Source organism: Haemaphysalis longicornis, unplaced genomic scaffold, assembly GCF_048455015.1.
Source record: "Haemaphysalis longicornis isolate Haplotype H1 unplaced genomic scaffold, Haemaphysalis longicornis Haplotype H1 scaffold_3, whole genome shotgun sequence".
Lineage (NCBI taxonomy): Eukaryota > Metazoa > Arthropoda > Arachnida > Ixodida > Ixodidae > Haemaphysalis > Haemaphysalis longicornis.
Window position 1 is genome coordinate 154,268,076 of NW_027526335.1, and position 72,089 is coordinate 154,340,164.

At 45.9% G+C, this 72,089-nt stretch overlaps 1 pseudogene; it reads left to right on the top strand.

The window, feature by feature from the left end:
- The first annotated feature begins 36,220 nt into the window (after positions 1-36,220).
- Positions 36,221-38,180, top strand: LOC144175147 (very long chain fatty acid elongase AAEL008004 pseudogene; annotated as a pseudogene).
- Positions 38,181-72,089: the final 33,909 nt, after the last annotated feature.

Below are 72,089 nucleotides of genomic sequence, written 5' to 3' on the forward strand. Positions count from 1 at the left end.
GCCTACCAAGCTGTCCGCGAATTGTAACGCAGCCTAAGTCTGCTTACCCGCTTGCTTCGTTTTAGTTGCTTTGTCTTTTGGCGCAAAATACTTCGACGAAGTCCTTTTTTAGGTGCGGAGTATCTTAGGACCACACAATGTCCGTCCGCGTCCGTGCGCGTAGCATTTACAGTCGCAAAAATTCACACAGGCACCAGCAGGATTCGAACCTGTGTCTGATAGATCAGACAGAGTTAGTGTCAGTCGTCTGACCCATTGGGCTACGACCCTCTTTTTTTTCTTTACTGCATGGAAAACTGCCCTTAATACAACCTACAAAAGTTATGAGTCATCCAAGAAGATGCACATCACTGCAGCTAAAATAAGCCGTCCGTTAAAAATCTGGCAAGCAGACGCACGCGTCCAACAGATGCAGCCATTCTGGTGGGTCACTTTCGGTTCTTGCCTTTTAGAGATGTTACTGGAGTGCCCTATGATATATTTGTTGTGATCGGATTGTATAGCTTGTGGAAGTGCCGCATGACGGACAGGCATGCGGAACCCCCTCGCCCAACGAAGTCCATTTTTCGGGAGCAAACTTCGTTGGTGCGGAGCATTTATGCGGCGCAAAGTTGGGTTACGACCGTTAATCAGTATTTTTTTTCCTTATTACCTTTCGTTTTCACACGAGACACGTCAGGGATACATTAAAAACCGTCGGCCCAACTTCGGCTGACAGAAAAGCTTAAAATAAACATCAAACCTACACAGTTATAGAACAGGTAATCATTCCAGATCCGGTGTCAGCAACTTATACCCTTCAAAAAGCGAACTAATACTTTGTGCAAAGTATTTGCTCACAGTGAGGGCGTGTGGGTCAGCGTGGTGCACCGCCATCCTCGATCTCCAAATTGCATGCAAGCCTATGAGGTGATATGGCAAACTGTTATCTCTAGGTACATAAAGAAATCGTATCCCTTGTGGTGAAACGGGTAGGTCTATCTTTAACGTTCTCTGTAACACATCCCAGAAAAAGATGGCGTCCCAGCACTCCGCGAAAACGTGCTCAACAGTTTCCGGCTTGTTGCACAAAGTGCACGTTGTAGGACCAACAACATACAAGCTTTTCTCCTGCATCCAAGCCTTAACGGGCAGCGTACCGGTGTGTAGCTTAAATAAAAAGGTTTTCACGGATGCTGGGACGGACATCTTTTTCACTCGTGATAACACGTCCTGGCCAGAAACAGATCTGTACAATGAGCGATTAAGTGACGTGGGGAACAATACATCCTTCAAGTCAAGCTAAATCATGGAATGTACGTCGGAGTAATCACACACACAAGCTGCACGTTCACTTTGTTTTTGTTTTCACACTTCAACGAACAGATGATCACTCGAAGGACGCATTTGTTGAAGTATACAGTAAGCAAGTTCACAAGCGATAAAAGGTGTCGTTGGAAGAGTGTGGTATCTGATAAGGCCCTCTGGCTTCAGTTTGTGCTAGATTCTGCAGGCTCCCTGTGTCGTGTAGCGATGTTTTGAAGAACCGCGCTTAGGCGCGGACGCGGATTACTCTATAAGACCGTCTACGCGCTGCTCACGGAAAATACATTTAGCAGATGAAAACAGAGTGTCTATTCCACATAAATATGTATTTCCAACGCATACAAACGGTAAATCTCAGTGGTGAACGTGTCACAAAAGCAGCAGCGACAGGGGTGAGCGAGCCGGGAACTCCCGCGGCTACTTTCAAAACAAGCCGCTAGGGGGATTTCAGTGGCGCTCCTACAGGCAACGCTCAAGTTCGTCGCCCGTAGAAACTGTAAGAGTTCCTTAGTCGCTTTCTGAGCGGATGACAGAGAAGGCCAGTGACACAGAATCTTCTCCGAAAATGGCCGCCGGGAGTTCAGGTTCCTCAGTGCTGATGACACCTTCCTTTCAGGCGAGTAGCGTGGGCACTCGCATAAAACGTGGCGTATCGTCGCCGGTGTGCCGCACTGCGCACTCCTCACTTGCTGCCATTCCTGTTCAGTATTAGTAAGTATTTGTGAATGCCACCCTCAGCCAGAGACGGCAAAGAAGAGTTGCGTCAGGCCGTGGGAGGAGTAGTGGAAGGGGACGTTGCAGGTGCCGCGAATGGGACTAGCTGAACAAATGTCGTTTATGGCATCCGGGATGAAGGGTATTTTTAATGGCAGACGTATTGTGATAACCGGGAGGGATATCGCATGTGTTAAAGCCGGACTGTACGAATAAATGACAGTACAGAATGCTACTTCCACTAACTGCGTCATGTTCAATCTTTATAAAGTGATCACCACTTGTACCGGCAAGAAATTGAGTCAAGGTTCAAGTCAGAGGTAGTTGGCAGAAATCGGAGTATAAAACAAATCTGATGTGTTCAAAGTAAAAACAAAGACTGCTACAAAGACCGTGTTATTTCTACGTACCGGAAAGATAACGCCACTTTTAACAGCGCGGCCGCACCTTTCATCCTTTTGCGCCGTGAAGTGGGTCGATGCGCCAGCTGTACACAGGAAGTTGTCAGGCCGTCGTGATCGGGCACACACATGGCCAATTTTTCGGCATTAGACTGTAGAATCGAAAGATAAGTATATCTTACGCTTTAACATATTCTTTTGCTTCCCACTATTAAAACATCTTTCTAATTTTAAAACGCCAATAAAACCTTTATCCTTGGCGGTAGCAGTCAGTTACTTAAAACACACACACAAGTATTCTATTTTTTTTCTTTCTATAGCGTACTGAAATGAACCCTGGAAAACAAAATAAAATGACCATAAGTTACATCAATTAAAGCTGGAAATTTTCAGGAACTTCGATTGATTGATTGATTGATTGATTGATTGATTGATTGATTGATTGATTGATTGATTGATTGATTGATTGATTGATTGATTGATTGATTGATTGATTGATTGATTGATTTAGAGGCAGAATTGTTGGACTGAGTCAGCCGTCTTGATCCAGGCAGCCGTTGACAGCCCAGATGTATTGGTCGCCATGTCCAGTTGATGCAGAAAGGCTTGTCGCAACCGTCATCTAGTATGACATTCTGAAGATGAAAGCCAGGAACTTGATTATCCACACACAAATAAGGAGGCTTTCCGTGAGAAATGGAGCAGCACAGTCCCCGTGGTCAGACACGGAATTATGCAACTTCAGCCTGCATGCTCAAAGAACTTCCATATGTTTGCTTCGCCGAATTTACCTAAATGAGCGACCGCTGTGCCTAAGGGAGCGATTTAACCGAGTGATGGAGTCCGACTTAAGAGTCGACGCAAAATGCGGCGCACTTGTACTAAGAGTCAAACTCTGTATACCCCCATTGACCGGTGCCACAGGGTGGTTAAATTATTTCCTTTCGGGGGGATTGATTTGATTTTATTGATTGATTGTGTGCTTTAACGCGCCGACGCAACGCAGGCGATGAGGTGCACCGTAGTGGAGGGCTCCGGATTAATTTTGACCACCTGGGGATCTTTAACGTGCGCACAAATCTCGCACACACGGGCGTTTTTGCTTTTCGCCTGCATCAGAAAACCGGCCGCTGCGGCCGGGAATCAAACCCGCGACCTTGTGCTCAGCACCGCAACGCCTTAGCCTCTGAGCCACCGCGGCGGGTCGTTTCGGGGGGATATGATTAGTTTGGCCCCGTTATGGCCCCACCACTGCCCTTTCGTCACAAGTATTTGCCATTTCTGTGCATGATTAGTAAGCAGATCGGCGCACTAGCTGTTTAATGGATAGTCGACCGACGTAAACGTTCCTGAGAAAAAGTAATCGATTCCAATTGTAATTGTTTTGGCACTCTTTGCCCCAGTTGGCCATGCGCCATAAACATCCAACCATCATCATCATCATCATCGATTCCAATTGTAATTCCGGCACTGTAGAAAGTAACCGATCCCAATTACGTTCGTTCGTTCGTTCGTTTGTTCGTTCGTTTCAAGCACTTATCCCACTTGGTTCTCTCGGATTCAGTCGTTCGGTGGAAGGTTTCGCAAAAACGAAGGCGCACTAGGAGACAGGGTCTGAGTGCGTCATCAAATAATGATTGCGCGCATGTATTAACTTTTTACAACAGCGAATACTGTGCCAGCCTGCACGCAGCCGCGCGTCTATGATAGCAACGAGGAAAGCTGGTAGCACTAAGTCTGCATCCGAGATGTTGCAGCAACCGCCTGAAATGCGTAATAAATTCGTGCCACGCCTGTACTTTAAGCGGAGAAAACCCGCGAGGAAGCTGCGGAACCACTGGCAGTGCCGCGCTACATGTACTACGTGGAAACTTCCCTGAAAAAAAAACTATCACGGCAAATTTCCAACCGGGAAGTATTGGGCTCAGAGCTTAACGAAGCTTAGTGAAGCTAACTTCGCCATCAGGTTTTTATCTGGGGTCCATCATCCCGTGAAAAATTAAAATTCATTTCGAATTCCAGCATGATAGCACGTGATCGGTGTAATTATGAACGCGGAAACCCAGTTCTTACATCGTCCCAAGGCACGCTGCACGCTGCAAGAGAAGCACGCTGCATTACACAACATCGTTCATCATTGAGTTTAGTTTCATCTACTTTTTTCCCCCAGAAGAAAATGGATGGTTTCCTGACTAAACGTTGCTTGAGCAGTTTCACATTCGATAAATCATGAACCCCTTCCTCATTGACGCGTGATTGGACACCAGCTGGCGGGAACAAGCAGAATGAAGCAATGCACTTTGTATCCAAAGCCCGCTGCATTCGAAGTAACAAGAAAAGGCACAAAACAACAAAGAAGTTGCGTTCCAATTCGACTCGCAGTAGCATCGTAATTTGTTGGTTTGTTGGTCCTATAAAAATGGGGCTTATTGAGGGCGAAGCTGTTTAGCAAACCGTACTTTTTCTTGTCCGCAGTTAAAACTACCAAGAAAATGCCGAGCGCTCACCTGTGCGTGGCTAGCGACGACTGCCCAGCGTCCCCGGCGCAAATTTGTCCAGCCAAGCAGACACATTGAGAGAGATTGACCTAGACTGTCCAAAACAGAAAAATTCCAGCTTTCGTCGTAATCACGACAACACTAACTCGGAACGAGAAAGACACGTCATAGTGTACACTTTCCAAAGTGATATCCAATAATATTAACTTAAAAAAAATGAGAGAAGCTCACGCTAATAGCAACACTGATGGAGGAAAAGCCGCTGCGGCAGCGGAGAAGAAGCAAATCGGCTGCAATCCTACACTTAAACCCTTGTGCTGGTTGTGAAGGTTGCGTGCAACCTCTCTACCTTCAAGTATCACGCGTTACGGTGAGCTTCGGGTATTTCTTATTTGTTTTCTTGCTGATTCTTCATTTTGCTTCTTTTCTTTTTGCAAATTGGATAAGCATCATCTTTTGAGCAGTGCTGGTAATGGTGCGTCTGAACTCATGTAAGTACGGGTAGAATATTTTTCGTGCAATCAATCATGCATCTTTGCATATAATTTTTAAGAAAGAGGAAATACAGGTCAGAGCGAAAGCATAGCCAATGGTGACGAAAATATCGAGGTAGCTTTAGGGGCGAAGCCCCTTACGGGGCTCGGGCTGTTGGCGTCACATGTCGTCGTAAGCGTCGGCTCATGTAGTCACGCTACTAAAACACCGGGACACTCGTTTACGCCTCGCGCTGGAACGCTTCGCTACGCGTACTAAAAAAACACCGGGACACTCGTTTACACCTCGCGTTAGAAAGCTTCATGCTTCAACAACACGAGACTTTCACAGCAAAGCTGTATACCTCTACCCCCAAAAAGTTTCTTCTCCGTTGGCAAAAACTCCAAAGCGCAAAGAATACCCTTCGCCCCTACCCAGGATTCACATTAGTGGAGATGGCTCGGGAATTTTTTCCATTACCCTCACGCGGGCGCTCTGGTAGGTCTTAAATGCCCCCTTTTTCCGATTGTCTCCCACATTCAAGGCAAAAAACAAAAGAATGAGTTATGCGGAAGGTCGGTTCTATAGTTAAACGCTGTGTCGAGCCTCGTCACTGAACCAGATGACCTTGCTAATGAGTCATTACAATACGTTATAAATTGTATTTACACACATTCCCAGCACCCGTTTCTTCTTTTCAAAGGAATTGGTGGTGTTATGAGTAGCGTTGATTTTTTGGCATTTCTCGCTTTTTTAAAAGCGCGTTTTTTTTTTCTAGTTTTAGTCGCTATCGACACATGCGCCACCACAGCTCTATGATGTAACGCTATATGGCAAGTTTCGAGGCCTGTGAAATGTCTTCACGCGCAGACGGTCGTCATCACTGCCGTTGTCGTTCTTGGAGACGAAGGATTGACCAAGACGATAAATCCGTCCACTCATGAGAAAAGACGCCGGTGTTCGTGCTGAAGACTGCCCTATATCTGTCTTCGAATCACAGCGCAGTATTTGAATGGCATATTTAAATGGTATAAATAACCGTATTTACACAGTATAAAGAACCTGTTCAGTTTTCTTATCGAAAATGTTTCTTTCTTTGTTTATCTTTTTTTTATCACTCCACACCTCTTGCCGTCTCTGTCCGTGGATTTTAGGGCTTGTCAAACTGCTTCTGGTGGCAAGTAACATCGCAGAAGAATTGCCTGAATCTGCCCTTTCCGGTCATATGAAGGTTGTTAGTACACATTAACATTCGTCATTGACGTAGCCGCTGTTTTGCGAATAGGTAACTTGCAGAAAATGGTACTCTTTCCCATGCTTAGCAAAGCACCGCAGGAGCTCGATCACGCCGAGTTGACGAATCCGACGATGTTACCTTCTTTCAACATATTCCTCCCCAATTACATCATATCAAAGCACTGCAGCACATATCCCAGAGAGGGATAGTCCAAGGCTCTATAAGACGGGTAATTTATCAATTTATCAAACCAACCAACCAGTCAATCAAGCCAGTCAAGAAATTAGTCAGTCAGTGAACCATCATTTCTTCATATTTTCTTTATAAACTTCATCAATCTTCGTCATAAACTTCGCATTATACTTAATAACTTGGCCTTAGTTGATTGGATTGCCAGATTGTTACGATCGCTCCCAGTATGTTTCGTTCCTCAAATTCGTCGGTAGTGAATGTGTCAGCCGGAGTTCCCCAGGGGTCGGTCCTGGGGCCACTTTTGTTCTTCTTGTATATTAATTATCTACCTAATTGTGTATCCGCAAAAATCCGCCTGTATGCCGACGACTGTGTATTATACAACGTAATTAAGATGAATGATGACCATATTTCCCTAAATGATCCTGTTACTCAATTTTTGCAAGTGGTGCCACAAATGGCAAATGAATATTTACCTTACAAAAGCAGTCACTTTATCTTTCAGTACGCGCAGTTCAGTTTCTGGGTTTAATTATTCATTTGACGGCTCTTCCCTACAGTGCGTGTCCGAATACAAGTACCTGAACGTCGTCTTCACAACTACCTTGTCGGGGTCAAATAACATTAAATATGCATGCAACAAAGCAGTACAAAAATTATTCCACTAAAATCGTACATTGCGGGAAGCTCCACTCGAAACAAAATTGTTAACATATAAAATATCATCCAACCCATCCTAGAATACGCCTGCACCATTTAGAACTCTTATAAAGTATATGAAATTATCACGCTTGAATCGGTTCAGAAGAAATCAGTTCGTTTCATTTTCCGCCGTTTCGGTTGGAGGTTTTCATTGTCATCCCACCTTGCTACACTAGAATTACAGCCCATCTCCGAGCGCCGTGATCGCGACTGTCTTAAACTTTTTTTTAAAATCCTTAAGAATACTCCGCGCTACTTATTACAGAACAGCTACTGTAGTGTCGCGTCGGCGACGGCCCCGAAGGGCGAAGCAGGAGACAATCGCCCGGTGAAAGAGTCAAGACAAAAGAGAATAATTTATTCAGTGACGTCATATATATAGCCTGGGGTTATCCCCCTGGTGGTAGAACTACCGAAACGCCGAGATGCGAAAACTCCGGATACTACAGCTACCTTTCACCTGATGAGCAGAATTCTACAAGAAATAGCGACAAACTTAGCCTGCCACCTTTACATCCGTGCAATAATGTCTTTAGGTACACCTTCTTCCCCCGAACAATTGAAAAATGGAATCTACTTCCATGTGAAATTAGGTCATTGCATTTGGAAAATTTTCTGAATAGTTGAAATTGATTTTGTTGTGTGAATTTTGCATAACTTCATTATCTATGCTCTATTAATTATTATTTTCTATGTCTAGACTTCATGAAAAATAAACTTCATGAAAGTTAAATGTGTTGTGAATTTATATCTGTTATTCTGTGCAGAAAAGTGTGTTTTCGGTTCTGTGTAACTACCCACTCCTGCGAGTGGGTAGGTACATAGAATGGTACATAATAAATAAATAAATAAATAAAATAATTTCAATCAGGCAGTACTTCGTCCAACAACTTCCACCCGACATCTTTAATGTACGTTTGCATATATCCTAGGTTATGTTCATCGGTACGTCACAACTTTATTTTATTTGCTGCAACTCTAATTAAAACTGGTTGCTCTTGATTAATTATACTAATACAATTCTGACCATATGCGTTCTATCCCTGTCGCTCCTGATTTATGCGGTTTGTATTGATTATGTTATTTGTTCTAACGATGTTGCTCCTATTTTTTAATCTTGTGTTATTTACTCGCGCTGGGTCCAAAATGCACTGGTGTTGACCTTTGTTAAAATATTGTTGGACCAAGCTAAATATTCGTACGTACCTCCTGATCCCCGACCCTTTTTTTGTATGTCTGAACAACTGAAGATCCGACTAAATAAACCAATGAAACTTCACAAAACCCCTGTGTTGTCGTCTTCATATAATTTCAATCCTGCAGCCTTGAAATGAAGTAGTCCTGTGACTTGCGCCTCGACACATGATAAATGCCGCAGGGCGCCTTTTGGTTCAGTACATCAGCACGTGGCGTCGATTCACCGTCCAAACACTGCCTTGCCTGGAATGTTACAAGGCCGCCGCTAGCATTGCGGGTCGTTTAATTCTCACGCCTCGTGCCGTTGCGGGGTTGTTTATTGCCCGCACTGCGCGTTCGACGCAGCTCTTGCGTGAAGTTCCCGTTTTTCCCTGAGCTTCTTCGAACGGGGGAGGGGGTGTCGCTATCAATGACCAAACGACCTTGGCGGTTTGTGTTCAGCGGCAAATTCGTCATCCTTTGACGCAGTAAATCCCAGGAGTATGCCGACAATCGCCGCACAGCTATCAAGCGATTTACGCGCCACCGTCTTTTTGCCGACTCTGGCAATTAACGATGTTATGACCGTACTTATCCTTGGTTGGCTTTGCTTCTTGCATCAAAATGTTTTACTAGCTCAAGCACTTTAAAAAAAAATCTCCTTTGTAAAACGCTCGTTAAAACTAAACGCGGGTGCGCTACAACGTATTGGGACCTTCACCAATGATCTCTAACCTCAATTTATTGGCACAATCTCAATCGCTATTCTCAATCAAAACCGCTAATCTCAACTTGTTCTCACTAATTCTTCCCACACCACTAGCATATCTGCAATTACTTCTAATCTTGCACTTCCTATTTTATTGATTAGAAGAAAAATCTCTCGCGTTTGTCTTTCCCAAAAATCTTCACCAACCGTGATACCAAACGCAACCTCCCCTCACTACCTGGTCATGCTACCGAACCCGTAGATTTAAAGTTCGCGTGTCGCGTTGTTGAACAAATGTGTGTTTGTTTCAGTTCGCTTGTACAGAATACCACCGTTGACGGGAACCCCTTTCCGGATTGCTTATTTTGAAGAATTATTAAGGCGAGAGCCTTACATCTGTCATTGAAAGGTGACCTTGAATGACCCGGGTGTCGACACGAACGGCACAAAAACCCGTAGAAGGCCAGAAGGGAGCCAAAGAAGACATTTCAGCTGTGCACAAGCGATTGTTAATAACTGCCAAAGTTATTAGTAATGGTTAGTAAGGTTAAGTAGGGTGAGATTAAAAGGAATTAAGGTGGACTAAGATAACGTAACGTGCATTAAGGTAGACTAAGATGAATTAAGGTGTATTAAGATGGATTAGGGGCGGTAAAATAGCATAGGGACTATATATCGATGGGTAGGCATGCATATAAAAAGTACAGGCGTGGTTTATAACCACGTTAAGGTGCCGTTCCAAGCAATTACCTTGCTCGTTTTACTCGTAATCCAGCTTACACACTGTACACCGTTTACCTATCAGTCGCGGAGATGGCCTTCTGCCGGGAATAGGTGATATCGCACCTGCGTCGTCGTTCAGGAAAATGTCTTGCAGCCCAAGGCACATAACCACCGTAGTGCGTAGGACAATTAACGCTCCGTAAGCAAGAATATCTGCTGCTTTCGCACGCTATTACGGGGTTGGCGCAGCCAGTACACCGCCTGTCACTTTGGTTTGTTTTTGTTTTCGTTCACACCTTTGCCTACAACGTATGTACACTGTTTTGTGGAAAGTAATTACTCAAACAAAACGATCCGCTCACCGCTTTATTATCCTTTCAATTGCGTAAGCAACGCCTGAACGTTTCTCCTGTGTTTCTGTCTTCACAGATAATATGATGTGTGCTATTCGCTCGTGCTTTGCAAACGCTCCCCCTCTGGAGGCGAACAGGTAGTGGAACGCTTTTCATAAAGTAATAAATAAATATCCTGCTGGTAAAAAAAACTCTGTTCCAGTAATGATGCTCGGCTGTATTACAAAAGCAAACACCACCCCATGCAGACCGAAAGGTACGATTATACTATATTTGCGTTGCCGATATCGGCAACCGTGGTACGCTCCAACAATACCTGATTGACAGCAATACAAACCGGGCGGACGTGACTGAACGAACAACCGGAATTCGAGGAAGTTGTTCGAAAGCGGCGTCCACGGGCAAAAGGACGATATATTCATCTGTTCGGGGCATCCTACCGACGCTTCCGACGTGCACGTGGCAGAAGGGAACAGCCCAAGCTGCAGCCGGTTTCGGAGGATGTGGTGTTTGCGTGCTGCTTAAAGTCACGGGACGACTTCCTCATCTGTTTTCGAAGATGAATACTCGCGGAAGCAAGAATAGAGGGCGGACGTAGGAAGTTAATCACAGCATGCGGGAGAGTAGACAAAACACTCATAATTATCTTCGGTAGGACAGAAAACCCACGACCGCTGTTTGTGGACGCCACGCTGACCACTTTCGTTGAACTGAACCCGTGGAAGGGCGAAGATAACTCTCACGCGTGACACGGTGTGCTAAAATGTGGTCAAATAAGGCGGGGCCACTACGTCGTGTATCATATGCAACCTCCGAGAACATCCTCTGAGTGCCTAGGGAACGGAAGCCTGAGGCAAGCCGCTGTCCGGACCCGCCCTGCGAGCTGTTGCTCCCGGAAGACCTTTCGGAGAAATAAATCTCAACCGGAAGAACGAGCAAGGCAACAGAAACGAAAGAATTTACGGGCCAATATTCTGATTGATACGACAGGGGTCTGCAGTAGCAGTGGGATTTCGGTTCTTTTGGCAGATTCTTTGTCATTCAATTCTCCTGTCTACTCGCACTTTCATTCAACGACAACGACCCCGGCCTTCTTAGAAAAGGGCTATAAACTACGGCTACCTCAGTAAAAAAGAAAAGGTCTGTGTACTTCCGTTCATTGGCAACGCCTCGGATCTCGTACAGACGGCAGCAGCCACATAAGATGCAGGAATGGTGTACGTACCCTTGGCTCCAAATAAAGGGCACATGAAAGGTTGTTAACGAGGGTCGGGACTGTTGAAAATGCAGCGAGATAAACCCAGTGACACCTGCAAAGCGTTCGATGTGGAAGTCGTTTTCAAAGTTGTGTTTACCTCCCTCCGGACCAGATGGTTGTGACTATCTTTCTACCAGCCCGAGTGAAGACGAGGGCTAAGCCGTGAAATAATTAGCTCATTTCAGAAGTATGAGAGGCGCCTGACGACATAAAGCAAATCTTAAAAAGAGCAGACTGTGCACCCGGTAGCAGACGTGACTGCAGCGTCGTACGCAGTAACACTAAAGGTCTGCAGGAATTCCGCCGCCGCTGTCAATACAGGTCACTTGTCTGCTCTTGAAATACGGCCAGCGGAAGTGCGGTCTTCGATCCATTACGCCGCTTTTGTCATGTATATCGCGTTTAAAAGGCAGTGAGCCGAATGTGCTCCTTCTGACGTAAACAATCGCCCGGACCTTACGTGCGTTATGATTAGCCGCTCCCATATTCTTTGACCTCTGGAAACTGTTACCGGCGGATGGCGTGGCAGCCGCTATAAATCAAGATGACGACAAGGTCTGTATACGCGCCCGCACAGTCTGTTCACCGTCCATGTGGCGGGGCTCTAAACGTTCGTTTATAGTCATGAACCAAATCGCCCAACAATACGTTTTATCGCAGGCGCTATCGCTTGCATCAGCGTGTACATTTGGCGCCTCTAATGAAGTTGGCAGCCATGGTTAAGCAGATAGGAAACTACTTAGGAAACTACTATTGTCCTCATTATTTCATTTTTCCCGCCTGGATAGGCTCAAGAGGTGCGCTGGTGAGGAATACATTTAGCAGCCCCTTGGGGAATAAAATGCGATAAGGACACCGACTTGTTGATCATGGCAGGCCTTGTCCTAAGCTGTCGCAAACGTCTCGCGGTGTTGGTTGATAACGAAATGGTTCGGGGAAATACACCAGAGGTGCTGGATCTGTCGATTGGCTCATTACCGCCCTGTGTAGGTAAATATTTTCCCTCTTCTACAGCTCGTTATCGATTTTTTCGGCCTTGTGTAAGCAAAATAAAATGTACAGCCAGGCCACGCCGACCGGCATATACTCGCTGTAAAGGTTTTACTAACCGCCTTCTTCTCGTTATGTGTACACTTGATGCTGCATGGTCTTGAAAGCGCGGTTGGAATGAATAGTGGCAGCTTGGACGTTGGCGCTCTAGTGTTTTCGTTTATAGAGATGGCAACCGTGTGCGGCTGTCCGAAACGCAAACCTTCGCAGCGATACACCCCAACATTACAACGGGAAAAGAGCACACCACGTTGCCGGGAACTCTGCTGCAGCCGTCTTCGCGCACAGAAAACGGGGAGAAATTGTTGAAAACAAAATGGCAGCATATCCACTCCGTGGATGATGGCGAGGGTGCGGAGTACGGGGACTCGAAATGACATTCAAGTTGCGCCCCGAGTGACATCCGATTTGCGCCCCGACCGTCATTCGATTTGAGCGGTACGTTGCACCTTGATTATTCCCTAAATGAAACTGCAACTCACGGCTCAAATCGAATTTCGCTTGGTTTTCGCTTGATGGTGGTGTGCGCACGGATGGACGCGGACGAACATTGGGAGGTACTCCGCACCGTTACAGGCGAAAGAGCAAGCTGTTTGACTCTCTGGTACTAACACACGTCCGTAGCCCAATTCAAAGATGGGGGTCTGGGATTGGCGCACTTATTTGTGCGACAGCTGGTGAATAGATTTCTGTTTTTAAGGGATGTAAGCGACCCCTTTCTAAGGACAGTGTGTCAGGTAGTCAGGTAAAGTTGGGCAGGCTTCTCCCTGACTTTGTTGTAACCACTGGGTATATGTATGGAGGCATTTTTCGTTTTCTCAAAGAAGTCGTTGGAAGTGTAAATTTTTTGAACGCGCGGTTTTCAAAAGAATGTTTAAGCATGGTAAAAAGGAAAAACCTGTATAATGATATTGTGGATGCCGTGTCCCCTGTGCCAATGTACAGAGCTATGTACTCTGGAGGCCCAGGCCAGGACGTTCTTAAGAGGGTGAAAAGAATGCAAATTCAGCCAGGGGTCAAGTCATTTTTCTTTAGGCTGCATACAGGTACATTATTAGTAAGAACATATGTGGAACACAGGGGGCTATTTGTACCATGGGGGACAGACTGTTTTAGATGTAAATTACCAGAGACAATAGACCACGTGTTTTTGCATTGTTGTGAGGGGGTGTATTTATGGGATGTACTACAAAGGACACTACGAAAAGACTTTCCTTTGAACCCACACGATATAAGGTTTCTTGCAGTGGACAATGAGGCTGGAGTGCCTTATGATTTAGTAATGGTAGTGGGCCTCCATAGCATATGGCTCTCTCGCACAGCAAAGCTGTATAATAATGTCGACGCACGTTTTGCACGACACTATTTTAAAGAGAGTATTGGTCGCTTTGTCGAAATCATTAAGTCTCAGGAGGTATACCCGGTTTGGCTGCCAGAAATAGAGCAGCTGACAAAGCCGAGGCTATTTTAATTGACAACGCCAGCCCTTTATTGGCTGGCAGCCTCACTATTCCTGAGTTAGGTGTTTTATTTTGATGATATGTAATGTTGTTTTGTGTGTTGTCAGAGCCAGACAATAAAGAAAAAAAAGTCCGTAGCCCAATGGGTGAGACGACTGACACTAACTCTATCTGGTTGACCAGACACAGGCCCGAATCCTGGTGGTGCCTGTGTGATTTTTGCGATTGTAAATGCTATGCGATGATGATGGTGATTCCTATTGGTTTCCCCTTTGAAGCGGGGTGATGACATGTCATCTTACCAAAAAGGGCTAATATAACGATGTTTTACACTCTTGGTTTAATACTAGCGCTGCTTAGGGCAGGCACTAAAGCTTATTAGGCCCGAAATACTTTCTGTTCCCTGTTACAGGTGGTAGCTGTCCTAGGCAATATTCCACTCTCTGCTTTTCGTCCACCAGCATTCTAATCTTCTTTTCGTCCCTTCGGCAGCCTTGGTTAACTTCCTCTCTGATACCCTTAAATCCTAGGGCTTCTGAAAGCCCAATATTCCCTTCATGTAGATTCGGATGGATACCCTCACATTCTAACACTATGTGCCGCATAGGTTCTGTTTCTTTTCCGCAGACCACACATACCCCATCATTTTGTGAATACTTCCCCACAAAACTCTTAGTTCGCAGGCAACCTGCTCTAGCCTCAAAAAGAAAAGCACTGCCCTGGGAATTATCGTAGAAATTTTCCTTTCTGATGTTCATCTTCTCAGCCCTGTACATCTCTAACGACGTTTTAGCTTCCATTTTTTCCCTCCATTTATTCGTTTCAATCTGCCTTGCCTCTTTTTTGGTTACCTTGGCTGTTTTGGATTCCCCACTGTTCTTTCCGTATTTCATCGTTAGCCTTCTAGTCTTTCTTAACCACTGCGTGTCCACGCTTTTCAAGTATAGGTACCTAAAAACCTTAGCTGCCCACCTTCGTTGATCCATTGCCCTCAACCTCATCTCAAAGCATATTTTACTCTGAGCTTCTCTAACTTCAAACGACGCCCAGCCCATATCTCCCTGAACTGCTTCGTTAGTTGTTTTTCCATGCGCGCCTAAGGCCAAACGTCCTACCGTTCTCTGGTTTACTTCAAGGCCTGATAGAACGTCTGATTTTAAGCAGAGTACAGCATTCGCAAACGTGAGCCCCGGAACCATGACTCCTTTCCACATTCCTCTTACTACTTCATATTTGTTATACCCCCACAGAGCTTTATGCTTCATTATATCTGCGTTTTGCTTTCCCTTAACGTTAAGTTGCTCCTCGTGAGTACTTAAGTAGTTATCCCCTTCGTTTATCCACACTCCCAAATATTTATATTCCTTTACTCTAAGTAATTCGCCTTGCTGGATAGACACTACATCGGTGGTAGCGTCATTGAAAACCATTATTCCTGATTTTTCTGCACTGAAATTTAACCCGAGGTCAGTGGCTTCCTGGCCGCAAATATTTATTAGCCGCTGCATATCGGTTTGGTTATCAGCTAAAAGATCAATGTTGTCTGTGTATAACATTCCCGGAATGTGCTGTTGTACCACTTCGCCTTGCAGCATATGGGTTAGGCTAAACCCTACTTGACTTTCTTCCAGTTTCTTTTCTAACCCTGCCATGTAAAGCATGAACAGTATTGGGCTCAAAGTGCATCCCTGTTTCAGTCCCCGATGGATGTTGACCTGCTGGGCGCATTTCTGTCCTTCCCAAGTAAGGTGCACTCTATTGGCTTTATAGATTGCTATAAGGAACTGTACTAACTCGTCATCTAATCCCTGGAGTTTCAGCATTCTCCACAGCCGTTCTCTGTTTACGTTGTCATATGCCCCTTTAATGTCCAAGAACGTAATCCGTCCGTCCGCGTCCGTGCGGACGGACGCGGACGGACATTGTGCGGTCATAACGTACTCCGCACCTAAAACCTGCTCTTCTTTCTCTCTTGGTTTTTTTAGTAGATTAAAATATTTTTAATTGCAGTTATACTTAGCGGGGAAACGTAGCCCCTTTTGCAAGTTGGCGTTGACGAATATCTTTTAGCGAGGGAGCTGCACAAAGCAATGGAACTTTTTTTCGTTTTGTTTCCGAGTACCGGTATCTGCACCGCAGCCATTCCGGAAGTTTTGCTTCCGGGACCATGGTTCGGCACTAGCTACAATAAAAGAGAGAAAACAATACAAAAGAAAGGGCCACGCATCTTTAGGAAGGTCATTTTACTGTAGATTTTTAGATGGTGAGTTGATTATCAGAGAGCTCTTTTAGGCCCTTTGACTGCGCATGCGTCGTGCGGAACATGGTTCTGTGGCTTCCCGCCCACTCGCAGTTTTGTTCACAACCATCTCTAGTGAAGGGAGAACTCTTCGGCAACAACCCCCGACTCCCATGTTGCGAGAATGTGCACAACTGCAGACGTTAGCGTTTCCGTCAATGCATTGCACATCTTAAGAGTGACATCGACAAATGCGAGCTAGGAATCGGGATTCGGGGACATGGGAGATCTTCACGTCTACATAATGATCCAGGGCTTCGACAGACACAGAAATGCGATGCAACATGCAGGGTATAACAGGCGTGCTTTGCTGCTTTTACCTTTACGACACGGTGTTTTTTCTCCCACAATATGGCCGCAATCCATGCCTTCGGTTTGTTTTTCTAGGCTGGCTTGGCGACATGCTGGGGGTTTAGGGTTCATGTACAAAGCACGTCTACCATACATGGTCGTCGGCAGGGGGGTGAAAAAGGAGCACTTGCAAGCCATCCCAGAACAATCGTCCCGCCCCCTCACCCTCTCTCTCTTTCCCCTCTTTATAATGGGTTTGCCCCCTTAAGACAAATACTGCCGACGCCCATACTACCAGATGTCACGCCGCCAAGAACGATGCAGGGTTCTTTGAGTTAACAAAGTTTACTGAAGCAACTTGTGTTCCGCAATAAACGAAAAGCAAACACAAGCGGTATATAAGCACTCAACAAAGTGACACGCTCAGTAAAGCGTAGGCGAATGGTATGCTGCCGCGTTTGCCCTGCGAGAAATTCTCTCAGCATCATTTTTTCCTGTACCATCGAATTAGATCGAGCACACTGGCTATCAAAGAACATCATTCTACTCCAGTGATGACAGGGTGCACGAAGAACTTCGACCCTACAATGACAACGAAGTCCCTTTTTTTCATCTCCACTGGCCTCTGCGACGAAATCGCGGAATTGTGCCATGACGAACGATAATCACGGCACCTCACACTGCACGTACGCTCGGGAAGATCAAGACAAAATGGTTCTGGCCCTACCTTATTTCCGACGTCACCCACTCATCCAATGCTCTCGTGATGGTCAGCGGAGGAAAGCACCGACGACGAAACCCGCCGGACTTCTGCAGCCCGTCGACGTACCGTCTCGGCCCTTCCAACAGATCGAGATGAACCTCCTAAGAACGTTCCCTACGTCACTAGCCGAGATCAAGAGGACTGCTGCAGCCACAGACTACATCAAGCTCTATGCATTGATTGAATGATTGCGGGGTGTTTAACGCGCCGACGCAAAGCAGGCGATGAGACGCGCCGTAGTGGAGGGCTCCGGATAAATTTTCACCACCTGGGGATCTTTAACGTGCGCCGAAATGTCGTACACACGGGCGTTTTTGCTTCTCGCCTCCATCAGAAAAGCGGCCGCCGTGGTCGGGAATCGAACCCGCGACCTCACGCTCTATGCAGAGGCCGCCGCTCTTAGCAGGGGACTGCAGAATTATCCAAATTTTGCATCCGCCAAGTTGTTCTGCGACATGGGGCTTCTGAAGTACTAATTTATGATGATGATGATGATGATTGCTATTGGTTTCCCGTTTGTAGCGGGGTGATGACATGTCATCTTACCAAAAAGGACTAATATACCCATGTTTTACACTCTTGGTTTAATACTAGCGCTCCTTAGGGCAGGCGCAAAAGCTTATTAGGCACAAAATACTTTTTTTTTCTGTTACAGGTGGTAACTGTCCTAGGCAATATTCCCCTGTCTGCTTTTCGTCCACCAGCATTCTAATCTTCTTTTCGTCCCCTCGACAGCCTTTAAGTTAACTTCCTCTGTGATACCCTTTAATCCTAGGGCTACTGGAAGCCCAATATTCCCTTCATGTAGATTCGGATGGATACCCTCAAATTCTAACACTATGTGCCGCATAGTTTTTGTTTCTTTTCCGCACACCACGCATACCCCATCATTTTGTGAATACCTCCCCGCACAACTCTTAGTTCGCAGGCAACCTGCTCTAGCCTCAAAAAGCAAAGCACTGCACTGGGAATTATCGTAGAAATTTTCCTTTCTGATGTTCGATTTCTCAGCCCTGTACATCTCTAACGACGTTTTAGCTTCCATTTTTTCCCTCCATTTATTCGTTTCAATCTGCCTTGCCTCTTTTTTGGTTACCTTGGCTGTTTTGGATTCCCCACTGTTCTTTCCGTATTTCATCGTTAGCCTTCTAGCCTTTCTTAACCACTGCGTGTCCACGCTTTTCAAGTATAGGTACCTAAAAACCCTAGCTGCCCACCTTCGTTGATCTATTGCCCTCAACCTCATCTTAAAGCATATTTTACTCAGTGCTTCTCTAACTTCAAACGACGCCCAGCCCATACCTCCCTTAACTGCTTTGTTAGTTGTTTTCCCATGCGCGCCTAAGGCCAAACGTCCTACCGTTCTCTGGTTTACTTCAAGGCCTGATAGAACGTCTGATTTTAAGCAGAGTACAGCATTCGCAAACGTGAGACCCGGAACCATTACTCCTTCCCACATTCCTCTTACTAGTTGATATTTGTTATACCCCCACAGAACTCTATGCTTCATTACAGCTGCGTTTCGCTTTCCCTTAACTTTCAGTTGCTCCTCGTGAGTTCTTAAGTAGTTATCCCCTTCGTTTATCCACACTCCCAAATATTTATATTCCTTCACTCTAGGTAATTCGCCTTTCTGGATAGACACTACGTCAGTGGTAGCGTCATTGAAAACCATTATTCCTGATTTTTCTGCACTGAAATTTACCCGCGGAACAGCATTCACTGCGTAGCTTATGGAAGTAGTCTTGCGCTACAACAAGACGGATCACCGGAACACTATGGCGTACTACTACCAGCAAACGAAAGGACTAACCGAACCCCTGAACAAGACGATCGCAGATATGCTAAGTACGTCAACGTTGAACATAAGACATGGGACGAAACACTTCCTTTTGTCAAGTTCGTGTACAATACAGTTATCCAGGAAACTACACAGATGACTCCATTGAAGCCTGTTTACCGATGATAGCCAAAGACGATGCTCGACACCATCCTGCCACACGTACAAGACGACGACGTAAACGCCGACGTCCAAGCATACCTACAGCATGCGGAGTATGCCCCCCCAGCTTGCCCGTGTACGTACTACGGACCAACCGGTGGTGGATGCTGGACGCTACAGTATACAAGCTACGACACCGATACCCGAGTATTTCCCAGGTGATCTTGTGTGCGCTTGGACGCCGATTCGACGACGCGGACTCAGCGAGAAGCGGCTGCGAGGGTATTTCGGACACTACAGAATTCAGCGACGGGATAGCCAACCTATCTTCGAGGTTGTCCCCTCATGGAAAGTGGGAAGCTGCATTTCACAAAGCTGCCCTGCGCGTACTGCTCCCGCGGGACCGGCCGAAAATTGTACGGGAGATTGAGACGTTCAAAGTCTCTGTTTACGTCCCGTATATGTAGGGTTGTTCGTCTTCGGGTTTTATATTTGTTTTAATCAGGCGGTAATAATGGGGCGCTATTTTGCGAGCTCATAAACGCGGAAAAATCGGGTTTTTTGTGAAACCATACCGAAATTCGGGTTCTTCCAGGGTAAATCCACATATGCACCAATTTATACAATGAATTTATTTTATATGGTATCCCGAGCTTCTTAACTCAAACGCGTTAAAATTGGCGTTTCTTTCAAGCTGGTATTCGGGCTGACCTCAGGTTTTTCTAGAAAATGCTGTTAGAAATTTGGCATTTGTTTGGAAATTAGTCAGTAATGATGAAAGTAAAGAGCACTGATAACTTCTAAGAAATGAAACATTAAATTCACAATAAGCTGGTCATCGATTTTTCGCTCATCCTTGTTTACATACATGATCATCCGCGTGCTCAACATGTCGGTCTTCATTCGAGACCTGTCTGATCGCTGAACGTATCTCCATTGGAAAAAAGTTTTCTCCACAACAGAGCGTCCATTAGCAAGGCACAACAATGTCAGTGCAGCATTTGCCAGCCTCAATGACAACGCCAATACTGAATGACAATGAGTTTGGAGGCTGTGTTTGTGGGGCTTGCTGCCAACAAATACTGGTTGAGAACGGCGGACCGTCAGCGCACGATTGGAAAGATCGCTACTTTGAAAAGGTCCATTTCGGGGAGAAAAAGAGTTTAACCTGGTTCTCCTGGGTGATTGGGTGAAATTGGGTTTTAGCCAAAAACGAACAACCGTACATTTATGCCGATGCATTAGGCACAGGGCACTGTTTTGAAAAACCATGCGACTACGCCAAGCATAACAGCACTTTAAAAATGCCCCCCGCAAGTATTTTTCAACCCAGGTATGTCACGATGAAAGCCTCGCGTTGCGTCGATACCCAGTGATGCATGGGACCTGCCCCTTTTTCTGTTAATGCTCCGACCGCTTTTTGTTAATCTATTCTGCAGATCAATTAATGCTTACCTCGACAGTAAAAGTGCATGACTTGTTTGTCGGTACAAACGTACAAACGAACAAACGCGGAAATTTCTGCGCTAATCCGTCTAAGATTGCTTATGCATGCATTTGGAAAAAAAATCAAACAGGATGCAATGAGCGTTTATCAACAACAACAGGATAACCAATAAAAATTGTGCAGAAATTCAGAGAATTATCTACAAATGCGTAACATTCTTATGCTGCTTGTTTTGCCTGCAAGTTTTTACAGTCAAATTTTTGGTTTTTTATAAATCCTGTCAGACCAATTATATCCATTTACGCTATTAGAACTATTCCAAGTGGAACGCTCGCGAAATCTACAATATTGTGGAAACGCAGGGCGTTATAGAGTTGGCCATTTTCCGGAATTGCTTATTATTTTTCTTATTTTATACTTTCTTTTCAAAAATTTTTTCTACCGCTTATCTCCATTTGCGGTGTTATAAACATTACATTTGAAACTTTTTGTAAATCTACATTATTGTGAAAATGCAGGTCGTTACACGGCTCGCAATTTTCATTATGTTTTTATTTTTTTCTTATTTTTTATTGTTGCAAGATTTATTTCTACCAATTATTTCCTTTAGGCTAATATAACGATTATAGGTGGAACTTCCGCCAAATATACATTATTTTGGAAACGCAGGTCGTTGTACGGTTTGAAATTTTTCGTATTTTTTCACATTTTTGTTATTACTATTGCTTCAAAATTTCGTTCGACCGATTATTTCCATTTACGCTATTAGAACGACTAGAGGTGGAACTTTCCCAAAATGTGCACTATTGTGGAAATGCAGGGCGTTACACGGTTCGCAATTTTTCGTAGTTATTTCATATTTTTCCCATTGTTTTAGTTTTTTTTTAATTGTGTTTGGCCAATTATCTTTACGCCACTATAACGACTACAGGTTGAACTTTCGTGAAATCTGCATTATTGTGCAAATGCCATGCGTTATACGCTTTGCCATTTTCCGTAATTTTTAAAATGTTTTTTCCAGGGTGTCGAACCGGAACCGAATCAAACCAAAAACCGGAACCTGAACCAGTATTTTTGCTGGAACTGATCCCGAACCCGAACCGTTATTTTTTGAGCACGCTGAACGCGAACCGGAGCGGAACCGAAAAAGAAATAACGGTTCCCGATCCATGTCGAAACGGTTCGACCCTTCGTTGTTGATATTGCACAGTCAATGCAATTCAGGCCTTTTTTGCTTTCACGTAGCATCAACTTCGTACCCGTTCGCGCACTTTCTCCTCCAGACAATTGAACATTATCACGCTCTACGTACCAACAGGGGAAATGATTGAGCACCAATGTAGCGATGTTCGGTTGCTGCTGGAAGTGCGAGCGTAGTGCAAGCTGACCAAATGAAATGTCATTCTCGGCAGCTTGCCAGGGATATAAAACGACTTTGCCCTTCCCTAGCTGCGACTTTATAGGAGCAGTCAGGCTGCAGGAGTGCTCCACTGCGCAACAGCGAAAGCCCACACCCGATGTGTGCAAACCTTTTTGCATTTCATAATTTGTTTAAAAGGTCCGACACCTGCAAATTGTTAATACTTGACAAGTGTGACCGCAGGAGCTGCTCAGTGGCTAAGCTGTTTGCTGCTGACCACAAGTGGCCCCGATCTCTCTTCCCCGCGACCGTTTTTCTGAAGTAGATGGAAATCGAGAACGTCCGTGTATCGAGATTCTGATCCACGTTTAATATCACCAGCTGGTTAAAAGAAATCTGCCGGCATGCAACATAAGCTGCGCCTCGGAGCAGAGATATAGCACGGGGAATCAAATGCGCCAGTTAAAAAAATTTTGTTTGCACGAAAACAACAAAAAAGAAAAGGCGAATCACGTTGTTTTAAAATATTACGCAAGAAGTAAGCGAAACCGCATAAGCAGATAAAAGCTCCAAAACGTGGATATTGCTCTATAGTTTTCTTTGTCCTGCCTTTCACGGCCAAACGTGTCATTTTCACAACCACGTTTCGTCATTTTCCGTAATTTTTATAGGTTTTCTGATTTTCTAGTTTTTCGAAATTTTGTGCGACCGGTTATCTCCATTCACGCTATAATAGCGATTACAGGTGGAACTTCTGCGATATCTACATTATTGTAGAAATGCCGGTCTTTACGCCGTCCTGGCTGCGGGGGTACGAGGCAATGAATGCTACGCATTAATAACCAAGCGGTTGTGCCCCAGTCTCGAGCGCTTGCACTCCCATTCACTTAAACTACTTTTTTTTTCTTTTTGCAGAGAATTTACGTTAGATCATGCTACCGTAATTACCCGATTCTAACGCGCCCCCGATTCTAACGCGCACCCTATCTTCCTGGCAAAAAAAAAACGAAAAAACTTGCACTTCCGATTGTAACGCGCACGGAACTTTGTGAGCAAGAAAAACGAATGCGAGATAAACGGGCGATTTATTTCTTGAAGTAATCTCTCCCATCTCCCTCCTCGTCGCTCTCCGCTGACCACAACATCTCGTCCTTGGTGCCGTCAAGCGCGTTCGCGATGGCACACTTCATAACGAACGTTCAACCATGATCGATGGGATCGTGGCCCACGCCTCACACGCCCATCCTGCGAACTTTTCCAGAGGCGCACGCTTCAGCCGACCACTCGTTTTGAACGCGTGGGAGCCGCTGCTGTCATTGCTGTTATCAAGTGCGCAAGTGGAACGATTTGACGATTTGTGTGAACGCCGATAGAAAAGCCTGGGCGCCTATGCTTCCTGCGTCCAAAAAATTGTTGCTAAAAGCTTTGGCGCCATCTTGAGATGGCGATGGGCGAGACGAAATTTTCGTTGTTTCGGCAGTTTCGGTTTCGTATCCGATTCTAACGCGCATGCGATTTTTCGACCTATTTTTCCGGAAAAAAGGTGCGCGTTAGAATCGAGTAATTACGGTAATTGTTCTGTTTGCAAAACAGATGCCGCTCTCAGTTGCCGCAAGAAGTTATTTGTACAGGCATTCGGTTTCTTTCCTTCACCCGGTCAGTTTCAAAAAGAACCGTACATAACCAAGTAAACCTACGCTGACAACTTTTGAGAAGACACAACTGTCAGGCACGATAGAGAGCAACACGCCACCATGGCTTAGCGGCTAAGGCTAAGGTTGCGCTGATGAGCACACGGACGCGGGTTCGATTCCCGGCCACGATGGTTACTTTTCAGATGGAGAGGGAAACCGAAAACGCCCGTGTTTCGAGATTTCGGCGCATTCTCAAGATTCCCAGGTGGTCAAAATCAATCCAGAGCCCTCAACCACGGCGCGCCTCATAGCCCATCGGCAGCTTCGGCGCGTTAAACACCCCCCTCACCCCCCCCCCCCCCCCCTATCCGAAAGAATAGAATTCTTCTCTTTTGTGTTTTATGGACCCAATGCAGGTCGCGGTAAGCTTATGTTTGTCCAGTACCTTCAGTACCAAGAAGGGGGGCGGGGGGAGCCCGTTACAAAAGGCATGGTTTTGTTACCATGACAAAAAAAATACCGCACATGGGAAAATATCAATATCGCACAAATATGTGGGTTATAAGAAACAAACTATTCGGAGCTGATACATACTCAGAAAAAGCGGACGGAGATGCGAAGTGTAACCCGCCGTGATGGATCAGGGGATGAGGAGTTGTGGAGCTGAGCCGAAGGACCCGGGTTCGATTCCAGGCTGCCCCGGGCGCTTTTCTGATGAAGACAAAAAGCGAAAACGCCTGTGTGTTCGAGATTTAGGCGCACATTAAAGGTCCTCAGGTAGTCAAAATTAATCCGGAGCCCTCCACTACGGCGCGCCTAATAGCCTGTGCAGCGTCGGTGCGCTAAACCTTATTATCAATCAATCCCCGAGATGCAAAGTGTGTGAATACCCCCTTACTCACTCCAGTAAGTCCACATTTGTCAAAATACAGACCAAAAAAAGCCTGCGAAAATACAGAACGCATGTATATACAAAATTGCGCCCACCTCCCCGCGAGGGGAACCGTGTGTAGATGCGACGCATCGTGGGGTTCACTGGGTGTTTCCGTTGGATTGGTTCTGAAATCGCGTGAAACGTGTCGGGAACGCGTATGATTATTATGTTTTATGAATATTATTATGTTTTATTGGCCAATCTTGGTCAATCTCTCCAAGTGGTATGCTTGGGGCTTCGCTGTCGCAACGACCTTTACTCCATCATTGTTGCTGTAAGTGGGAGCTTCTTTCCTTTTATAGCAAGTGTTAATCATTGCCCCATCATGCGTTGTATCAGAAGCATCTTGACGTAGTTTGAATGAGTCAAAGATATAAGGCGCGTTCGTAGCATTTGATTCTGTCTCGGTTTTGTGGCGCAGTGGGAAGAGCACCATGTACCTCGCGTTCCGCCCACAGGGTCGTGGGATCGAAACCGGGCGCCGCTAACTATTATTTTTTTTATAGTGTAGGGGGGAGGGGTGTGGACGGACAACGCCGTATGGAGGGACAAGGCGAGTGAATGAGATGCAGTCGCATCTAAAAAACGACAAAAAAAGGGGGCTAAAGTATCTTTCAGGTACTGATCGAAATGTGCGCGCATCGATGACTGAGCGATCGAGGCTGGCAGGTGGGTAAATTGATTTGATTTTTGGCAATAGTAATAGTGGATTAGTTGACATTACGGAACATTAACCTTGTAATGATCATTGGGGAGTTGTGATATGTATGAGGGAATTCAAACCATTTTTTAACAGAAGTAAAATCGTGGATATAGAAGATCTTAGACTTAGAGTCTCGAACCCGCCGCGGATAGTCCGGGGGTAGCCTGAGGATACTCCATGCACGCCATAAAATTGTGTATGCAAAACGAATGCTGGATTGCTCTTTGGCCGTCCGCGGCGAGTCTGAGATGGATAATCTAAGATCCTGATTGTAAAACAAACTTATTCCAGCTTTTTTTCTGAAATAAGAAAGATATGGCCTATTAAAGGTGAGTTTCATAGATGATACACTTCACGAGCGATTAGCTAAATAAAATGTCCGTTACGATTTTCTACGGACTGTAATGTGTTATTAGTATAATCGTACCCGGATATCGCACTGCGCAAGTATGTTTTAGCTCAAGACAAATTAGTGGTTTGTGAATTAACAATTTTATATTTGAAGAAGCTGTAATAGTTGTCCCAAGGATCGATCGAGATTGTTAGTTACCTAATTACCTTTTGCCGCCCCAAAGCAGGTTATGAATTATCTGAACTTCAATATCCTTGTATATTTTTGTTGCTTCGAGTTTGCGGCCTTCACTATTGTATGTAAACGTCTGGCCATAAAAAATATGGCTATCGCCGGGGAATCTAATTGTTTTACATTTAGTTGTATTTATGGGCATAAGCCAAGTGGCGCACCACTTAAAGGTTTTGTTGACATCACTGTGCCGTATGATAAAGTAGAAAGTCGAAGAAATGGTGTGGTAGAGCACACTGCTATTATCCGCAAATAATCCTACGAGAGAGGTAATGGCACTAGGTAGATCATTGATGTAAATGAGAAAGAGAAGAGGGCCTAGTACTGATCCTTGAAGCATACCGGACATAACGGAGCTCTACGTGGAATCTAAGTCATTCGCTGTTACCGATTGTGATCGAAGACAAAAAAGTTTGGTCCAAGCTACAATACGAGTCAACATTTAATTTTCAAAACTTCGTGCAAAGTAACTGTTTCGAGGCAACATCAAATGCTTTGCAGAAATCTAAGAAGATAAAATAGAGAAAATATTGTTATCCTGAGCTTAGAAACGAATATGTGGGAAAGAAATGGGCTTCGTATCACGAGACAATGATTTACTAAATCTTTTGGAATTAGATAAAGAATATTTGTCTTCCAGAAACTTAGCTATTGCTGCGGATAAAATGTGTCTTCGAAAAGGTTGCACGGGACACTAGATAACAAAATTGCACGACGATTTAATAGGGTATGCACATCTCCGGACTGAAACTTGGGCTCCGCTTCACTAACCTTTTAATCGTCTGGTAAGAAACGTGCGTTCATTGGCTGGATGAAAACCTGATGAAAAATTCTATATCAGTAGCCTTCGGTGTTTCGTAGAAGCTTAAAAATAATTTCATCGATTCATGATGACGATGACACCTTGCAGTTCCCTATGAGTGGCATGATTTCGACCCAGTCAAACACAACACATTCCTTTGCCGGGAACTTGGCGCCTTCGACGGAATAGAAATTAGTATTCGAAGATGTCTGAATGAAAGCCTTCTTATACACGTCATTAAAAACGAAACACCTTTTTTAACTGGGGATGTCTGCAACACCTTCCTCTACTAAAGATACCGAGTTTTTCTTTGCGCCACCGATTACACTCCACAGCATTTTAGAATTTTGGACAAGCGGACAACATAAGGCTGTCATTAAAAAAAAACCACTTTGCCAATTTTTACGGCCTTCTTGAATTCATCATTCCTCTGACGATACGCAGTGCACGTATCCGGGTGATTGCGCTTTCGCGCTTCGCGAAAAATCGGGTTTTTTTGTTGTTTTTTAACTCCAAAGACGCTTGACAGCAATATAAAACCAAGAGACGATGTCAGCATCGACTGGCATGCAAGGATGTATCCTCTTTTTATCAAACAGTAAACATTATCCTTGAAAAGAACCCAGTTAGCGTTTACTGTGCTCTCACAAAATCCTGCATGGCCCTCAATCCTGACGAGTACCTGGATAGGATCCTCCACGTCCCACCAAAACCCGACCATCCGCAACCCACTTATGGGTGGCTTTAAATAAAGTCTACGTCCCCCCCCCCCCTCTCTCTCTCTCTCTCTCTCTCTCTCTCTCTCTCTCTCTCTCTCTCTCTCTCTCTCTCTCTCTCTCTCTCTCTCTCTCTCTCTCTCTCTCTCTCATAAAATTGGGCCATACAATCATTCACAGAGGCTTTCAGCTCACTTTTCGCAGCCGAAAAAGTCAGCTTCGAGGAAATTTTGTACTTTGCCTTGCTCAGAGTTTGACTCGCACCTGCGTTAACCGAGAAGTCGTTAAAGGATGATCCCTAAGTCCTGAACTGAAGGTCAGCGAGCGGAAAAATCTGAGAAACAGGTCAAGTACGTCAGCGCTCCCTCGGACGAGCGCGTTAGTTCCATTATGACGACATGGCTCAGTGGCCAAGGAGCGCAAGGATGCTGGTTCGATACCGACGACCACGGCCGTTTTTATGATGGAGGAGAAAAACGAAAACGCCCTTGGGTCGAGATTTCGGTGCGTGTTAAAGATTCCCAAATGATTCTCCACTCCGGCGGGCCCTATAGCCAAATTGTAGCTTCGGCGCGAAAAACGCCAAATTTTGAATTCTCTCTCTCTTTTTTTTTTTCAGTTACAAGCTTTCAAAAATGAGAAGGGCAACGGGAGTCAATTAATTCAGCGAATTTTGGGAGTCAAAAAAACGTTCAGTCAAAATATGTTAGGGTAATGAAATTCTCCTAAAAGAGATATGAGATTTACGAGATCGTACGGTAATGTTGCTTAAAGGGACGGACAACCGATTTTTGTCGCGTATATGTCGTCTAGCTTATATAAAAGCCAGCGTTTTATATAGCCCGGTAACCACAAGCAATTTATAAACAAATTTGCGGAAATAATTTTAATTGGCAGCAAACTTACTGAAATCGGAAGGGTGGCGGTTCGTAGTGTCGAAACGTGACACTACAATATGTGTACCGGTGACGTTACCTGCAAACTAAGCAGCTACTGTAACTACTGAAACGTTTATTCACGTATTGAAAACCTTTTAACACAAATATTAATATTTGTATATGTACTTTTAAACGTTATTCACGTTTATTCACGTTTATTCACGTATTGAAAACCTTTTAACACAAATATTAATATTTGTATATGTACTTTTAAACGTTATTTTGAAAATTTTTAAGGCATGCCCCGCCACCGCTGGGTTGCTCTCAGTGTGGCTACATGCCCAGTCTCAACGGCAGCGTTCAGTAAACAGTAAAATGTGTTGTTGGGCTAGTTAGTGCATTATGAATTACGAAATATGCGCTAACTGAACATACAGAGAAAGGACGACAAACAATGCGCAACTCAGAACAATTTATTTGCAGGGAAAAAAAAGTATCCTTCTAATATATCATAAAACCATAAAAGCAGATAGTAAAAGCCATAAATAAATAAATAGTTGTGAGTCGACCATTGTCCTTTATGTGTATGTCCAGTTAGCGCATATTTCGTAATTCAGGAAACGGATCCACTGAAGGAGCTTTGACGATTCTGCCTGAGTCGGGGCGTTTGTTCTGCCAAAATATTCGATTTCAGTTTCCAAATACGCCAGCGGCAGCTTACAAAAAAAGGACGCGCCCGGGGAGAATCGAACTTCCAACTTCCACAACGTGATGCCAGATTCTACCTATCGTCCATCCCAACAGATGGCGCCTTCGTGCAAAGTAGACTGGTGAATTAAAAAAACATATGAAGGAATAAGAAAGCCTGAGATTCACACTTTTTTAAGCTGGGGACAAGTTTTTAAATATCGCTTTTCATTTCACATGCTGACAAAAATATGTTGCTATATGTCATGGTTGCCAGCATTATTTTTGGGAAGACACATACGGCTCGTAGATCTAAAAATTTCGATTTAAAAAGTTCTAGGGCGTTATTAGCAAAACCGTTTCTCATTAAGGTGCTTTAAATGATGCCCTCTCATTTGGGATAGAGAATGTATACGCGACAAAAAATCGGTTGTCTGTCCCTTTAATGCGTAGTAAGGATCACCGTAATATAGCTGCGGGGCATTCGGCGGTCGGTAACAAACGCAGTTGTGCTTTGGGCTTAATGGGGACAAATCTGGAAGTAACTTTTAACAAAGTTGCAAGCGGAATGTGGAACCACTGAATATGGTGAAAAGCAGCAATTACACGCTAAGCGATATGGCTCGGCTACCTTCACTTTTACCATTGAATGCATTCTCTCTCTCTCTCTCTCTCTCTCTCTCTCTCTCTCTCTCTCTCTCTCTCTCTCTGATCTACAGCGGTGGATATGGGGCCCTCAGTACCGGTCGCTGCTGACGTTTCTGCGTGAAACAAGTGTGATGTTGTACATATAACTGTTATGCCGTAAGGCAAACTCTCGCAAAAAAAAAAAAAGCAATTCGACGCCTACTCCCAACCTTAGGTCTCTATCACACCGAAAGAAGAAGAAAATTATTTTTGGCAATGAAAATCCTGTGCGGATAGCCTCGTTTCTGTTAAATAACTATGAGCATTGCAATTACCAAAAAAGTGGGATCGTTCTCCGTGCTCGTTTTCAACACTACGAAGTTTTCAAAATAAAGAACAACTTTATTTACGAGACCACCAAAATTTAGCTACGAAGAAGGCGTGTCATGCTCGCCTGCTTGAATGCCGGATACAGTGTCATGTGTGCAGGCGTCATCGTTATAAATGTTGAAGGAACCATGAAGACGAACTACACGTTTCGCTAATTAAAAGGACGGCTTTGTTGCGGTTACAACGATATCAATTTTATCGTAAACATGTCCCAGTCGAAAAGGACGACAACAAACGTTTTCGTAGTTTGTCGTATTTTCCCGTGTCGTACTGTCGTCTTGTTCGATTCTTGTCGTGTCGTCATTCTGTATCGTGTCGTGTGTCGTATTCGTGTCGTGATTTTGATGTTCTGTCGTAACGAATTTGTGTGTTGTCGTGATCCTGGTGTTCCATCAGTAGTTTCATATGTTTTGAATGTTGTTGTCCACCCGCCGCGGTGGCTGAGTGGCTAAGGCGCGTTGCGCTGCTGAGCACGAGGTCGCGGGTTTGATTCCCGGCCGCGGCGGCTGCTTTTCTGATGGAGGCGAAAAGCAAAAACGCCCGTGTGTACGAGATTTCGGCGCACGTTAAAGATCCACAGGTGGTCAAAATTAATCCGGAGCCCTCCAATACGGCGCGCCTCATCGCCTGCATTGCGTAGGCGCGTTAAACCCTACAATCAATCAATCAATGTTGTTGTCCATTGTGAAAAGCAGCATAAACGGCAGTCCTGTTGTGACTACAGGAATGTTTGTCGTTGAGAGAATTGGCTTTTCCGTTACGACAGAAATGTGTGTCGCAGCAACAGGTGGCTTTGTAGTAACAACAAAACTTCTGTTGCCACTACAAAGTTTTTTTGTCGTACGACAAGAATTCTTGTGAAGTTTTTGCGGTATTCCTGTAGTGATTTTAGCCTGGGGTTCCATTACAAATTTCTAGCTTATAACAATGTTTTCGCATCCGCAATTCATAAGAAGTGGGTGGGCGTCCTCGGATTCTTAACACTGTGCCTTATCATGGCCTTACAGACACTGTGCGAAAGGTTGTCGTTCTTCTCATTTCTATAGGGGCTTCACAATGGCACGCGGGCATCACGCGAGCTACTGGCGTGGGCAGCGGGCCGGCGTCATTACAGGCTCGACATCATACAGGTAAACGAGAAAACAGTAACGAAGCGTAACGTGCCTATAGCAAGCAGTCTAAGTACGCGCGCTCGTGTAGCAACGATTTCCTGTTAGCCGCCTTACGTGGTTCTCCGCGCTGTGAACGACTCTGTTTGTTCGAACAGACCGCAACGCTAACGAGCCAGCTAAGCTGCTCCCTTTTCCTGCACTCTCACAGCGACGCACGTCGAGACATTTGTGTTTTGTTTAATGCGAACCTTTATGCGCGTTCTTTGTCAAGTTTTCTTGTTTTCGTGGGGCTCTGTGGGGCGCTCGAAGAAAGGAAGACATAATTCGTAGCCGATGATAGTGTTTAAATGGGAGGAATTGTTTAGCTTCGGAGAAGTAGTCTGGGTAGTGCCTTCGCGCGTACACGTGTGTGGTGTGTGCGTGTGTGTCTGTGTGCGTGTGCGTGTGCGTGTACATGTGTGTGTGCGTGGGTGTGTGTGCGTGGGTGTGTGTATGTGTGTGTGTGCGTGTGAGTGTGCGTGTGCATGTGTGTGTGTCTGTGTGCGTGCGTGCCTGCGTGTGTGTGTGTGCGTGCGTGTGCGTGCGTGTGCGTGCGTGTGCGCGTGTGTGTGTGTGTGCGTGCGTGTGCGTGTGCGTGTGCGTGTGCGTGTGTGTGTGTGTGTGTGTGTGTGTGTGCGTGCGTGCGTGCGTGCGTGTGCGTGTGCGTGTGCGTGTGCGTGTGCGTGTGCGTGTGCGTGTGTGTGTGTGTGTGTGTGTGTGTGTGTGTGTGTGTGTGTGTGTGTGTGTGTGTGTGTGTGTGCGCGTGTGTGTGTGTGTTTGTGTGTGTGTGTGTGTGTGTGTGTTCTTACGCTAATGATACTGATATGGCATGTTCGAGAGCACTCCTCATAGCCAGCCGGAAAGCCAACCAGCGAGCCACGTTCCTTCCACACCGTAACATTAGCAGGCAAAGAACACCGAGCATTACAAATTTTCTGGGAAAATCAAATTCTTAAGTCGACATTTTCTGCTCACGTCGAATGACTGAAGCGTGCATGCTCAGTTGTCTTTTTTGTGCATGGGGGAAAGTGACCACGGCGAAATCTTCTTTCCCTGACAAACAGAGATTCATAGTACAGCGGAACGAGAAGAGGTTCTTTTACTTTCCATTCCGATCCTCTGAATGCTACATCCCCGAAAACAACGTTGCGTCAATTCTATTCTATTCTATTCTATTCTATTCTATTCTATTCTATTCTATTCTATTATATTCTACTCTATTCTATTCTATTCTATTCTATATTCTATACCAACAAACGGGCACAGTGCGGTTTAGATTCACCCTTCCGGGTTCGCAGCGGACAGTTTGGGGTAGTCCGAGGGCTGTTCGCGTCACATGATTTGCATGGAAACGAAGGCTGGATAGCGGGAGTCAGCGGTGACTATGGGGCGATAAGCAGAGCTTTAGTGACAAATGAGTCCAGGGCAACAAATCGATCCCCTCCTGAGTAACACCTGCATCAGGAACTCCCGCCACCGTCTCTCATGGCAGGCGAAGCCGTGATTAAACTCTTCGATCTCTTCATCTCATCACTTGGAAGCGCGTCATGACGATGACGAGGCATAATACCGTACGTGCGGTACGGCAAAGTGGGCTTTTAAAGCGAAGCTTTGGTGCTCTCACTGATGGCGTCTGTAGCGCGAAAACGCCGTAGTGAAACACAAAAACCCTTTTTGAGGCCAGAATCACACCTGAGTCCCTCGCTTTATGAAGCCGGCGTCTGTCCGATTGCTCCATTTCGACAAGGTCCGAGTGGTTTGGAAAACATTGACTAGTACAACAAAAGAATGCGTCACGAAAAAGCTTCGCGTTAAACCATCGTCGTCGTTTGACAGAGGGTTTCATGGTTTTTGTTTCTTAAAGCAGCTGTAACCATTTCCTACGAATCGAAAAGCGAAAAAAAAAACAGTTAAGGTGTTGTGGCAATAGAATTTGGAAATCGAAATCGAAAATTCCTGCGCAGGCACCCGATCACAAGCAAAAATTTAAATATGGAATGGGCCACTGCTAGAGGCATTTAATGCCTAGTAAATGTGATTTAACCAAACTTGTTGATGAGCTAGTTGTTACATGACTGTGATAAAAAAAAATATCGCTTTAAGCGAGCGAGGACGATGATATATGAACAAGCTACTTTGTCCTCATCCGCTTGTCGCCCTATCGTTTATACCGCAGTTGACGCAAGTAATTTTACGACTTCAAAACATTCAAAGCCGTGTTCATTATGTATATTCGTAATCTGATTAGGTCACCGGAGCCCTAAACATTTCTATCCTTATGCGTCACATATTTATCTGATTAACGCAGTCAGATCGGCCCCCTTTTTATCAGAGGGAGGAAAAATGCGTGCAGTGACCTGTGTACGAGTGGGGCGGCCAAGGACGGGCGAATCCGGTGCATCCGGTGTAAGGAGATTCATTATTATTCCTTGTAGGTACACTGCATTGTTTAAAATGTTTGCGAAATTCACTCCAGGCACGTAAACACGTCCTCAATGGCCCCGCTGCACAGACATCCCAAATGATACGTATATTTTAAGAACAATGAAACAAGTCACGTTCAATTCATCTTAGTTTTTTCTGAGTTCTACATGGCCGCATCCGAGTCTGTTTCAATTAATAGGGCACAGAAGCTTTAGGCCCCGAAATTCTGGCTTGTTTTTTTTTATAAATTCTGCAACCAAACTGCTAGTAATAATCACTGTGCGTTTGTATTAGGCCCGTAGATGTGCAATTACTGAGGCAGTTCCCACAGGTACACCATTCTCAGACACAAATGCTCTAATGAACCAAAAATCCCAATGAACGGCGAGAAAAATACCAATGATACATTACTGAATCTCCCCTCAGTTCCATCACATACAAACCATTTGCTTCCTACAAAAGCGCCCCGTCAATTTGTGTAATTTCTAGCAATAGGCGCTTGAGTACACGTTCTTCCTTTTGGGTACGTAAGGCGTACGTCGGCGTACAAGGGCTTCTAGCAAGGAACCCGGCACCGAAAACTGTTCGCACGCAGTAGCGTTTCCGGGGACCGTGCCTGGCCCCAGGCCACATTTCCATGACTGAGACGACCCACTCGGTATCGCATAAATATCACGCCTACGGTGTACCAGCTCTGCGTTTGAATGACCCTCGGAGTATACAGTACTGTCATCAGTACAATGTCTGCAGGTTATTATATCGCGTGGTGTGGCCCGTACGCGGTCCCTGTTGGAAAGGAGAAAAATGTACACAGGATCGGAGCAACATACGGCAGTTATTATACAACGACGATGACTGTCATGTCGCCATTTTCTAACTATTCGCAAATTCCAATAGCTGGCAAATGTAGTAGCCAATAACCCCTAATCATCACCCAGTCCCGTTTATTCTGGCGTCCCGCAAGGCTCTGTTCTAGGCCCCCTCTCATTTTTATTTACGTTAATGGCCTACTTGACTGCGTGTTATCTAGCATCCACTTGTTCGCAGATGATTGCGTCCTTTTTTGTGAAATTATTGATGATAACGATATTAAACTCTTGCAAACAGATATTAACGCAGTCATGTCCTGGTGCAGCAGGTGGAGGATGGAGTTTAATACTAACAAGAGCAAAGTTTTACCGGTTTCAAGGATTAAAACGTCGGCTATAACTTCTTATCATCTTAACCGTTTCATACTTGAGTTCCTAACATCTTACCGTTATTTAGGGGTACACATATCCTCAGACCTTACCTGGTCGATTCACATTGTTAGCTAATTTACAATGCCAACCAAACGTTAGGCTACCTCCGTCGTAACTTTTCTACCGCCGCCCTTGTGCCCTCAACACACCGCTGTACCAAACATTACTCCGCTCTAAACTTGAATATGCTTCTCCGATCTGGGACGCCGGCTTTTTGAGGCTATAATTCTTTTGAGGCTACATTCACCATTGCGAATCGCACCGGCCTGTTTTTCGAGCTCCCACACGCCCGCAAGCAGGTACGCTATTACCCTAGCACCCTAGTGCGGGCAGGCTGGTTTAAACCACAATGCCCCTGGGTTACGGCCATCGCCGATTTTTAAAACAATTGCTTTTCGGACGCCCGATACAGCCTGCGATGCCCCGTGGGCAGCACTTTCATCGACAATATCCGTCACTAGGATTTGTCGGTGAAAATCGGTGATTTGCCTGAATACCGCAGTCTGACGCACAAAGCCCGAACTACCAAGGCCACTACGTTCGCCTTGGTCGCAGAGCGTATTAGCCGTTAATGCCTCTTCAAATCGGCGTATGAATTACCCACCCGCGAAGTCAGCCAATAAGAAGGAGGCGGCGAAGAGAGAAAGGCTCAAAAGAACAATGCAGCCGAAATGAGGGAAAGCACGGCTGCCGGTGGCGGTCCTTCGCTTGCAGGAGCGAGAGAGGAAGCCTATGCATGACGCGCGAGATCCCTTCGGGTAGCCCCCATTACATTTCCAAATCAGCGTCACCCCCGCACGTGGACCACCGCGCCGGCGTGCGACACCCGCTGGAGGCTAAGCCGCACCTGCCGTTAGCGCACACGCCGCAGGGAAGATCACGCCGCGAAACGCGCTCGACCGAGAGAAGAAAGGAAACTCTCGCAACGCAACGAGACGCAGAAAACACGCACAAACGTCCCCGCGTCACTCCCGCTACTCCGTTCGGCCTTCTTCCACTCCACTCGGTTTCTTCCTCTCCCTTTCGCCTCCCCGTCGCCGTCATCGCCACAACTCGTCCTCCTCTCTCAGCCCCCGCTGCGTCGGCAAATAAAGGCTCCCTTTTCGTCGGCTTGCCTGTCGTCGTCTCCGAAAGCGACCTAGAGACGAGAAGCAAAAACCGCTTCTCCGCGTTCGCGCCAGCCGTAGACGCGCCAAGGCACGCCGGGCCAACCGCGAGAGACATCAAAGTAGGTGGCGTCCTCGACAGGATCTGCGAGTGGCGAAACATCGAAGCACGCATGGCTTCATCACCGACCATGAGCGACGCGAACATGGCTCCTGAAGGGTTCCTCAGGCGGGACCCCCGAACGGCCGACTGGGCACTGGCCGGGAACCGGCAGTTCATCATCACCCTCTTCGTGGTGTACGTGTACATCGTCAAAATCGGCGGGCCCAGGTTCATGAAGGGGCGGAAACCGTACGACGGAATCAAGCCGCTCATCATCCTCTACAACGCCTCGATGGTGCTGCTCAACTGCTACTTCGTCGCGGCGTTCCTCTCCAAGTCGTACATGGGCGGAGGCTACAACCTGCTCTGCCAGGGCATCAACTACGAGGCGCGCGACGAGACGACCATGAGCATGCTGAGCCTCTGCTGGTGGTACCTCATGGTGAGGATCGCCGACTTCCTGGACACCTTCTTCTTCGTGCTGCGCAAGAAGGACTCGCACATATCCTTCCTGCACGTGGTGCACCACATCCTGGTCGTCTTCAACGGCTGGTTCGGTTTGGCCTACGGCCCCGACGGCCAGGTGGCCCTCGGCGTCATCCTGAACAGCTTCGTGCATGTGGTCATGTACTCGTACTACTTCCTCTCCCTCCTGGGGCCGTCCGTCCAGAAGCACCTCTGGTGGAAGCGCTACCTGACGCAGTTCCAGCTCGTGCAGTTCATCATCATCTTCCTGCACACGATGGTGCCGATGCTCGTCAACTGCGGCTACCCGAGGCCGCATACTTACATCATGCTCTCGGAAGCCGTCTTCTTCTTTACCATGTTTGTCCGCTTCTACGTCAAGGCCTACAGCGACAAGAAAGGTCCCAGCATCAAGGGTGAGGCGAAGGCCGAAAGCAAGAACAAGGCGCACTGAGGCGTCCCTGCAATCTGTGATATAGACAAAGACTCTAGGACTCCTTTTGTGTTTGCCATCGGGTGGTTCGCACGGCGAACTTGCGTTTGATGTGAGTACGGAAAGAAAATGATCTCTCTCGCCCGCCAAGCTTCCGCAAACCGAGCTGCGCTTGTGATGCCGCGCGCCGGCTAGCGATGGGAGTCATTGACGTTGTCGGGCGGTTTAGCAAAAGAGAGTGTCTCGCGAGAACCAATGAACGAATAGGTAGCAGATATCGGTCAAATTGATTAGCTTTGCCTGGTAACAATGCCTTGTTATACCTAATATTTGGCTAAAAATTCGCTTACTGGCAGTTTAAATGTAGACTCTGGTTATGCAAGGGGGTTCTGATGCTCCAGTGAAGTTCAGCACATGCGTGAAATATTTTGCGTGGCGCAACCACCGCGGAGTGCCATTTAGTAGAATGTGCACGTTCGCAGTTCTTAATACGTGATGTGATGAACACATGACACGCCTTATACAGGAACCTCCGGTTCTTCAGTCATACTACTTTCCTAAAACCATTAGTGCAACGAGTTTCTTGTTGTTGTTGTTTTATCGCGCGGATTTGTTACGAGCCGTAGGCTTCCGAAAGATGTAGAGTTCTCGTGATCGTTGGACCAGTCTTCAACGACGACGGCAGGACCGGAGCCGAGACGTGAGATGTGTATTTATATGAACGTACTTCGTAAAGGCAGCCTCGAGCCGAACGTTAAAACGACTGACGTCGAGTCTACTATCCTTGGGCTGCGTCACAGGTATGCTCAGTAGACGCTGAGCAGTGATATAAAAGTCGCTTTTTTTTTTCTGCGGTGGGCTTTGTGTCGTCTTGTTTTGTCGCGAACCAGCACATTGCTCGGGTTCACTCGTCAACAGAATCTGTAAATAAATATTTGTTTGTTACGTACCTGGTGAGTTTTGTCACTTTCATTGCAAGAAGCTTTTCACGCACTCAATTGAACACACAAGATGGCCTACCGGCGAGCATCATAGGGCCAACATTGCACAGACCAACGGCAAGCTTCCTTCCTCTCGATACAACAAAGTCATGCGAGGAAGCTTACTTTCCCAGCCTCGCCTTAGACATATCTTGGCGCTCGCACAAAAGGCCGAGCGCAGGCACGACCTACACACGAGGTTTCGGGCTGCGTGTATCAAAACGTGAGTTTCCCCCTCTTTGTCCCTGAAAAGAATAATTTCACAAATGTATTGCCTTCGTCGTTGCGCTGGGGACATTAAATTTTCGGCTACATAGCGTCCGATCGCGCACGCAAGGGGAGTGACAGAGGCGGAAACCGAATTTCACTATTCGTAGAAAGTGGACCGGCAGTTATGTAGACCCAAATAGCGTGATTCTTCGGACCCGAAACGCGAATTTCGGTTTGTTTGCCGATGGTCAGGTTATCCCCCTTTAACGCTGAAAAGCTATACAAAATCAGTCAATAGAAGTAAGTAAAAAGAAAACAAAGTTGGAAGAGTAACGCGGGACTTAATTGATAGGACAACTTACTACTCAGAACTGGATGCTGCGCAACAATGGCAGTGGAGTCGGTGACATAACCCGCACACAATAAAGTTACGGCATTGTCGAGATACAGTAGCGCCGATGTGGATGCATATAAAAGTGCCACAGCTAATATGATCATCTCTATCACGATTTAACCAAACCAGGCGACGGAGGGAGGTTTGGTGGCTTAAGTTCAAACCCCTCAGGTATGGGTGATTTCGCGGCCAAAGGTGAGCTCAGGGGGCTAATGCCGATAGCACAGCCTATTGCGTTTGGTATCAGCGCCTGCCTCGAAATGTCAAGCATGAACTGCTGATTGCAACGTCAGTAAAGTCGTGGCATGTCCGTTGTCAATGACAGGAAAACTGAAAACTTTCATGTGAGAAAAGGATCCTTCGGTATTTCATTGCTTTGATTCGGTAAGACGGGTACAACCACGAAAAAAAATCATGACAGATTAATGAAAATCCAACATGTGTTCAAGCGTTTCGGCTCTCGTGAAGTTTTAATACGGGAAGCACCTGAAGGTACTCAACCTGACCCTCACTGATCTTCCAATCAGATTATGAGGACCGCGAGGAAACACTCTCGCTCGGACATACCGCAATAAAACTTAGCTAACTTCTGAGAACAAGGAAAAACAGTAGCCTCGACAAAAAATTCGATCGAATCAAACCACTTACGGACGGAGGTTAAAGATGTCAAATGAAATTAGTAAAAATATTTCGCAGGTCATCCTCCTTTAGATACCCTGAATGCGGTTATTTTGTTGTCCACTGGTTCATGCCGAAAGGCGGTATTTTTAAAAAGCACACATACGTAATGTTCAGGATTACCTCTTCTACACTTGAAAGTACTTACTCTGGTATGCCAAATGCATCTCCAATGTCGCAGGCACGTTGCTGTGCGTAGAGTCACCTTATAATTCCTTTTTCACACTAAAAATGGTGGACACGTTTATTCGCGCTGAAGCAACGCTTACGCAATATGTTCAGTATATCTCAACCCCTGCAAGTGGGCGTGAATTCGGCTATAAGTTGGGAAGGCTGGAGCAATGCGCTCGGAACAAATCGAGCGACCCGCCAACCCAAATTAAGAATTTACAGGTGAATCTCTTACACCACATAAGAAACCGAGAAAGGCATGCGACGGGACGAAAATTAGGAGAAGACATAGAACTCAATACAGCGATGAAATACGACAACTCGGCGGCATCAATAGATTGAAATTACCCGGGATTGAAGCGTATTTAAAATTTATGAGGTAAGACCATCATCATGCAGTGGGCATAGATGTGATGAAGACGATCACAGCGACGAACATGACGAAATAATTTGCAGTCTAGTGAAATGCGAGCTGGATTCAGTTCCCTTTCCGTGATCGGATACAGTTTGTGGGTTTTGGAGGCGTGTTTACTTAGGACGGGGCGCTGAAAGCAAACCACCCCCAACACGTTGGATCGGAATTGGTTCCCTAACGGGTTGCTAAGGCCACAGACACATCCCAGCGATGCAGGCGATATTCTGTTTCAAGGTAGAAAACCCGGCACTCTCAGTGCGATGCATGACGTTAATTGAACGTGTCGATATGCCGCGCCCCAGCACTAAACCGACCTAAAAGTTAGCAAACCACTTCTATTAACGAAAAAAATGCGTACAATTGAGCTAACAGAACATTCTACACTGAAAATCACCGGCTTTGGAAAATGTATGGACATTGCTGGGGCTCGAACCCGAAGCGTTTGTTTCAAAACCCATGATTAAAACCCTAAATTACTGAGGGTTTTGTTGTTTTTCACATGGTATTTATTGCAGTGCAAGTCAATGATGAACTGATGTTTACAACACATGTTTACAATTATGTACACATACTGATTAGCTGAATACAAGATGAACAAAACTAAGCATAATGAACAATTAGGCACATTTGGTTCAACACGGGGGCAACAGTGAACAACTAATAAGCAGGGAATGTAGTACTTCCGGGTAGTACAAAGCTGCGTGGGTCCCATAGAATCCTGTGTGGACAGAAGCGACATGAGCGCGGTACTCCTGATTGTTTTTCGACATGGTCTCCAATTCATCCCCGGAGCATCTGATCTCTTCTGGCGATCAACCTGGGTCAAGGGAAAAAAGTTTTGCAGCGCTAAATACGTTTACAGCGTTGAGGAAACTGCTGGACGGTGTTCTGACACTCGCAGGTTCACTGATGGTCCTGTGAAGTTCAATTTAAAGAGAGAGCTTCTTGTTTAAATTGATACACTTGGTTAAAAGGACTTTTCAACAAACCGCCGATCATAAAAAACAGAGTAAGGCAATCGGCGGCGATCGTGCGTAAAAATCTGTGAGTCCGTTGTACCGCGCAGGATCGTCTGCTGAGATGCGCCGCGCTTCCGCGCACCTCTGCACTTATGCGCCCACTTTCATTGAACACTGCTGGTTGGGGCCGCCGCTACGAATACGTGGTGCAGCGCTGGCTTGCCTTTTTATTGCATTGTGGTAAGTTGCAAAATACAACGACCGTCAGAACCGTGAAATTGATTAATTGATTCATTGATTGAAGGGTTTAACGCGCCGACGCAACGCAGGCGATAAGGCGCGCCGTAGTGGAGGGCTCCGGATTAATTTTGACCACCTGGGGATCTTCAACGTGCGCCGAAAGCTCGTACACACGGGCGTTTTTGCTTTTCGCCTCCACCAGAAAAGCGGCCGCCGCGGCCGGGAATCGAACCCGCGTCCTCGTGCTCAGCAGCGCAACGCCTTAGCCACTGAGCCACCGCGGCTGGTCAGAAGAGTGAAATCTGCTTTGTGATACCGAAAGTAGGGGCTGTACAGATAAGTGGTCGGGCAAACTAAGTGGCCGTTCTATTTCCTTGTTCGCACTCACTTTATTTAATTACGCTTTTTCCTCATCTATTCCCAGTTCGCATTTAATAGACTAGAACAGGGGTCGGCAACGTTTTGAGGTGGGAGGCCGAGTTGCCTGAAGCCGGCACGGCGGAGTGCCAGACGGCAAATCGGGTGGGAGGGAGAGGGGGGCTTTGAAGGCAAAGAGAAAAAATTCAGTGAATTGCCAATAATGTTTGCCAATGATTTAGAATCTGGCTGAGTGTGAAGATGAGGGGCAATGCAACTGGAAGCGATCAATTCTCTGTTCTTGGATCCCGTCTCTGTTCTTGGCTCCCATTTGACCTAAAATGAGGTACCATTCGAGGTCAGAACTGGCGTGTCGGCCTTCAGATAGCGGTCGTCTGGCGACGTGCTGGGGGCAGCATAATACGGCCCCGCGGGCTGCACGCTTCCCGCCGCCGGTAGGTTGTTGATCCCTGCACTAGAAGATAACGAACACAGTCAGTGACGATCCTATGTAAATAAAATTGGCCCACGCACCGTGTATGTGGCGGTGTTATGTTTTGGAAACATAGAGGTACACATCTAAACAGGCAACAGACGTGCGATTTGGTGCTTGTTTCGCGTCCTTTAATTGCGCTTATTTTTATTATTATTTGATGATATTGCCTCACCTTCTACCTGCTAGTATACATGTACCCTGCCGTTCGTAAATCGTGCGGCGTGAAATTTTGCGTGAAAAATTATTTAGTCTGGAGAAATATCCCCCAAAATTTCCACTCGTTTTCAAGGCGGTGCCGGGTGGTGTTGTCAGCTGAGCCGGCTGTGCTTCTCGCGTCCGCTTGCATGCTTCCACTGAAACAACCATTTTCAGTTACCTCGGGCCATAGGAGAGCAACATTTTGTGTTATATGCTACTTGCGAACTTTTTCTTCGTCTAATTGGATGAAAAAGCAGCGGACACAATTAGAAGAAAATGGCGGGACAAGCTGACAGGTATTCTTAAGTGTTTCAGTGCTTTTCCTGTGTCTCTTCGTTTCACTTATGAATTACCCCACAGTGGCATCATTAGGTTTTTAGACTTGGGATTGTCGTTCCGTGTCGACATGCTTGTGCGCTGGACGTACGCACCGCTCTCTAAGAAGGAAGACGTCCCGCACAGCTCATGCCACTTGAAGCTAAGAAAAAGAGCCATAGCAATGCTTTGTGTTAAGAACGCGTTGTGAAAGAGCTGCTTTCACACGATACAGACGAGTGTAGAGCAACCAGCAAGAAGACTGAAATCGGTAGGGTTTCCATGCCACGTGACGCGAGCGGTAGCCGAGAAATTGCTCAAAGAGCAGAAAGGTCTCGCAGGGTACACACTGCCTCTGCTTCATCGGGGGACAAGGCAAGATTTGTTGTCCTGTCGTATGTGCATAAACTTTGGCACAATATCAACAAGGTGGCGGATAAACACGGCATACGCCTGGTGTTCTCGGCCCCTCGAAATTTGGGCGGTCTGTGCAGTCGCATCAACCGGCGTGCGCCTAAAAGGGTTACGTGTGGTGCTAATCATGTTTCGAAATTTGTGCCCTGGGCTACACGCGTAATTTATCACATCCCCTTATCCCCGCGTGGCAAAGATTACACCGGCCACACGGGCCGCTGTAATAATGATCGCCTTGGGGAGCACACGGCTTCCCTTTCCATGAGCGACGGTGCTCATCCGCCGAGACATTGCAGGCACTGCGTGTGCACACCTGCCTTTGGCAACGCTAGCAACGCTAGCATATTAGGTCGGGGAAGTACTAAAACCCAAAGGGAAATTTTGGAGGCTCTTTATACAAAGAAAGGGGGGAAACAGTTGCGGCAGTGACACGTCAGTGATCCTGTCTGGCAAAGAGATGACCTCTCTGAACGCTGTGGTTGCTTGTTAAGATTTCGGTCATGCGACGCATGGCTGTTAACGCATGCGCACTGCTGTTGCCGGAACGTATTTATAGGCGTTCAAATGCCTTGGTCGTTCAGTTGTTAGCCAGCTTGTCCCGTCGTTTTCTACTGTGTCCTGTGTTTACCGCTGGTTTTTCATTCAATCAAACATGTACCAACTGGCCCGGTCCAACGCCTTAGTATGTTCCTTTGTCGTCGGTACGCAAGACGAAAGAAAAATAATTATCGTCAGGAAGGTAGACCACCCGACCGGGCGATACTGAAGCACATCGCGACAGCTCGCTCAAAAGAAAGCCGATAAATAGCGGATATAATTTTGTTGTAGCGGATATAATTTTGTTTAGCCTCTGCAACTATTTTAGGGCTATTTTATTCAGTATTCTGTCACTTAAACGCACCACAACGCGATTAAATTAAGTACAACCAAGTTTCCTGTGGCTTGAATTTGAAAACAGATGGAGGGCGACGCGGGTCGTCCCCTTCTGTACTAGTACTACCCAGATGCGGCAGGCATGAGAGGGCGCTGCCTGTCGCCAAAACTCCAGCGTAGGAGTCCTGTCATTCGCGTTTTCCATAACATATGCAAAGCGATTAGGAAAAAACAATCATTGGTTGATTGTAGGGTTTAACGCGCCGACGCAACGCAGACGATGAGGCGTGCCGTAGTGGAGGGCTGCGGATTAATTTTGACAACCTGCGGACCTTTAACGTACGCCGAAATCTCGTACACACGGGCGCTTTTTGCGTAAAAAAACAATCATATGGCACATCATAGTCTCCGGGTGATACGAGATACCTTACAGTGGAGTGAATTCAAAGCTCTTAAGATTTCTTTGGAGGACATCGCAAAAGGGTACGGCATCCTTACAATTTATGAAGCAGTGCTCAATTGTTTCCGGTACATCGCACAGGTGAAAGCGTATCCATCGAAGACACAAAAATGTTCCGGCTGTGCAGCCACGTCTCAACAGGGATTCGGTACGTAGTTTGAAGAACAGTATTTTTATCGAGGAAGAGAGCGTCATTTTACGGACGCGTAAATACGGAACTTCCTGGCTAAACCGTGGACTCGACTAGCGCAGGACAGGAGCGGTTGTAGGTCAACGAGGAAGGGCTTCCTCCTGCAGTGAACCTGAGCGGGCTGATGATGATGGCGATGATGAAGAGCACATCTTGTCGGTGCCAGTTCGAATAAACAGGCTAACGGGGCATGAAGGTGGAACTCCTTTCGCAGTTGCATAAAAGAGCACCAGGAGTGTTCCCAGCGAAGCAATAGATGACACTGTGTGGGCACAGGATACTACGCCGTCATGTTGCTTGCTTCGGGAAGAGGTAACTACGGGACCAGCTATCATGCACCGTATTTAACGCTAGTTTGGTAACTTTACATGCTTTTTTTTTTTGTCTGATTTGTCAACTTTCGACGCCTCGATCCATCTATGAACTTGCAATTTTTATAGATTATTTTTGGTGCCTCTTAGACGTTTCATGTATATTTCGGTTCCGTACACTACTTCCAAGGGCGTGCACTAATTTTTGGTCCTGCTGACCTTCTCTTTTGACACCCTTTCGAGCATATTTAAAGTACCCGGAATCCGCGGGATGTCGGCTTGGAATAGTCGTTCAGTCACTTGCCTGTCCAAGCATATCCCTGGGTTCGATATTCGTCCGTGCAACGTTCCTTCTTTTGTAATTTTTTTTTTCGTCGTGTGATAGCGTCAGCTCCCGGCGCGGCTTGCGAGCGCGCCGGTTTCACGGAAGCGAGCCTAGCGCCGCTCTTGGGCAAAATAGAACAGAAGCGAAAGTAGAAACGACCGAGGGTCAAGGTTGTTCGCTGCTCGCAGGCACGGCAGCGGCTGCCAGCGCAAAGTCGAGCTTTTCTGACACAATCGGGTGACTAATTAACGCCGCTGCCGCCACGTGCACTGGCCGACCACGTGTGCACGCCGCCTGGCCGCAAGTACGCCCCTCGGCCGGCGCGCACGGGCGGTGCTATTGCAACCGACGTCCTAATGCGCACGCGAAAGCGAGACCTTGCTCGAGAAATAATAACCCGACTATTACCTGACTCCGGAATGTGGGTGAGGCCTCCGGCTGCGCCCCGCCTCACGGTTTTGAGGGCGATAGCCCTTCTTGGGCTACTTAAAGGCAGAAATTTTGGTCTGTCTGTCTGTCTGTATGTCTGACTGCCGACAAGAGAATTTATTAAAACCAGTAACAGCTAGGACCCGCTGTAGTTAGCCGCTACGACGGAACGCCGTGTGGCTCTACTTGTGTCCAGCGAGCGAGCTACGGCGACAAGTGCTGCACTTACAAGCAAAACCGGCAACCGCTCGCTCAGTATCGCTGGAGGCGAGCACAACAACGCCGCCCGCGGAAAACTCCTCTCCTCTCTCCCTCTCTTTTCCGTCTGGCTCTCTCAGCCGAACCTTGGCATGCGTGTATAGAGCGCTGCCTGCTCCGGAAGTAACCATCATCCCAGATACCCAAGAGGCTACACTAGCAAGGTTCGGCTCTCGGGGACACCAAGTGCCCATAGCTTGGAAAAACGCCAACAATATTCTCATTCATAAGAAGGGCGATCCCGAGGAGTTCACGAATTATAGCCCCATCAGCCTGCTCTGAGTTGGTTGCAAGCTGTTGACCAAAGTTATAGTTAACTGCAGAGGTGGCAGCCGGGAGTTCCATCAACCCAGAGAGCAGGCTGGGTTTGGGAAAGGGTACTCAACCATGGGTCACGTCTATGTCATCAATCAAGTGATAGAAAAACCCCCAAAATACGATAAACCAATTTACATGGCTGTTATAGACTACGAGAAAGCGTTTGATTCAGTACTCACCGCAGCCGTGCTAGAAGCACTAAAAGACCAGGGAAGAGAGGAGACCTACATCAGACTTCTAGAAAACATATATGAGGAATGCACAGGCAGGATTTCCTTCCCCAAGCAAAGCGGTAAATTCGCAATCCGAAAGGGAGTAAGGCATGGAGATACCATCTCGCCAAAACTATTCACAGCAAGTCTGGAGGGGGCATTTGGAAGGCTTGATGAGAACGCATAGGATTAACGATAAACGTGGAATACTTGAACCATTTGAGGCTTGCGGACGACATAGTCTTGCTTACTGAGAATGCAGAACACATGCAAACAATGCTTGAGAAACTACAATAAGAAAGCACGGCCGTGGCGCTAAAAATAAATATAAATCAAAAGTAATGAGGAATAAGCATGCCAAAACGTCCTCTTCAGCTTAGGAAATCAAACGCGAGATGTAAAAGAATATATCTACCTCGGACAGATGGTTAGTGCTGTCGCCAACCACGAGAGTGAAATCCGGCGCAGAAAATGTAGGATTGGGAGCACTGGGCAAGCATTCCGAAATAATGAAAAGTAAGCTACCTCTGTCACTCAAAAGAGAGGAGGAGGAGGAGATAGCCTTTATTACATTAGGAAGACGCTAGGTCAAGTGGGGGAAGTGGGAGTAGAGGGTGGGATATTCGAGGCTTGGGACATCTTAAAAATAAACCGTTCAAGTTGAAGCTGGTTGGCTCGTTACGAAGGCGGAAGAGGCCACGTGGCGTGAGGAGAGCAGGCTCACGGCTCTAAACTGCTCGCGCTAGACCGCGTTCTAGAGAGTAGTGCGCAATTAAAGTCAGCGTGGTGGGTTCCAGTGTTCGAGGGTCGATGTATGAGAAGGAGGCATTTGGAGGAGGCTTGAAGTTTCTGTAACGCGTAAATTTTGGACAGTGCCAAATTAGGTGCTGAAGATTGGCGGGTGTGAGGGAGGCGCAGAAGGGACATCGAGGCGGCAGGGATGGGGTGTACCATTTACGGAATGTCTCTGGGGTTAAGCTAGCATTTGAAAAATATTTGTTCATAAAAATTTTGGCTGATCTTGGGAGCGGGGGTAGAGCAGATAAAAAGCCGGTTGGAGTGAGGGTCTTGAGGCGGTCTTTTTTGTCTTTTTTGTACCGTAGAATCTGTATGGCTGGCGGTAATGACGCAGGAGGCGGAAGAGCCAAGTCGGGTAGCAGCGGAAGACTGGAGGTTATACACTCCCGTGCAGCCGAGTGAGCTGCCTGGTTCCCCGGTGAGGACTCCTCGTGTCCAGGCGACCAGTCGATGCGAAGATGGATGCCGCTAGATTTTAGGACGGAGATCTGATGCAGGATTTTGTTGGCAATGGGATTGGTGGATGTGGGACTTTGTAGTGTCTTTAGGGCTTCGAATGAGTCCGTCAGGATGCGTATTTGTAAAGGGACGGAGGAGTGAAAGTCGAACATGAGGAAGTCGATGGCTTGAATGATGGCATGGAGTTCCGCTTCCAGAATGGTAGCACATGGAATATTAAGGGTTCGTTTGCCTTGGATGGAGGGGAGATCCCATACAAAAATGCCTTATAGGCGTCTATTGAAAAATGTATGGTGAGCTATGGCCGCCTATGGGTCTCTATGGTCACCCATAAAAAGGCATAAATTAGGCTATAGCCAGCTATTGAAGTTTTTATAGATCCTGCACTAAAGACTGTAAACCATACAATTCTCTTTAGACGATTATAGAACATCCTAGTGTGTTTAGTCTATAGAGTCTCAGCTATTCAGGTAACTGTAGCCAGCTAAAGAAATATGTATGGCTTTAGTTCTATAGACCAGCCACGGCAAAGCTCTTTTGGCTGGCTATAGACCATTTTTTAGCTTGAAGTCTACAGACTCAAAACCATTCAGCTGTCTTTTGCCAGCTATTGAAAAGAGTTCGTCCTAAAGCTATAGAGAGAAAGCCATAAAAGCTCATTCGGCTGGCTATAGGCCGTTGTTTCGCTCTAAGTCTACAGACTTCAAACCATTGAGCTGTCTTTTGCCAGCTATTGAAAAGAGTTCGTCCTAAAGCTATAGAGAGAAAGCCATAAAAGCTCATTTGGCTGGCTATGGGCCGTTCTTTAGCTCTAAGTCTAGAAACTTGGAACCATACGGATGTCTTCTGCCAGCTATTGGAGAGAATTTGCTTTAAGCTAAAGTGAGGCAGCCATAAGAGCTTCTGCGGCTGGGTACAGTACAATATATAACTGTAAACCTTTAGATGTGTGATAATTAGGCAACATTTTGCCCACATTAAGAAAGCGTTTGGCACAGAACTTACAAGCCTGCATCCATAAAGGCTTCTTTAGCTAACTACATAGTAACATAAGGCTCCAAGTTTCCAGCCGCTAATCGAAAAGTGTTAGCTATAAAGGTATAATTCGAGCAACCATTAAATCCTATTCTGCTGGTTTCAATATGACTTATGACGCAAAATTCATATACTCATGATTTACCTAGCTACATCTACAACACAGATTGGATAACGATGATGAGGTTGATCGGCCGGTTATATGAGCGCATTTGTTCAATAAGGTTAGGTACTTATTATACCAACAATACGGGAAAAGTACAATGAACAGAAGCTACTGATTAACGCTCAAATTCAGGTTGCAACTTTGGATACTGCGCGTCCGCAAAGCTTTCAAATGAACGTTGACCGAAAGACGTATAATTTCGTAGAATTATTCCTCTGTGGCCCTTCGCTGCCGCGGTCAAGTGAAAAAGCGGGCTTCTCTGAAAACGGCCCTCACAGCGTCGAAGCAGATTGGAAGTAACTTTCGCGGCCCACGGTACGCTCTCTCAGAAATATGGTGGAAGCTGCGAACAACCGCATTCTTTCTCCCGCGGACCCCACTTTCAGATTAGTCATTGAGAAAGGGGGAGAGCGACCCACGCCGGACCGAAGGAGGCGCGGTGAAGAAATTCTGGGAAGCGATGAAAGGGTAGAGGGGACACCCCTGCTTCCTGTTTTATTTTCTGTTGTTTGTTTGGCATACTGGTTTTGGCGATGGGTACCGAAGGACACGGCCGTGCGGCCCGCGCTGTGTTAGTATTCCTGCGCGCAGCAATGCTAGTGACAGACAATGTTCCCTGAGTACTGAGAACAGATACAACTTTTTTCGGATGAAGAAAACAAAACGTTAAGCGATCTTGTATTTACAAAAAAAAATAATTACCAGCGAACAAGTTAGAAAAAGATCGAAAGATGGGCATGTATCTCCGCACTATTTGCTATCGCGATGGACCCGCTTATACCTGGATGTACTCAGTCAGCCACATTTCGTCTCCTTGCTCATGTGCGCGGGCATGGCACGTGTTGCCTGGTGCTGGGAATTTCGACTCGACGGCAATGTGCTCGTGTAGATGGTGTGACGCCAAGCAAATGTGTCGCTTTTTGGTGTCGTGAATTTCGGTGTTTACGGTGAGTGTTACGATTAATTCAACATCAACTTCAAGTCATGCGAAAATGGATACCTGCGATACTGTGACAGGAATTTCATCGTACGCAAAACTCTAGGGTGAGTGATCTTACGAACAGAAGAGACTCTATAGTGCGAGAAATGCAGGACTTTTTTTGGTGTTCACGAATACTTTTCTAAACTACCCTGCACCACATGGGCACTGCAACGTAGACAGAAGTGAAGATTTGGCCGCGGTGATGTGATGAAAATAATTTTTTCGCGAACTGAGAAAACTTACAAGGAACTAATTGAGTGAACTTGGAAAAACGTTTTTTTTTATCATTGCATTGTGTGCGACCATCTTCATTGTTTTATTGAGAGTGCATTTCCATTTTAGCCACAGAACTTGCAGCTGTCTGCGTTGAGTACTGAGTGTAATGAACGACTTCTGAGTGCTTTCTTTTCTGTGGACTACCCAGCACCTGTAGGTATTTGTGTCTCGGCGGACGCTCGCGGGGAATGTGCCGCGTAGTGTGGCTGTCGAGCGAGTCACTTAAGCGTGAGCCAGAGTGTTGGAATGCGTGTGCTGTTTTTCGATCGGCGTATGTGAACAACTGTTTACTGGTGGTGAAGTAGCGTAGATAGTAGCCATTTATGTGATGAATGGGATGAATAAACCCCTTGATTTTGCTTTCCTTGTATGCCTGTGTTTAAGCCTTTTGTGAATGAAAACTGGCGAAGTGTTTGCAATCGCAACCTCGCACTCCCCCTATATTGCTGAAGTGTTCACGGAGCATATATTACAGAATGCACCTAAGTGCCACAGGACAAGTTCTAGAGATCTGCAAGGCTCTATGCCGGCATGGCAGCGTGTTAATAATTTCTCAGCGGCTGCTGCTGTCGCTGTGTTTCAAGTAGTGGTGATTCTCTTCTGGCTGCAGCTCATGCAAAAATATTGTATGGTCGGCTATTGAAAAACCTTCTTATGGTTGTCTTTAGCTATTTGGCCCAATTATCTTTAGACATTTCTATGGCTGTCTTTAGCCATTCCTATCGACATTCCTATGGGTGTCTTTAGATTCTTCTATAGCCATAGCGATATCGAAAGAAGAGCTAAAGACAGCCATAGAACCGGCTATAGAAGAAGCTAAAGACACCCATACGAATTTCAATACGAATAGCTAAAGACACCCATAGGAATGTCGATACGAATATCTAAAGACACCCATAGGAATGTCGATACGAATAGCTAAAGACAACCATATAACCGGCTATAGAAGAACCTAAAGACACCCATAGGAATGTCGATAAGAATAGCTAAAGACAGCCGTAGAACCGGTTATAGAAGAAGCTAAAGACACCCATAGGAATGGCGATACGAATCGCTAAAGACAGCCATAGAAAAGTCTAAAGATTATTGGGCCAAATAGCTAAAGACGACCATAAAAAGGATTTTCTATAGCCGACCATACAATATTTTTGTATGGGATCAGGTGATGTCCATGCGGTGCCAACTAGTGGATTAGCTATGCTTGCGTCGGTGTAAATATCAATTTCTTAGGGGCGTTTACTGTTCCGGAGCGCGTTGATGCGGGCTGCGCGGACGGGGTGGGCGTTACGCGGGACGGGATGGGTGGCTGTAGAGTCCGTGACAGAAGGGCGGTTCCAGGGAGCCAAAGGCGGTGGGATGTCGTTGGGTTGTAACGGCTTCAGATTGTCCCAGGCGATGATAGAGACACCTTGATGAGTTAATGAGCGTTTATGAAGGGATTGATGCACTTGCTCTTGAATGATATTTTCCAAAGGGGGAAGAGCAACTGCAGCTTGCAGGTTCTCAAGACGAGTATGTTTGGGTAGTCCACTGATGGAGCGAAGGGTGGCTCTGTGCAGATTTTGAAGTATTCTCATGTGCGTTTTGTTAAGGTCGTAGGATTGGGCTGCGTAAGCTATAGTACCAATGGCGACAGCTTGTGCTAATGTTTGTGTCGCCTTCTGGCTTGCTCCACCAAATTTGTTCGACAGGCGATGTATGGCATGTTGAATTGTTTTCCATTAGGTTTGAGTTGTTGTAGCCATATTGACGGGCTATCTTTGTGTCCGATCGGGATTCCGAGTAATCGCATGGGTTGGAAACTAGCGGTTATAGGGGTACCGGCGAGAAGAAGAGTTAGAGGAGTATAGTGCGGACGGGGTTTGTGGCCGCATACGGGTAAGAATTCGGTTTTTTCAGGGGCCAATTCGAGACCAAGAGTGGCCAAGGAGCATTCAAGGCTATTTACTGCGGCTTGGAGTTCAGTTTGCATGTCTTCCGGGCATAAAAAGTCAGCTGATTCAGTCCATATGGTTACGTCATCAGCATATATTGTGAAGCGGGCAGCAGAGTCACGTTCGAGATTTCGAGCTACCCTCGCCATGGCGAGGTTAAATAGGATCGGAGAAAGTATGGATCCCTGAGGTACCCCGCGGTCAAGGTAGTATGTGCGAGGACTCCAGCCTGGGTGCGATCCTTGAATTCGTATTGGACGAGCGTTCAGGAAGTTGCGGATCCAGATTTGAGCCCGGGCGCTTGGGTAGGCGTGTGCCAGTTCTTCTAGTATGGCGAATTGGCTGACGCGATCAAAAGCCTTACGTATGTCCACTGCTAGTATCAGGTTGGGAAGAGAGTGGTTATGATGGGAGCGATTTATCACTCGGCGTAATAGCCAGAGGCTATCGTGAGTGCTCAGGTTTGGGCGGAAGCCAGTCTGCGCAGGGTGAAAGTATGGCCGTACATATTCCAGGTAATGGGTCATACGCTTATTTATGAGCCGTTCTATGAGTTTACAGAACACAGGAGTGAGCTCGGTCAGTACTTGGGAGGGAGACTCAAAAAAAAAAATCTACATACAATGCCCACTTCTGGTGATCACAAACGGAGCTGAAACTTGGCACCTTACTAAACAACTAGAAAACAAGCTTAGGTTGTTTTAAGCCGCCATGGAGCGAATAATGTTGGGAGTAACACTCAGGGACAGGAAACGCGCTACCTCGATCAGAGAACAAACTAGAGTAGAAGATATCATAGTCATAATAAAGAAAAAGAAATGGACTGGGGCTGGCCATGTAGTGAGACGAACCTAGTACCAGTCGACAATTAAAGTAACCGAGTGGATACCAAGAGATGGATCTAAAAGAAGGGGAAGCTCATTATTCCAACTGAGAGAAAAAATAAAGAAATTTTGGGGTAAAGTGGGGACCCCAGCTGCACAGGACAGGAATGGTTGAAGGTTAGTGGGAGAGGCCTTCGCCCTGCAGTGGACCTGAGTAGGCTTATGATGATGATGATGATGATGATGATGATGATGGTGGTGGTTATGATGGTGATGTTTATGATTATGATGATGATGATTATGATAATGATGATGATGAGGATGATGATGATACACTTCCCCCAGCTGCCTTTTTCCCTAAGTGTTCACATTTTTAATACGAACACATTGCGGTACCCATGCTTCCATTTCTGGGTATTCGTGTAATTAAGAGCCGGCAGCTTCATGACTCTGCGATTTTTCATAAGGGAAGCCGAGCATCATCTCCATTTGTTATTGTCTCAACCACAGGCTGACTGCGCTGCTTTAATGATTACTGTTGTATGACCCTCGAGTGAACGAACTTTTTGCCCTAATTACATTATGCACATGCAGGGTTACTCACAAAATGCCAGTAGTGGACCCTTTACTGTCTGCAGCATTTCTAGCCCCACTTATTATTTTTAACCCATAACTGCGTATCCCTGCATCTGCGTTCTTTCTTTTTCCCCTTTCACTTGTCATCGCGGGTGCTGTAAATGCCAGAGAGAGAGAGAGAGAGAGAGGGAGAATACACTTCATTCCAGTGGCCTTCAGAGCGAACGCCACTCTGTGCGGAGTTGGTTTCCTCTCCACGAAAATCCATATGCCGCTATCGTCACCTTGCCTCCGGTAACCAGACGTAGCTGATTCCGCTATGCCGGAGATTCCACTAAAGCTCCTGTATGAGGTTACAGAGTAGAGATCGTCGCTCTGCGTCCTGGCTCCAATCATCGGCAGTTGTATTTCATGCATAATACTCGAAATGCTTGATTATCTTTACTTGGCTCTTTACCAACTATTTTCGGAAGTATTTGATTCACTGGAAGCCCAGGGCATGTTCTATTACCCTTTTCAATTCGGGTTCAACGTATATGGAAGTGCTCTACCGCTGAAAAAGCCGTGTGGCTACCGAACACGCCTCATACATCTGCGTTATGGCAGGCTGCCAGATGAACCTTCATTGTTTACCGTATACACGCGGACGTATTCAGCGACCTCGTATTTCCCGAAGGCGCCTAATTTGGCGTTCTTCGGTAAATACCCGCAAGTCAATTTAGGAAACATTTTTTGCGTACCCGGATAGTCGTTATCCGGCGCGCTTCTACGAACCCTGGGCTTAAAGAAAGTTCGCATATACGCTTCTGATACGCAAACACCATTATGCATGCTGTGTCCAGGGCGGGGCCTTTGACGGCGAGTCCTTCACCACTACAGACCCACCAGATGACAACACTCACTCACTCGCTCCCTTTCTCCCTCCCTCTCTCACTCACTCCCTCACTCACTCAATAATAAATCGCTTCCTCAGTCACTTCAATAATTAACCACTCTCGCAACCGCTTAATCACTCAATCACGTATACAATTACCAAATGAGCCACTCACTCAATTATTTTGAACTCACGCATTCACTCAATCACTCCAGGACTTCATTCATGAATACTTCAAGTCTTTACTCCCGTATTCACTCAATTCCCACACGGTCAACAACAGCCACGCGTATACACTAGGCACAATTGCTTGAACTTGTTCAGTGACTCAATTGCAGTACCTTCAATAAGTGAAACCATCATCGCAAATGGAAGATACGTCTTAGCCATTTTTATTTTCCACATCACAAAATAACACTGAATTGCATCCGCACACAGCAAGGGGGGATTTGTGTTAGGTTAAAAACATAACTCAGTTGTCATGTGTAGGACAAAACACGTTTCAAGCGTGACTCGTTGTCTGTTACCCATCGGTGCGAACAACACTTTTCTTCATTATAAAGCTTACTGTAGCAAATTGTGCTCTCCTTTTGCTTTTACGAATTCGAATAGTTTTTCCCGTCCATTTATTTCTTGTTGTCTGACTGAAATCGTAACTGGCGGACACACCGCCTTTTCGAACTTTACTTGCTCGCCGCATTTACGTGCATGTCTCAGGCGGGAATTTTGAAATTACCGGCCGTGGCATTGCGCAGGACGAATCAGCCTTGCGCCTGACCTTGATATGCAGTCATCGCTACCTCCGAGATTTCAGTTGATAGCTTTGTTGTGAGCTTCGCAAACTTTTCCACACTCTGCGCCAAGATTTCCGAACAGCAACCTATTGCAGCGGTAAGCAACAGGTTTTATTTTCAAACACCAGCGATCTGTATCGGAAGTATACGTGCTGCTGGCGCTGTTGGCCTTCAGCTACACACGCACGCATGTTTAAACGACGGATAATATCCTGGATGATTCCGTAGCCTCAATTAGCGTTAGCGCCTATTCCTAACTTTCTTTAAGAGGGTAGCCATTTAACGCAACCACGCGTGAAATCTAATCGGCCGGTCTGTCGCTTCATTTCCAAACCCAATTCACGGAACTGTCTTGCCCCATAGTCGTTCGATGGTATTCCCTATTGCGTGACCGGGCATACGCAGGAGCCTTTGCAGCGTGAACGCATTGACAACTCGACGCAAGCAAAAACGATGCACGTGAGCATGATAGCATCAGCCAAACAACGTTTCTTGATTTTTGTTGCCGTGAAGAAACGCCCTGAACACATCCTTGCTGCTATTCTAAAGATGGCGACAGCGGGGAGTCCCGCAGATCTCTATCTGTAAGAAAAATATATCCGTAGTTTATCAACTCAATTTCCTGTTAATGCTTAGCAAGGGTTAAAAAAAATACCATTCCTTGCTATAAAAAGTAGAGGGAAGCGCGAAAGCTAACAGTGCGTCCAACCTTCGATGCAAGTGCGTCCAATCGATCGTAAAATCTTTTAAAACACTCAAATCCTAAACGAAGACCAACCCTTGCGAGGATTTTTCGTGCGCTAAGTAAACGCACCTACGAACAATCTAAATGTGCACTGATACGTGGTTTATGAGATACGGGTGTACTATTGAGCTATATCATCATGATCGATGCGTGTACTCTGTTATCTAGAATCGTTTCTTTTTCGCGACTTTCAAGTAACCCTTTTGACACAATAGAAGCCCGGTTTCAGGCATGCGCAGTGTGTCCAGAGATCTTATGAGAGCGTTTCGGTCGAGCAACCGGTTTATGGGGAAATGCGTTAGTTTTTTGAGAGAACGCCATCGGTGCCAATAAGACAGCTCTCGCTTAACCCTTTCGGCCCTGGCATCGTCATTTGACGACACAACACATAATGTCCTCTAGCACCTTAAGAACAAAACGAAAACTGCTAGTTTTCGGGTCGACCGGTGTTTAATGGTGCCTGCTGCGATAAACATCACCGTTGTTGAGTTTCCGCGGGGCTGGACGATATGAAACAGAAGTAGCTTCAGTGGACACAGGGCATGACGACGGGGCGGGTAAGGAAACCGAAATTCCGGTTTGACAAAATGTCTATAAATCGCTAAATACTTGGATTATCAGCTTCATATTTTTTTTCTGTAAGATTACGGTGGTATAGGTTTTACGTCAAAAAGAAAAAAAATCTTTTTTACTTGAAAAAAAATTTAATTGCCTAATAATCTAATTAATTGTCGTGCCTGTAAATTAATAAAAACGTGCACCATTTGCGTAAGCTTTAATTTCTGTGCTCCTGAGGTCTAAATTTGTACAAAACCACACAGAAAAAACAATTTTCGCTTGAAATAATAAAATTCAGGACCAAAAGGGTTAAAAACAACGCCGTTACCATGTCGCCTCTTTAATGTATACCGCATACACGTCACTGCACATTACCCCTTCCAACTAAACTCTAGAAATTTTGTTTCTTCACTCAATGTTTTCACGTTTAGACTTAGTTTGTTGCTTGCCGTGCGTCCGGAGTCGTATACAGCCATGGAAAACCCGCAGCCTTGCGGCGAGACGCCGCAAAGGCCTGCCACCGAGCCGATGCGGTCGGCCTTCCCCGCACGAGTCGTTTCCAATGCATTTCCCGCCCCACCACGGGCAACGTATTTTTGTTTTTCTCTGGGCGAAGATCAACAACAACTTGCAGAGACGTCACACTCGATGCACAGTATTCTCCTGGCTCGCCACACGAAACAAACACGACGTTTTTTGTGGCACTGCGCACGAAGCATCAGCCTTTAATTTTTTTTTTCGCCGTTTTGCCGTTTTGCCACAGGGCATAGGTAACAGGAAAACAATGGACAAAACTGGACAGGGGTACGACAAAGAACGAAATAAAAAAAAAGAAAGAAAGAAGAAAGAAAGAAAGAAAGAAAGAAAGAAAGAAAGAAAGAAAGAAAGAAAGAAAGAAAGAAAGCCTTTTTGCATACGAAGCAATCTCGGCACACCCGGGCAGCTCGTTCCTTTTTCTCATTTGTGGGATCGATCTTTTTCGCGTCATTTCTTGGGAACACACCTTAGCTGATGGCGACCTCAGATTTGCGTGTGTGTTGCATCCTGCAAAGGGGCGTCCAAGCGAGAAGGCTGTAAGTGTTTCACCAAATTGTCTGCAGGTACACAAGCGTCGGTAAACGAGCTATAAATGCGGTAATACCTCGTTAAATCGAAGTTGTAAAAACCGGGAAATATTTCGAGATGAGCGGATTTTTTAGAGAAGCAAAGCGGCGCAAAATTCCATGAAATATCGAGTTCTTTGCAAAAAAAAAAGGCGCTACTACTTACAAGCTCTTCAACAGCTGCTTCCAATCTTGCTTTATCATAAAGGTTTGAAACAGAAAAAAAACATACAAGAGAGATTCACCGGCTGGGTTTTGTGGCACTGGAATTTTTCTTGGCAGAAAAGAACTGCGTAATGCTGGTCTGATTTGCGGTCGCACTCGGGCCTAATAAGGAGTCCCCTAGCTGCTTGACGCATTGCATGAGCCGATCGCCCCCGCCGCTGCACTCAACGTTATATCGCCTGCGCTCCATACAAGTTTTCTCATCGCAAAAGGGACCCGCGCTCTCCATTGGGTTTTTTCTCGCACGACACATCTCTATGTTCTAATACACTGCACCTCTGCGCATGTCTCTACCGTTACATGACGTGTCACAGGGTTGCTTGACGAAGTTGATATGCCTCTAGGCTCAGACTTCACATTCGGGGAAAACATCGGCTTTGTGGGATGCGCGGGTAAACCAGCAAAAAAAAAAAAAAAAAAATCGAGGGACTTAGTCGCGGCAGCATCGCGCGAATCTTGTCAGACGGTCCGCGGCGGCGAAATTTTCGTTCCACTCTCAATCAAGATTTCGAGATATCCGCAGTTTGTCCCAAAAATACATCGAAATAAAGGGCAACGAATAGATGGGACGTATAGGAAATGGTTCGGTGCCGCAGAAAATTTCGACTTAGCCGATTTAACGACATATGCGAGTTCGAATAAACGAGGTATTACTGTACAGTTAAACCTGGATGTGACGAACCTCTATATGACGAATTCCCGGATTTAACGAAGTTTTTCAATTCCTCATTTCCAGCCCCATTTAAACCCATGTGTTTGAGACCTCCTTTTAACGAAAGCGTGCGACGGTTAACCTTGATGCAACGAATTCGCTACGCTGACGATACAGTGTTGTTTGCACTTTTTATAGAAAAGCGGTTGGAGAAATGCACCAATTTCGCGAATTTTGCCCGCACCGCAAACTATCATGTGTTTCTACGTGTGGTAACGGTGTCGGTTAGGTGCCAGACCTGCCTGTCGGCGTCAAGTCGCGCGTATCTACAGCTATCTGTGGTATCGGTTCGTAGGTGATGATTTCTGCTGCCAGTTTGTCTTTCCAGCACAAGCTCGCAATTTTAAATGCCGTCTCCGCCGGCGAGAAAGAACAACGTCGCCACCCTGTACAGTATCCCAGCTAGCACCCTTTCACGAAATTTGAGTGCGGAAAAGAGCATTAAATACGCCAAAAGGCATTCCTTCAGCACAATTTTCGTCCCTGAAAGCGTTAAGGCACCTGCAAGTGTCAAAAGCAAATGTGATGCTTAAGTTACGTTTGTGAATGCGGGCGTAAGTGACCTTGCGTCTATGGAGAGCCATGTAGTGACTAAGCTCGTGGGAACACAGCAGGCGGAAATCCCGCAGTTTTTCACTGTGAAGTAAATCCTTGAAGGGCTCACCCGGACTTATGTCTAGCACTTTGGCTTCGTTTCTACTACATTCACGCTAGCCTTAACTGGAAACCTGCATGTAACGAAAACTTGCATGTAACGAAAAATTTCGAATTTTTTTTCTACTTCGTTATATGAAGGTTTTTTTTTTAATTGCGAAAGTTTGCTCTGCAGCATAAAACTGTGGAGGCCAGTGTGTTTAAATGTACGTAAACAGGAAGTTTTCACTAAGAAAGTCTAAAAGGCTCCGGTGATACGGCCCGAAGAGCCAGCGTCTGTAGTCGGGAGGCCGGCCTGGGTTGAGTCCCACACTATACTTGCTGTCGGGAACGTTGGAGGCCACGGCAAGACCACAGAAGATGGTGAATGTCTGCGGTCGATGCAAGTTTAACTGTATATGAGTTCTTTTTCTCGCAGCAAAAGAAACTTGCGTGTACTGGAGTCCGAGCATGGGGACACAATAGAAATGTGCAAATACTACTTGATTTGAGAATGCCTTGCCATTCGGTTTTTAAAGGGACGGACAACCGATTTTTGTCGCGTATATGTTCTCTAGCTCATATGAAAGCCAGCGTTTTATATAGCCCGGCAACCACAAGCAATTTATAAACAAATTGGCGGAAATAATTTCAATTTGGCAGCAAACTTTCTGAAATAGGAAGGGTGGCGGTTCGTAGTGTCTAAACTTGACACTACAATATGTGTCCCGGTCACGTTACCTGCAAACCTAGCAGCTACTGTAACTGCTGAAACGTTTATTCACTTATTGAAAACCTTTTAACACAAGTATTTGCATGAGGTTAAATTGTATATGTATTTTAAACATTATTTTGAAATTTTTTTAAGACACGCCGCCCCCAACGCCGCCCGCAACCGCTGGGTTGCTCTCAGAGTGGCTAACTGAGCTTCCACGCCCAGAATCAACAGCAGCGTTCAGTAAACAGACCCAGTGAATGAGATTTGACGATTCTGCCTGACTCAGGGGCATTTGTTCGGCCAAAATATTCTATTTCAGTTTCCAAATACGCCAACGGCAGCTTAAAAAAAAGTACACGCCCGGGGAGAATAGAACTTCCGACTTCCACAACGTGATGCCAGATTCTACCCATCGTCCACCCCAACAGATGGCGCCTTCGTGCAAAGTACTGCTGAATTAAAAAACACATGAAGGAATAAGAAAGCCTGAGATTCACACTTTTTTAAGCTGGGGACAAGTTTTGAACTATCGCTCATTTCGCATGCTGACAAAAGTATGTGGCCGTGCTACTGTATGTCATGGTTGCCAGCATTATTGTTGGGACTACACATACGGCTCGTAGATCTAAAAATTTCGATTTAAAAATTTCTAGGGCGTTATTAGCAAAACCGTTTCTCATTAAGGTGCTTCAAGTGATGCCCTTTCATTTGGGATAGAGAATGTACACGCGACAAAAATCGGTTGTCTGTCCCTTTAAACAAAGCAAACAACCGCTCTTAGTTCCGGAAACTTTCTACCCTCGAGGCGCAGAAAGAGATGTAAGAAAGGCCGCTTAAAGCGACAGGCGCTAAAAACACCGAGTAAAAATCTGTTTCTTTCTTAATCGCATGCGAACACGGAAAAAGGTGGCAGAAGTTTTTTGCACTTTCTCTCACACCCAGTACAGTGTTCCTGGCTAGTCAGTGAGCTTAAGCGGTTTCGTCGTTTACGTAAAACTGAAGGAAAACTGCTCTCAGAGTGTCGTGAGAGCAGTCTGTCTTTATTTTTACCCAGCCTGTCAAAGCGCTTCCACTCACTGACTTGCCCGATTCACTGTACAAGGGGGCAAAATTAAGTGCAAAAAACGTCTCGCAAAAACAAGTTTATAGTTTCAGGTAGCGGCCAACATGTCAATGGCGCTGGAATTGCCTGTGGCCTGCCAGGCATAAAAAACAGCAGCACGTATGGCTGCTAATAACAGAAGCCACTTTCCTTTTAATGCAATTGCCTCTCAAGCATATCAGACTGCTTGGTGCCGGAAATATTCCGTTAGAACACAATATTTCATCAAGATTGCTACGTTGAAGGCCACTAATTTTCCTTCTAATCGAATAATGACTACCGATAATTATGTTTGCGTCACCAGCTACGCACCAACTATGTACAGCATCGATGTACGCCCTCAACACGACGAGCAGGCATTTTTCGAGTTCACCGAGGAAGAAATGAAACAAAAATTGCGAAGTAATATAGAGGAAGGCATAACGCTTAAGATTTTTATTTTTAATTGCAAAAATTCTGCAGAAATTCAGAGAATTGTGTACTAATGCGTAACATTCTTATGCCGCTTGTTCAGAGTGTGAGTGTTTAGTCATTTTTTGGGGGGGGTTTTCGAAATTCTGTCGGACCAATTGTCTCCATTTACGCTATTATAACGATTCGACGTGGGACATTCGCGAAATCTGCATTATTGTGGAAATGCAGGGCGTAATACAATTTGCCATTTTCCGTTACTGCTTGGTATTTTTCTAATTTTTAAGTTTTTACTAATCTCATTCGACGAATAATCTCAACTTACACTTTCATTAAGATTACCTTTGCAACTTCCAAAAAATCTGCATAATTGTGGAAATGCAGAACTTTACACAGTTCGCCATTTTCCGTATCTTTTTTTATATTTTTCCTATTTTTTAGTATTTGGAATTTCTTTCTGCCACTTATCTCATTTACGCTAATATAACTATTATAGGTGGAACTTCCGCAAAATCTGCATTGCGGTGGTTAATGAACCTTTTTCCAGTAGCGATCTGCGCATGCGCGGGCTGCCGGTCCGTCATTCTTGGCAGGCGCCTCCGGCAAAATAAACAAACCTTCCGCACAGCCAATGATGTGGCAAAAGCTTGCTTTGTGCGCAGTTTCAAGTTTATAACTTTGTTCTCCCAGGCTTCATGGCCTTTGAAATATTCCTTTGAAGTGTATGAATAGTAACTTTTGATATTTGATGACGCACAAACTGTTCGGATTTTCATATCCAAGTCCTCTCCTTGGTCAGTACGAAATATCACTTTTTCTTGTGAATTAACTAGGTTCCCGTCCAGTTATATTCTTCAGCACGAAAGCTGGGAGTCGATCAATAATAACAGAGTGATTGTTCGTTGAAATTCGGTCTTGCCCGCCAACTGCAGGTTGGGGTGGCTTTCCGAGTTTCGGGGGACTTCTCGTTGCCAAAGTAAAATGAGGGCTATGAAGACGAACTTCATGACAACAAAATTTATGCACGAATATTTACATTTGTGCAAGATAGTAAAACAGGGAAAATCATTCGTATTGACGACCAGGGAACAAATCCCTGTTCGCCGAATCCGATAGTTCAGAGCACCGTACAGAAAAATACCGGATTACTCAAACATTTGTCCACTCGCGGGGACGGATTTTTCACCTTCACCCTCGCATCTGTTATCCCTCGGTCGCCCACGTCTTCCGCTTCGGCGCGTTCTTGGAAAACTGTGCCCTGAGCTCCTGAATTGGTTGCTTCGGCTAGAGGACGCTGCAGCGCGTATTAAGCGACACGAATGGTAGCGGTGGCCAGATCCAAGTCCAAAAGTTCTAGGCGAGCTCCCGCGGGAGCCGGTGCCATGCACGCCACCTCCCCCTTTCCCAAGTGCTGAGAGGAATTCAGGGAGGGACAGGAGACTGACCTTTGGGGCGAATGTTCATCGGGATTCAGAATCCAAAATTTGGGGTACAAAAAAAGAATAACACTTGTTTTGGGCGTATTTCTGCAATGCCTTTTCGGTACATGAACACACCATTACATGCACAGTTAAGCACCCGCACGTTCCAGTGCAGGGCGATTTCGGTACGAACAAGTTATTCAGGAATCGATCATAGAAAAAAAATAGCAGTTTCAATGAATTACCGATTTTTTATGTTATCAATATTTTATTTATCCCGGTATAATCATAAGTGCATTCAATTTCTTCGAAACGATAATTGTGTGCTAAAGAGGGTTCCTAAATCGCGTTGTATTGCTTTGTCTTTGGACAGTAGCTCAAGGATCTATTTTTCTAAAAACGACGTCTGTAATTTGCATACTTTTTAAACAATTGAAATTGTAGTTACTTATTAAGGATCGTTCCTCATTTCTCTTTCATGTAATTGCCTTTTTTTGTAAATGTTCTTTGAATAGCAGCGCTAACGACTGAAACGAATTACTGAAATTGCGAATTCATGAGGACTTAGTTATAGGCGTCGTGCAGTGAACAGAGGGCGACACTGAGCCGCCACACCCAGCGCCGCCATCGGGGAGAAAGAAAAATACTGAGTCGGCCGCCGCTCGCCAGCGTGCTCGTGTTTCGGTTGCGCTCCTGATTGGCGGCACCGGATGAAATGTAGAATACGCAATTTTTAACTTTTATATTAACTAAAACATACGGCAGTAATTCTACCGCACCGGGCTAGGAATAGACTGAAGGACTGAACTGTTGACTACGCGTACAGAGGAAGGGGTCAAGCGATATTGACTTCCCAGCGTAGCCAGAACCAGGTCGAGCATTTCGTGCGCACGTTTTCACGTTTCCACATTGTTTTTTTCCAGTGAATTTGTGTTTCAGCTAGAAAGCACAAATTAATTAGCTGTTCACAGCATTGGAGAGAAGCCGTTTTGTTTGTATTCTTGAAATCGGACCACCGTGGTTTTGTGAGTACGGTGCTCCGTCTCACAGGATCGATTGTTTGGGTGTAGTGCGGTCTGTACGCTGCGCTACGTGCTAAAGCATTGACTTCAAAGCAAGTATAATTACCTTAAATACGCGGGCTCCAATGTGTATCAGGCGGGTGCGAAGCATCGAGAACTGCGAACGAACTAGCGGTGATTTTCGATTGATTTATTGTGCGGTTCAACCCGCCGACGCCAGACAGGCTATGAGGCGCGCCGTAGTGGAGGAATCGGGATTAATTTTGACTACCTGGGGATCTTTCACGTTTCCGGAATCTCAAACACACGGGCGTTTTCGCTTTTCGCCTTGATCGGAAAAGCGGCCGCTGTGGCAGGGAAACGAACCTGACGACGATTTTCAATTTCATGGCTTGAATTATCGCCAAACATTCCCAGAATGTGTCCTGCTCCTCGCCCCTGACAGTTCGTTTCCGCTGGTGCCAGTTCGTCCCACCCCAATATCACAGAGCAAGCACGTTTTCTTGCTCCGCGTACGAGGTGAAGCAGTATTGCCTCATGAGCGAAAGGAAGACTCAACCTCTGTGCCTTCCGTCTCCTTTTCCGTGAATACATTCACAACGTACACGGGTTTCGCTGCAATCCCGCCAGGAAATGCCCGTGAACGATTTAAGACTACCTCTTCCTTTTTACGGGGTACGCAGGGCCTCCAAATATTAGAATAATCATAAACTCCGTTTATTTTTTATTGTTCTCTGATATTGCTGTTGTGAGCCCCGTTAAAACGACTTTGTTTTATTGAACAGCATTTATTTGCAGTGCGAAAATCCCACATGCATTGCTTTTATATCTTGTACTGACGTAGGTATTTAGACTTTCTGACAGCTTATTTTCAAACAAATGGCGCTACTTTGTTTAAGAACAATCATATTTTTTCCAAAAAAGGGGTGAGATGTTGCAGCCATCAATTAGTTCTCTTACAATTAAAATACGGCTGAGTGTTACGTGCCGCATGAATTTTCATTATAAACGCCACGGAAGACGCATGCACGATGCAGAGAAACCAACCAATTTATTGTAAGCTTGCGACTATTAACAGCTGGCAAACCGATATACTTTACTTTGACAGCAGCATGTAATCTGCTTGGTAGTCATCGCCGTTGTATTTTCTAAAAATTGCACGGAGACATGTGCCGCCTGTGAGGCTGTGACCAGCCCTCCCAACTCGGACGATTCAGGGCAGCGAAGGCGGTAGCTTTCCTTTTGGGCTTTGTTTCTTTTAACGCCTCTCAGTCGATAACACTCCATCCTGTCGCCATTGCAGCGTATCCCACATACTTAAGCCACTTATAGCGCACCTAACCACTTGATAGACGCCTTTGCAAGGGCGCGGGCACAGTGTGTAAAGCAGGCGGCTGGCCAGGACGGTGAGGCTCGGCCTACCCAGTGTTGCGCGGAGGCGCGGTAGATGGCGCTGCGCTCGCTCGGCAAACTTGACTGCACGGAGCCTATGCCCTCTGTTTATTTTTGGAATTTCGAAAAGTATGCATTTCTTATTCACGGTTGAAACCTAATTATGGCCTGTACAAAATCAATACTACTTCAATGGTGAAAAAATCTTGCAGTCAATTCGTTCTTGCTTTCACACTTAGGCATTTGGAGAGTCCAAGTAGTTAATCAACGGGTTATTCATGAATGCTAGTAAACAAAAGCAAACCGATAAACACAACGACCACCCAATACCAAGAAATACAAGCACGCGCGGTTCCTCCCTGGATTTAATGACTCGTTGGATCTAGTGATGCGTTGGATCTAATGACTCGGATGGATCTCTTGACCCGTTGGATCTATTGACGCGTTGGATCTAGTGACTCGATTGGATCTCTTGGCTCGTTGGATCTTCTGACTCGAGCATCACGTGACCTAGTGGATCTCCTGACTCGTTGGATCTAATGACCCGTTGGATCTAGTGACCATAAGCGCTTTCAGTTTGGGGAGAGGCTATGCTGTCCAGCGCTGCGCGTTTTTATTTTTTCTCTTTCAACAGCTCGAAGTGGGTTCGTACGTGCACACAGAAAGGGCTTTCTAGGGAAAGGGACAAAGACATTTGACGCTGACCACGCTGGAAGCACATGCAAGCCAGTGAGGGAGTAACAAAAATGGAAAAAAGTAAAGAAAAGGGGCTCTTCGACCCCTGGAAATTAGTCACGGGAACGACGCCTGCTGCCGTGATATTCAACTGAAAGGCACGGGTGACCGGTTGGTGCGGAAAGGGCTACAGTACCAGGATATTTTTTGTGGACGAGTTCTACGAAAGCTTGACTTTTTGTGGGCGTGCATTGCTGCCAATTTTAGTTCGGCGTGGCGGCCGCTAGGAGGATCGGTACTGGAAAAAGGTTCATTGCAAAAAAAAAAAGCTCCAGTCTCTCGCCTTTCCTTTTCCCTTGTTTTGTTAGTCTTACTTTTCCTCCTTTCGTGTTCTCTTTTTCCCTCTATTCCCCTCCCCCCAGCGCCGCAAAAAATTCTGCGTACGCCACTGCTCAGGCCCACTTGGGTTCGAAAGCCCATTTGTAGGCGGGCAGTCAACTTATCATCGTCGCACGTTCTTCCTCTTACCCTTGCACTCAGTTCCCTGGAAGCAATTATGCTGATGTAAGGACAACCCTGTCAGAAGGACGAACTACTACAAGGCGTTGCTCAACTGCTTATTTTAGGCGAAGTAAGGTATAGCGCTCTTTACACCGTTTCCAACGGCAATGTCGTCTTTAAATCTCGCGCTTCATGCCAAACGGCAAAAACACGGTATGGCGTAGTCAGGCAAGTACGGAGACACCATTGTCTGAATACGTCGGGTCAAAGTAGTGTTTGCTAACCCCTGTAGACCGGATAGACGCGCAAGCTATTTGCGGTTCTGTTAACGTCGGCGAGTACGAAGACAAGATGGTCTAAGGACGCGGGTCGAAGTAGTATTTATAATGTTCCGCAGACGGCTGGCTTTCAGGGGACGCTTGAGTTATCGGCAGCTTCGTTGGAGTTTGCTTATTTCCCAGACACGTTAAAAATGTCCGCGCGCTGCGTTGGCATCCGCTTACGTTTGCGTGAAATAGCGTATGTTAGAATTTCGTTTAAGGAAATTACCAACCCGCGCTCGAAAAACCAGGAAATCAAAGAAAGGAAAGACCAATTACGAAAAACCACAGGAAACCTCCAAATAAAACCAGGTTAATAGTTGCAGACAAAAAAAAAGAGAAGGCGGGGGGAGCTAGCATGTAATTGAACTAATTTGGCTCAATGCGTTGCCTTTGCGTCGTTTTGCAACATCGCTGCAGGCACGCACCTGAATGTTCAAGCTAAACTTCTGCAGAACTGGATAAAAATACTATATTCTTAATTATCCAATACCACCACAGAACATTGTCGCTGCTTTGGTACGAAACTAAACAATAAAACGCTGTGAAATTAGTCAAGAATTAGAGTTTTTTTGGGGCAGGAGAAAAGCAGAGAGGAGATATCATATAACGTGTGACACTTGCCACCTGCTACGAACGGAATAGGATTGCTAATAGCAGCGATATAATTCGAATAGTGGAGTAAAGGATGAGTTAACGTGCGGCTAGATGATATATGCGATCCCCTCGACATAAAGAAGAAGCCAAAAAATGAATCACGTTTAACACTTGTAAACCTAGTTAGGACGAGCTAAGGTTCTGTTTCGCTAGTCTAGCTACGATAATTGGATTCATCGTGCCGCTGGAGCGCTTACACAGACGACTATCTATGGCGAGTCTGGGCGGCCAAGTGCCGGCGAGGCAGCCGTTAACTCCTCGCCTAGCCACGTGTAACGGCAAAAAACTCTGGTTTATTCCGCTGTCATAGAAACGAGGAAAACACAACAGTGAAATGTGCAGTGAAATCTGCAGCTGAGCATGGTTTGTGGGTCGGTGGCTCTCTTGTGGGTGTGCTTGGAAGGCGACGTCCTGCTTGCGGTTCACTTCGGCAAAGGTGTACCGGCGTCATTTCCGTGACGGATATGACGTCAGTGAAATCTTGTCTTATACCGGCACAAAACACTTTCGTGTTAAAATATAAAACCTGAAAACGAACAACCTTAAGTATAACGTTCTCTTGAGTACTAAAGGTTGCTTCCCCGCCAGAGGACCCTGTGTGCAGGGGTGCACCGTTTACAGGCCGCTTGCTTCGTTGTACTGGAGTCACTTCCGTGACAGATATGACGTCAGCGATATCTTCGTGTATCCGGGAATAAAACACTTTTGTGTTAAAATCCGGTTAAGGGTCGTTAGTTAGTCGCGTGGTACCGCAGCTGCGACACCTGTCCGCAGCTGATTATGGGGCGTGACGTCACACCCGCTGTACTTGCTCCCCCGCGGCTCAAAAAACTTGCGGTGCGATGAATGGCCTTGCGGCACATGCCATAGTCGAGTTTGCGCTTTGATAAAGTAACAATAACGCAGTGTGGTTGCGTAGGGTGCTTATAAAAACGACTGAGGCCGGGTTCAGACTGTTGTCGCAGCTGTCGTAATATCTTTAAATAATGACGTTATTTGACGTCTCAGCCAACCGAACTGCGTGAAACGCCGTTTTTTTACCGCGATATGGCTATTACGTTGGTAGTCTGAACATGGCATAACTGAGCAAGTTTGTACTGGTTCATAGTGAAAAACAGCGCAGAAAAACACACAATAGAAGATAATAAAAAAGAAAAAACACGGCGCATACGTTCCTCTCCTTCTCGCGATATACTCTGTCTCTCTCTCTCTCTTCGGACGGAAGAAAATGGTTGTCGCACGTGTTCTTTTGTTGTGTGTATTTATGCGAAGTTTTTCACTCTGTACGTAGCGTACCGCCGAAGCGGTTTGGCCGCCAACTCTTCCTGCAGTGTAGGAACTGACGTGGCGTCTCGGTGGTCTAATATTAACTTCTGTCAATCATTCTCATCATCATCATCAACAGCCTACTTAAGTCCACTGCAGGACGAAGGGCTCCCCCGTTGACCTGCAACCGCTCCTTTCCTGAAATAAATCCAATAAAGGAGTTTTGTAAGCTATAAAACTCTGCGTTAAGTTAATACATAACTGACCTGCTTCCTTGCCATGCCCTGCTTCGCACGTGATAAGTTAACGGGATCACTGAACTTCCCCACCAACCACGCCCTCTTCTGCTGCGCGGGCGCTTTCGCTAGCTTCAATGCGGTTAAAATTGAATTGCAGTCATTTTAAGTGGACCTTATATGGCTAGTGGTCTGCGACCGAAAACCCCCGAGGCTCAGCGCGTTTTTTAAGCGCGAGGTTTTCTATAGCGCAGAATGTTGAAAAATGACCGTTTCGGTGTGTGTGTGCTGTTAGCATGCGGTCACTACAAAAGCCGCACGCCGTTCGAAACATGATTGATTTGATTGATTGTAGGTTTTAACGCGCCGACGCAACGCAGGCGATGAGGCGCGCCGTAGTGGAGGGCTCCGGATTAATTTTGACCACCTGGGGATCTTTAACGCGTTCGAAACATGAACTGGACCTGAAGTTCTAATATGTCTCAACATTGGATATGCGCCTTGAGTTTTCAAGTAATAATATTCACAGCGCGTTTTTTAAGCGGGAGATTTTCGATAGCGCAGGATGTTAAAAAATACTTACGGTGTGTGTGTGTGCTGTTAGCATGCGGTCAATACAAGAGCCGCTCGCCGTTCGAAACATAAACTGGACCTCAAGTTCTAATATGTCTCAACACTTGGATATGCGCCTTGAGTTTGCTAGTAACATTACGCACTACATTATCCCCAATGTCAAAGCATGACTACGACCTAAAGCTTGTACGATTCAACACTGGGATATGTATTTTGATTGGATTAGTCGTCAGTATGCACCATTTTCAAGATCACCACATTCAAAATAAAAGTTCGCTCGTGTACATATGCGTCTTCCTTAGAGACTCTGCCATCGCTCAAGAGAAATAAAATTCACAGGTACCTATGACGTAAATTTTGTGTCACCCGTATGCCGTGTGCTAAAGAGATTCTATGGTCATCTGCCTCCACGAAGTGGAATGGCACATAAGTTTTCTTTTTTTTTTTCTAAAAAGGAAAATCAGGCTTTAGGGGGAAAAACCGTACGTTTTTCTCTTTTGGCTGAAGACCTAGTACGATGCGCTCACTGTGCATTTCTTGCAAGTACTTCCTTGACTGCGTCGAATAACAACGTCAGCACCCCGGCCTCTCTTTTTACGTCACTAGACTGTAGTCAGCCCACTTCATTACCTGCAAATCCGGTAAACTTTTATACCTCAGAAGCAGTGGAAGTACTGGCTAGAATACCCACCCAGATCATGTCTGTTTTTTTCTTTTTTTTATGCCGTACCTATCTTGCACATAGTCTCTTCGCGTTCTTATGCCCTGTGGCAAAATGGCGCCATGAAAAAAAAAAGGAAAAAAAAACACAGCACATACGATCATCTCCTTCTCGCGATATACTCTCTCGCTGTTTGGGTTTTGGGGGGAGAATAGATAGCGGACCGTAACTCTCTGGCATAAAGCCATTAACTGGCCGAAGAGAGAAAAAATTAGTGAGACGAATTATAATGGGAGAAAGTTGTTTCTAGAGTAAACGAAAGAAAATCAGCTGGATGGGCAATCATTTCTGCTCGGGCCGCGAAAGAACATCGACTGCTACGGAAGCAGCCGATCGAGGACAAGTTGGGACGAGAAAAAGAACTCTAAGTTCGAAGGGCAGAGACGCAGCGCAGTTTGGATAACAGCATGGAAACTACCGACAACGATGCTTGCACAGTATTTCCCCACAGGGGGGAAAACATGCACCTGTGGATTCACGGGAATAGAAAGACGTCCATGCGCAAGAGAGCACGCAGATAAGAATGGGCGTGCAGCGCAGACGATCTCCGAGGCAGCCTGCACTCGCAAACGTGCGTGCGTCTGCTTTCTACCAGGTCTGCGTAGTATACGTACAAATACGGGCGAGGGACCTGAGGGCGTTACTTGTGTAGTAAACGGTTCATTTTTGAAACCTCTATGGCCCTTTCCCTTTTATATGTCCTTCGCTTAGCCCATCACTTTGTGCGACACGCTTGGCTTACTCCACTGCCGAAACTGTAGCAAAATAAGCTAACTGCTAATGCTTTTCCTGTGGCTATGATATGACGTTACAACTTCTCCCAAACAAATCACAAACGGGGCATATCGTTACGCGGAGGGAGGATGAAATGCACGAACCATGGCTGATGAAGCGATGATTTGATGAGCGGCGGTGCTGGCACGAGCCAACTGAGGCTATGCTACCTTCAGTACGTCGTCGTCTTCACTCTGGCTTTTATTGCGCCGTGCGCCGCTGCCTACCTTGTCGTTGTTTTGTAACCATATATATGTGCTCTGCTTATCATGGTGCGAATTAATACATGGCTTGCACACGACATCCCCACCGCGCTTTCTGGTGCACTGCTTTCATATCGCACAGCGCTGCTCGAGACAAGGGCAGCGGATAAGTTCCTGGACTTTCACTGCGCACCCGGTGCATTAACATGGCAACCACACTGACTTCAGTGCAAGCTGTTATTAGGGAGCTATTTTCGGCTACTGCCCTCGGCAAATCAGCTTACAGGCCTATTTGCTCTATTCAACAGATGAACCGGCCTCCTGTAGAGGAATTATAGGCGGCTGGGCCGGATATAAAGCGCTGAACTTTTTCTTGTATTTAATTTATAATACTATAGCTACTTGCCCTCGGAGGGGTTAAGTACTGGCACTGGCGCTAGTGTATAAAAGCTTTGTTACAACAATAACCTAGGCCACCGACCCGTTCTATCTCTGCAAGTCAAATGTAACAATAAATGGCGTACCTCACTGCCCTTTATTCCGCGACGATCACACCCGGATACGATTTAACTGCAAAAAAGAGAGAACTTAGCCAGTCGGCGTCTGTTCATTGCAGTGTTGTCTTGTCCTCGTAATTAGCAAGAATTCTTAGTCCATACGAAAAATTTCACAAACGACGTGCGAATTTTTTTTACAAGTGACTTCAACCTCTGCGTTCCAAAGAGAACAGCCAAACAGAGTGAGGAATGAGTTACAGAACGAAAGGAGATACCGGAACATCGCGTCTGTTCCTAACGTCCTTTGTTTTTAGTACCGTTTGTTTGTTTGTTTGCTTGTTTGTTTGTTTGTTTGTTTGTTTGTTTGTTTGTTTGTTTGTTTGTTTGTTTGTTTGTTTGTTTGTTTGTTTGTTTGTTTGTTTGTTTGTTTGTTTGTTTGTTTGTTTGTTTGTTTGTTTGTTTGTTTGTTTGT